The sequence below is a fragment of the Brassica napus genome, unplaced genomic scaffold, assembly GCF_020379485.1.
Source record: "Brassica napus cultivar Da-Ae unplaced genomic scaffold, Da-Ae ScsIHWf_1435;HRSCAF=2024, whole genome shotgun sequence".
Lineage (NCBI taxonomy): Eukaryota > Viridiplantae > Streptophyta > Magnoliopsida > Brassicales > Brassicaceae > Brassica > Brassica napus.
In genome coordinates this window covers 167,324-239,412 of record NW_026014848.1, presented here as the reverse complement: position 1 = coordinate 239,412, position 72,089 = coordinate 167,324, and the positions used below count along the sequence as shown (strand labels likewise).

The 72,089-nt window shown below is 39.8% G+C and overlaps 2 protein-coding genes and 1 long non-coding RNA gene across 3 annotated transcripts; all 3 read left to right on the top strand.

Annotated features, from left to right (window-relative positions):
- The first annotated feature begins 16,000 nt into the window (after positions 1-16,000).
- On the top strand, positions 16,001-17,127 carry BNAC07G03020D. Its single transcript, XM_013864402.3, has 3 exons — positions 16,001-16,209; positions 16,431-16,637; positions 16,736-17,127. The coding sequence occupies exons 1-3, from the start codon at positions 16,146-16,148 to the stop codon at positions 17,005-17,007; spliced, it is 543 nt and encodes a 180-aa protein (XP_013719856.1). The 5' UTR covers positions 16,001-16,145; the 3' UTR covers positions 17,008-17,127.
- A 30,808-nt stretch (positions 17,128-47,935) lies between these two features.
- LOC111200032 lies at positions 47,936-48,323 on the top strand. The gene is made up of 3 exons (XR_007331662.1): positions 47,936-47,984; positions 48,070-48,169; positions 48,261-48,323. It is a non-coding gene; the product is annotated as an uncharacterized LOC111200032 (long non-coding RNA).
- An 18,486-nt stretch (positions 48,324-66,809) lies between these two features.
- On the top strand, positions 66,810-68,162 carry LOC125597348. The gene is made up of 2 exons (XM_048772101.1): positions 66,810-67,295; positions 67,368-68,162. The coding sequence occupies exons 1-2, from the start codon at positions 66,810-66,812 to the stop codon at positions 68,160-68,162; spliced, it is 1,281 nt and encodes a 426-aa protein (XP_048628058.1).
- The last annotated feature ends 3,927 nt before the right edge of the window (positions 68,163-72,089 follow it).

The following is a 72,089-nucleotide window of genomic DNA, read 5'->3' as shown; positions in this document are numbered from 1 at the left end:
CAACAGCCCGTCGGGTAGTTCTCAGCCCATTTACAATTCATCATCGCTCTGTCCAAACGGGATTGAATGAAGTGGCTATATCTAGTGCCTCTCCAGGACAGAGAGTTACCCGAGTGTTGGAGATCCCATAACCCCATCTGAGAGACAAAGCTTCTAAAGGCAAGGAAGAAGCCCTCCCAGCGTAAAGGTCCTCCAACCTTCTCTGAGTTGTCCAGCAAATCATTGAAGTCTCCCACGCTGAGCCAAGCTTCCTCATCACGTCCTAGACCTAGTTCTGTCAATTGACTCCAGAACTGTGCTCTGTTTTCTTGTCGGGGTGATCCATAGATGAACGTGACTAGCATAGATCTTTGGAACATAGAGATAGAAGTGTCTATAAAATTTGAGGAGGAGGAAAGAATGTCCACCTGAACCTCAGCCTTCCAAGATAAGGACAATCCGCCTCCTGTTCCACTTGGTGTTACCATGAAGTGGTTTGTGTATTCCGTTTTTTGGAATAGTCGGAGCACCACTTCGTCTTGATTCATTGTTTCTTGTAGGAAAATGATTTCTGGGGAGATCCGAGACTTGAATTCCCGCAGCCGCTGGCCTGTCAAGGTGCTCCCAATTCCTTGACAGTTCCAGCTGAGTAGCGCTAAGGAAGAGCGCTTGGTTCTGCCCGAAAATCCTTATTCTTCTTTGAGATTGCAGGAATAATGTTTGCTTTCGGGGTTCCTTTGCGCTGAGTTGTTGTTGTTGCTGTGTTGCTCGCCTGTGTCCTCCTTCTAGGTGAGTTTTGAGTTTTAGCAACTCTTCTCTTCTTCAGGCTAATTCCGTTTACAGGGCTGGGGTTATATTTCTTTTTTGGTGGCGCTTTTCCTTCCTTCCTTTTTGCCACACTTCGAGTAACAATTCCCTGGCCATCAGATAGCCTGGCTTGGATAGGAGAGTTTTGTTGGTTCTCCACAGGTTGTGGTCCTAACCGTAAGGTGACATGTCTCCTATCTTCGCTCAAGGATCTTATTGGGGAGATTTGCTCTATTGGAGAGTGGAGTGTTCCCGGTGGGCGGGATCCCGAGGGTCTGTTGTTAGAGAGTCTTGGTGGTTCCATGATTTCCTCAAAATATTGGATTTCGATGTCTTGAAGGTGACTGGATCCTGTGGACGTTCCTTGGTTCGTACGTAAAGCTTTCCTATTAGAGGGCAAAGATAAGCTTTCCCGTGGACAATCTCTACCTCAACTACTGACTCCATTACAAACGAAGCTTGCTAGGACAACAGTGAAGAAGAATCTTATACAAAATCTCGCTAGTTTTTGCTCTCTGTGAGAAGCCCTTACTTCTAGCTCTGTAACTCAGCACCGGCATCTCCTTCGATAAAGACATGAGCCACCGATACTCAAGAGAGGACAAGAAGAAATGGATCTCGACTAGAGACCAGTTGAGCCGCAAGCCTCCTGCCCAAATTCCAGAGATTGATACAACGGTTCTAATAGATGAGAACAAGTTTACCCTTATTGGGAGAGTAACAAACCCTGCAGTTCAGAACACCAAAGCTCTGGTGGAATTCTTTCTTCAACACGGGAATGTCTCTGGGCGCCTCACTGGAAGAGACATGGGACCCCTCCTTTTCCAGTTCCGGTTCGACAATGAAAGAGACCTGCTCACCATTCTCAACAAGGCTCCTTTCCACTTCAAAAGATGGATGATTATTGTTCAACGTTGGGAACCAGTGATCTCTGACAAGTTCCCAGCTCTCTTACCATTCTGGATTCAGATTAATGGAGTTCCCCTACACTACTGGGATGATACAGCTCTACGTGCCATTGGAAACGAAATAGGCACGGTGGAAGCATGCATACCAACTCAAGCTCGAGTTCGGGTTAGCATCAATGGACTCAACCCCCTGGAGATGTTCAGAGATTTCACTCTACCCTCGGGAGAAACAATAGAGGTGGAATTTACTTATGAAAACCTGCAGAAACACTGCTTCAGATGTTACTCTCTTGGCCATGAAAAAGATGCCTGCCCTCTGGTGGAGGATTCTAGGGAGCGTGACAGAAGTCCTCACAGGCTTAGTACCTCTCAAAAGAATAAGCCTTGATGAGAACAGGAGGAAGTATGAAGAGAGGAGGAATGGAAAAAGTAATCAAAACCGACAGATGAGAGAATCTTCATCCACATTCTCCAAAAGGAACTACTACGAAGATCGTAGAACAGATTCAAGACACAACTCACGTCGTAATCAAAGCTACGAACCTTTCACTAGTGAATACCGTAGAGGCCGTGAAGACTACATTTTAGGAAGGTCCTTCTCACGGGAATCTGGAGCTAGAGCCGAAATAAATCCCAGGAACTCAGTCTTTCCAAGTAAGACAGCAGAAGCACATGATCGAGTCAGAGCTAACAGTAACCGCAGACTGGAGGAAAGGCGAGCTCCTAGCCATGATTCTGTATTACAAGCTCCGACACTACCAGCCCCTATACCACACTCAACGGACCTAAGAAGAGCTCTTTCCCGTAGAGATGAAGGGGAAGTTTCAGCGGAACAAGTTTCTTCTGGACGTCGGCCTATTAAAGAAAGACTGATGCTAGCTGATAACCCTCACTCTACTGACTTAAGGCGATCTCTAACAGTTAGAGATAAGGGGGGAGAATCGGGAGGACTTTCTTTAGCTGATAGACATTGCTCATGTTTCTAATCTTAGTTATTCATTTCAATCAGTTTCCGCTTTGAAAAATAATGCATTGTGGCATGCTAGACTAGGCCATCCTCATGTTAGAGCTTTGAACCTAATGTTACCAGGTGTCATGTTTAAGAATAATGAATATGAAGCATGTATCTCAAGTAAACATTGTAGAACTGTTTTCCAAAAGTCTAGTACTATTTATGAAAACTGTTTTGATCTTGTGCATTCTGATGTGTGGACTGCTCCATGTTTATCTAGAGAGAATTATAAGTACTTTGTAACATTTATTGATGAAAAATCTAAATACACCTGGATAACACTCATTAAAACAAAGGATAGTGTGCTTGAAACATTTAAAAACTTTCAATGCTATGTGACTAACCAATATAATGCCAAGCTTAAGATTTTCAGATCTGATAATGGTGGTGAGTATACAAGCAAATTGTTTAAGCAACACCTAGCTCAACATGGGATTCTTCACCAAACTAGTTGCCCCTATACCCCTCAGCAGAATGGTGTGGCAGAAAGGAAAAACCGACACCTTATGAAAGTTGCTCGGTCCATGATGTTTCAGAGTAATGTTCCTAAGCAGTATTGGAGTGATGTAGTTATGTCTGCGTGCTATCTGATCAACAGGATACCAACCAGAGTGCTGCAAGATTAGTCTCCATTTGAAGTTCTCAACAAGATCAAGCCATCCCTAAACCACTTGAGAGTGTTTGGCTTCGTGAGCTATGTGATGGTACCAGGAGAGATGAGAAACAAGCTTGAGCCAAAGAGTATAAGGACTATGTTCATTGGATACTCACCATCTCAAAAGGGGTACAAATGCATTGATCCAAAGACGAGAAGAGTGCATGTATCTCGAGAAGTGAAGTTTATGGAAACTAAAGGATACTATGAAGAAAGGAGTTGGGAGAATCTAAAAGATCTGTCTCGAGATGCTGATAAGGCCGCAACCCTTAGGATCATCTTGGAAGGTCTTGGGATCAATCTGACCCAGGATCAAGGAGGACGAAACTCATCTAGTTCTCCTGAAGCTGAAGAAACATCCCACTCTAATCATGAGAGGGGGAATGAAACTGAAGAAGCAAGTCATCCGAAAGAAGACTTGAGAGACTCTGATCAGTGTGTGATGATGCAAGATGAAGGGGTTGAGGAAATGAATGAGCCAGAACCTGATGAAGGGATAGTACAAGAAGAGGAAAGTGATGCGCAACAAGAGAATGTGCAAGAAGAAGCTGGGCCAGTCTCATCTCCGGATAGTGTCTCGGCCATTCCACCATTGAGGAGAAGCACACGGTTGAAGAAGGATGCTTCCAACTGGGTAAACACGAGAGTGTACTACAATGCCCAGGCTGTGGAGCATCCTTCCCAAGCAGTGTGTTCCTTTGCTCAGTTCCCATTAGAGCATTGCGCCTTCATGATAAGCTTAGATGACAGCTTTGTACCAATATCATATGAAGAGGCAATGATGCATGAGGAATGGAAAGAATCTGTTGGAGATGAAGCCAATGCAATAATCAAGAATGACACTTTGTTTGAGAGTGAACTTCCAAAAGGGAAGAGGGCAGTTACAAGCTGATGGATATTCACCATCAAGTACTTGCCAAATGGACAGATTGATAGGAGAGACAAGATTGGTGGCTAGCGGATACACTCAAACATATGGAAAGGACTACATAGATACATTTGCCCCGGTTGCTAAGCTACACACCATCGGGATAGTATTATCTTTGGCTGTGAACCTTGAGTGGGATTTGTGGCAAATGGTTGTGAAGAATGCTTTTCTTCAAGGAGAGTTAGAAGATGAAGTCTATATGTACCCTCCACCAGGCTTAGAAGGTCTTGTGAAGCCAGGGAATGTTCTAAGACTAAAGAAGGCTATCTATGGCTTGAAACAATCTCCTAGAGCCTGGTACAACAAACTCAGCACCACTCTAAATGGGCATGGCTTCAGGAAGTCTGAATTGGATCACACTCTCTTCACACTTACTACTTCATTAGGTATCATCTGTTTACTTGTGTATGTTGCTGATATCATCATAACAGGTAGTGATAAGATTGGAATAAGAGAAACAAAAGAGTTTCTCAAATCTGTCTTTGAAATTAAAGATTTGGGAGAAATGAAATACTTCCTTGGGATTGACATATGTAGATCGAAGGAAGGTTTATTCATGTCTCAGAGAAAGTATGCACTTGATCTTTTGAAAGATGCAGGTTTGCTAGGAGGGAAGACAGCCAAAATGCCCATGGAGGATGGGTATAAGGTTCCACGTGAGGGGGAGATTGAGGATAGCAAGTTGTTTCATGATCCAAAGCTTTATAGGAAGCTAGTGGGTAAGCTCATATACCTAACCATCACACGGCCTGATATATGTTTTTCTGTGAATCAGGTGAGCCAACACATGCAAGTACCAAAGGAGCATCATTGGCGCATGGTGGAGAGGCTCTTGATGTACCTGAATGGATCAGCCGGTCTAGGAGTCTGGTTGGGATGCAACAAGAGTACTGAAGTAGTTGGGTATTGTGATGCTGATTGGGCTGGTGGTCGAGCTGATAGAAGATCAACTACAGGCTATTGCACCTTCATTGGAGGCAACCTAGTGACTTGGAAGAGCAAGAAGCAGAAGGTGGTGTCTTGTTCAAGTGCTGAGGCTGAGTATAAAGCAATGCTGAAGCTCACCAACGAGTTGGTGTGGATCAAGGGGATCTTGAAGCATTTGCAGATTGAGCTAGCTACACCAATGACTATGCATTGTGATAACCAAGCCGCAATTCATATAGCCTCCAACTCAGTGTTCCATGAGAGAACCAAACACATTGAAGTGGATTGTCATAAGGTGAGGCAGATGATAGTCTTGGGAGTGATCTTGCCATGCTATACAAGAAGTGAAGATCAGTTAGCTGATGTCTTTACCAAAGCCGCAAGACAGAAGACCATGGAGTCCATTCACATCAGGCTAGGACTTATTGATCTCACACCAAGTGGCTTAGTCCCCTTACCATGGGGTCTTTACTCTTTTTCCCTTATCAAGGTTTTGTCCCAATGGGTTTTCCTTGGTGAGGTTTTTAATGAGGAAGATCTCATGGTTTCCAAGCTTGATCAATCAATAAGATCAAGCTTGAGGGGGAGTGTTGAAATGAGCTGAGTTCAGTGTATAAGAAGGCATAAGGGATTGAGGAATGAAGTTGAGAAGGGTTGGGCGAGTTTGGGATCGACCTGATCCGTACAAGACCGTACGGGCCGTACAGGCCGTACGCATCAAGGGCAAACCAAACCTCGACCAAAAGTGAAAGTAACTTATGAGAGGTGAAATGGTAAAAGATGGAGGAGCTTACCGTGAGGACTAATCCGACCGTTGAGGAGGATAAGACTCGGCCATGACAGCCTGTCCCTAGCTGGAAAGGTAAAGCAAAAAGGAAAGATGCTTTACACATGTGGGAACAGCCATTGGATGAATTCAAACCTAGTATCTTCTCTTTATTGACTTCACATGCTTACCATTATCCTTAAGTCTCCAAAACCCTTGGATTCTATCCTATACATTGTAAACTCTCTCATTTTTAAATATAATAATGTTTTGAGTCAGTCTCTCTCTCGTTCTTATGAGTTCATGATGATTCTTCACTAAACTCTCTACAATCTGATCTCATTCTCTTATTCTCTAAATCAATCAATCTCTTTCTATAAAAGTTTTACAAACCACATATCTTACACTTTCTCTAAAAATACATCAAAAACTGAATATTTTGATTACAAATTATGTAAGGTTCATAAGCTCATGATTCTTGGTGATTAACGTGCAGGTTGTTGTTGTGGTGAAGTTCTGGGTGATTGGAGAAACCACGCAAGTCATCTCACGAGTTCAAGGTATGGAATCGCAAACTACATTTTATTTTTCAGATCTGTTCGGCGAAGAAGTCTTCTCGAGTTTAATTATGGGTTTTGGTCAAACCTTTGCCCGCGAGATAAGATTTCTAAAGAAGTCTTCTCTCAAAAATTCAAATATAGTCAATTGCAAAAGTAACCCAGCAGACTTCTTGCGACATTGAGAAGACTTTCGGAAGACTTAGAGAAACACTTCTTTTGAAGTATTCTCCACGTAGACTTCCCTAGAAGTCTTCTACAAAAAGTCAAAATTCTGACTAACTTCGGTCAAATTCGAAAGTAACATGTTTATCCTAGAAGACTTCTCTGGGAATTTCGAAAAAATTCAATTTCAAAAGTAAGCCAGTATTTACAAAGGAAGACTTCCAAAGATGTCTTCTGTAGAGTAGACTTTGTCTTCTGTAGAGTAGACTTCTTAAGAAGTCTTCCTTTGTAAATTTGCAATTGCAAAAATGACCTAAATAGAAGACTTCTTTTGAAGTCTACACAAAGTAGACATCTTTTGAAGTCTTCCATAGATGACTTCAAAAGAATTTTTCTACGTAAATCTTTATTAAACTTCAAATTTATCCAAAATTAAAATGAATTTTTAATATTTTCTTGCTAATTCATGTTTATTAGTCAATATTGGGATTACTAAGTCGAGTTTATGAATTAATTGGTGATAATTATGAAGTTACAAGCATTGATGTTTAATAATGTTTCTAGCTAAACGAAGAAGTCTTCAGTAATTCTTCCTCATAGAAGACTTGTAGAAGACTTCTCCGATGATTTTGTTTTATTAAGTTGATGTTCTGTGTTTGTGTTGTCTTCCTCATAAGATATGATATTTAACTTCCATGAGATTTAAAATTTGAACTTTTACTTAAAATTCAATTTTGATCTTTTGTGAATTTGACTAAGGTTTCTTGAGAAGTCTTCTCTCTTAGTTTTAGCAAATTTTACTAAGTTTTTGTGTTGTTGTGTATTGTTATGTGTGGGTAGAATGATTAAAATATTTTTTGGTATGTTGATCAATAACTTTAATGAAGTCAAGTACGTTTGACAAAACATGAACATATTTACCATTCTTTTGATTGACATCTCTTAAAGTTTACAAAATAATTCACAAAAAAAAATATTAAACATACAAATCATAAAAAGACCATAAACAAAATTATTATACAGCTAGATATTATTCCTCAACATAGATAAGCTTTGACTCCACTTTACATCATCTTGGGCAGAAGACTTTAGAAGACTTTCCGAAGACTTCGTGGGAAGTCTTCTAGCATAAAATACATTAGAAGATTTCCCAAGAAGTATTCCGAAAGTCTTCCGAGAGTCTTTCGCGAGTCTTCCGAGAGTCTTCCGATAATTATCCCAGAAGTCTTCTAAAATCTGTCTTAGATATGAAAAATCTGCATATTCAAAAGCATTCAAATGACTTCAAAATAGAGAAGACTTCAAAAATAAATTTTTAGATAATAAACAAAACAGTCACATTAGGTTGGATCTATAATTTTGTAGAATCTAATATATAAAACACATAAAATACATATCCAAAATTTATACCACTTTAGGCAGAAGACTTCGGAAGAATTCCTGAAGACTTTGGAAGACTTCCTGAAGACTTCCCATGAAGAAGTCTTCTAGCATAAAATACATTAGAAGACTTTCTAATAAGGCTTCTGAGAGTCTTCTTTCTCAGATTCTTCTGAGAAGTCTTTTAAATTTTCTCAGATTTGGAAAAATCTGCAAATTCAAAAACATTCAAATGACTTCAAAACAAAGAAAAACTTCAAAAATGAAAATTTTATGCTTACAAAATAAACAAAACAGTCACACTATCTTGAATCTATAGTTTTTAATAATCTAACATATAAACACACACATAAATTCATATCCAAAATTTAGAGATCTACCTTTGAAAGAGTGAAAGATGAGAATCATGTAATGGAAAACCTGCAAAAAGAAATAAATTAGTGAGAAGACATAAAAAAGTGAGAAATGGATATAAAATTTGGTGTTTTGATGTTCAAAGAGATTAGAGAGAGGTTGGAGAGTTTTAGAGTGAGAAACATTACATTTTGTTGCAGTCATTTGAGAAGAAGAAAGATAATGTGCAAATTTTCTTTATATATGGAAACAAAAATTCCAATTAGGTTAAATATTTTCGACTCAGAAGACTTCTGGAAGACTTATGGATGACTCATGGAAGAGTCATGGAGGACTTATGGAAGACTTTGATTTAGGCGGGAAACCTAAATTATTCCAAAATTCAGGCGGGAACCCTAAATTTTACTTAAATTTAGGCGGGATGTGTCGGAAGACTTATTTTTAAGTTTTCTGTGAGTCTTCTAGACCCTAAAATCAAATAACTATGCAAAAAATATTTAAACTTATAAAACTTAGAAAGTGTTTAAATCAAATTATTAGATAGTTACTAAACATATATAGGTCAATTTGAAAAAGGAAAAAATCTAAAACCCTAAAGATACCAACAATACTATAACATATGTTACCAAACACTAAACCAATGACTCATGAACCAATCTACATTCACTCATCTATGTTGAAAATAATTCAATTTCAGAGAAAATAAGTTTACATCATTGAAAAATGTTTATTATTATATGATTTCAAATTTTAACCCATGAAAATATTTTTTATAAAAAATTTAAATTGTTTTTAAGATCTAATCTATGAGAAGACTTTATTTGGAAGACTTCTGGAATACTTATGGAAGACTCCTGGAAGACTTATGAAAGACTCATGGAAGACTTATGGAAGATTACTGGAAGACTTAAGGAAGACTTTGATTTAGGCGGGAAACCGAAATTATTCCAAAATTTAGGCGGAAACCATAAATTCTACTAAAATTTTGGCGGGATGTGTCTGAAGACATCTTTTTAAGTCTTCTGTGAGTCTTCCAGACCCTAAAATCAATTAACTATGCAAAAAACATTTTCTTAAATTAAAAAAAAAAACTTAGAAAGTGTTTAAATCAAGTTATTAGATAGTTACTGAACATATATGGGTCAATTTGAAAAAGAAAAAAATGAAGGTAAAATTTCAGAATCTAACCCTAAAGATACATACAATACTATAACATATGTTACCAAACCCTAAACCAATGACTCATGAGCCAATATACATTTACTCATATATGTTGAAAATAATTAAATTTCAGATGAACAAAATTTACATCATTGAGAAATGTTTATTATTACATGATTTCAATTTTTTACCTACCAAAATATTTTTTATAAAATTATAAAATTATTTTTAAGATCTACTGAACGAGAAGACTTACAAAGAAGTCTTCTCTAACGGAGGATTATAATGGTAAAACTAAATATAACTTTTTTGTTTATTTATAAGGGGGCTGTTGTAATTTCACTTGGCTTTTAGGTTACTTTTGCATTTGAATGAATTTGGGGTACATTTTTGTATTCAAAATCAAGTTTTTAATCACGTTTGGCAAATCCCCCTAAATTATATTTTCCTAATATAATATGATTTCTCAAATACAATCACAATTTGTTTACTGCTTATTTTTAACAGACATTAAAAAACTATCATTTTAACAATAAACATCTTTTGATAAAATAGTTACAAAATATTTTAAATGGCATAAAACTATATACTTTAATAGATTTATTATATTTTTCATTATTACAATTTTATGTTTTCTTAATATTAAACTTAGTTTTAAATTTTCTGTTTTTATGTTTGTGGAGTTTAATCTATACTATTATCTGAAAAGTGAATTTGCTAGTTTTTCATGCTCTCCATAATTTTAGGATGAGTCATTAATTAAAATAAATAATTTTAATATGACTGATTAAAGTTTTAATATCATAATAAATAATTATATAATTCATTATTTAACTGATTAAAAATTAATAATATAAAACTTATCTCAAAAACATAAATGAAAAACGTGTTTAGAAAAATAAAATATAATTACATGTATTTATTTTGTGTTTATCTACATCTTTATTTCTTATTTGTTAATTTTTATAATTATTATTATATATACACATAAAATAATTAAATTTCTCATTATAATATAATATTAAAATAGTTTTATATAAAACAAAATTGATTTATATTTTTCAAGAGTTTCAAGGCATTATAACTTTGTTTAAACTAAAATTTTTAAAATAATAATATGTAAAGAAAAATGTGATTCTTCTTCTTTTTATAAAAAATGTATTTCAAAATGATTGTTAGTTATAATTATTAAAGTTTTAAAGTTAAAAGACCATTTCAAATAACAAATATATATTTTATACTACATAAATACTATTTTATAGGAAAATATCAATACCAATTTTAAATTAAAAAAATATAGATTGACTATTGCTTATTTTTTCTGTTATAGCATCTGGAAATGAAAATAACAATATATAGGAAATGTTCTTATCTTATACATTATATATTAATGTTGTTTGTCAACATGGTTGATTTGTTTGAGTGTTTATTCAGTTATTATGGGGGGTATTTCACAATACAATTATACATATATCAGTAATTTTATTTACTTTGATTAATATAATATGTAAATTTGGGTTCGGTTTAACATTCTTGTGCTTTTAATTTATTTTGAGATTTTATAGGTTTTGATTATTCCAAGAATTTGATTTAATAACATCACTTTATATTAACAATTATATATTTTCTAATTAATTACATTATTTTTTATAAATTAATATGATAAAAATTGGTTAGAGAAAACAACATTTAAAAAAAAAACTATTGATGTAGTTATCCAAAAATTAAGAAATTGAAAGATTCATAAAATAGTATGAATTTAATTTTTTTTTATCTCTAAATAATAGTACATTTATTAATAAGTATGTATAAAATAATTATGCTTGCAAATGCGGGCAAAACACCTAGTATAACCATAATCAAAATACCAAAGTAAAAGTGAATTCTCATTTTTATATTATTTAAAATAAATTTCAGCTTACCTTTCAATAAATCTAAGACATAAAATTATTTAGAATTTATAAAATATTTTAATTATTGTAAATATTGATATGTGTTAATGAGCTTCCAAAATTGTATCAGTTACTTATGTATGTAACTTACTATTGATCATCGTTTTATTTTCTAATTTTTATTTAAAAAACATATAATTTGATAAATATTATTAAATACATGCACATTTAAACGAAAATAATAATAATTTGATTTAACTTAATTATATAATAAAAATAATTATACTTTAGTTTGAATTTGAAAGAATATATGTAACTCAATATACTCACAACATGAGTGACTCGACTAATCATCATTATATCTAAAATCATATTTTTAACTACAATAAGAATATATAATTTTATAATAAAATAATATGTTTTATAAAAATAAATAATGGGATGACTCAAAACATATTAACAAATGAAAATAGAATATTAACCAACTGTTACAGTTTAGATCTTTTGTAAATTATATATATGCATGAAACTTCAAAATATTTTTGTTATATTAATTTATGTAATTTGGAATCAGACATTTTAGTTTATTTTAATTTTATTTTAAGCATAATATATCTTAAGTTATATTACATAATCTTCCTAAAATATATTTACATATCTAAAACAACAACCAACCTAAATTCAAATAAGAAAATTAATCAAAATTTTAATACATTTAGAATAAAAAATATTATAGTTGAATTCAGAGAAATCGATGCAATCCAATATATGCAAATGATAATTAAATCGATTGTAAAAAACAAAATCGACTAGATATAACATATTTAAAATCATATGTATATTAAAATAATATAATATTATTAATATAAATTATGCATACAAATTATAAAGTAATCTAAACTATTAAAACTGAAGTACATTTTGTACTTAACCCTAAATTTTCCCTAATATTTACAATCCTCTGCCACTGACCTAGTACAATGTCGTTTTAATTATACCAGTTTCCTAAACATATTTCTTATTCTCCTGTCATTGTCTTCCTAATGTTAAACCAAAAAGCCACGAACAACGAGAAGATGACCAACCATACGGAGATCTATGATTCATGTATTTTTCTCAATCGCATTAGCTGCCAGTTCTACAGTCTCGATGCAGTCGAGTTGTTGTCGATGCTAATTGAGGTTGATCTTACGGAATCAAAAAACGCTCGACGTCCGAATCTTCTATTAGGTTCTAGGATTCTAGCTGAGAAAGATTCTTGAGCGTTGCGAGGCTTGCATCGTCAATGCCTCTTTGGAGGTCTATGGATCAGAATGTATAAGCGGGTGGGTTTCAAAACTACTTCTTTCTTGCTCTGGAAAAACGTGCTAATTCAGTTTTTGCTGTAGTTACTACTCAAAATCTTAACAAATCTGTTTTCATCAGGTTACAAACTTGTACGTTGGGAAAGACCATGTTAAGGAGTTCTGTTGAGTAAGAAAATCCTTGTTGGTTTGACAACATGTGAGCATATGGAGAACAATTATAAGAAACTAGGAATATATGTCTCGTTCTTATGAGTTAATTGGGTTGTTGTTGTGGTCGTATATTATGGACTTTTAACTTCATTTTCCCCTACTGAAAAAAAATAATTCACTTTTCCCCCTCTCTATTCTCACTACTCTTTTATGATTATGCTTTCATATATAACCCTCTATTAATTTATTATATCTCATTCCAACTCATAAATACATTAATTTCTCCAATTAAATTAACCAACTCATCTACCATCATAGGCCACATATTAACCTTAACCAATCAGATTCTGGCTGACCCACACCTCTCTCTCTGCCTCTTTCCTCTCCTCTGGATAGATCCCTTCTTCCTCACTCTTCATTGGTGATTTTGAAGCTTGAAAGACAAGTAATTCTTATCTGTTTTTCATGATTTTTTTTTTTGTGGAATATCATTTAAATATTGTTTATATCTCGGTCACGTTTAAAAAGTAAGAATTGATGAAAGTTTTGAGAGAGTAAAGACGATTTTGAAAACTGTGTATATGGATTTCAAGTATATTTTACGTCTGTTTTTGATGAATTTTTTTGCCGGAATACTATTTAAATGAAGTGTATATCTTGGCTAGTGTAAAAAAAGTTTTGATGCAAATTTTAAGAGATAAAAAAACGATTTTGAAAACTGTGTTTATGGGTTTATGGTATATTTTATGTCCGTTTTCAATGCTTTTTTGTGTTTAATTTCATTAGATGAATTATATATCATGGATAATGTACAATCTTTCATTTGACGAATTATATATCATGGGTGATGTAAAATCTGAACAAAATTGTCCTAAAAATTTGATTAGTTAGTGTAAGGATAATTTCTAGGTATTACTAAGATGACTATAGTTTACTAAGGCAAAACTGTTTTACTAGTAATACTAGTATTACTATTTATAGTACTGAAGTGAAATGAATAAGTATTAGTAAGAGACTGTAGAATTTATTTAAAAACTGAAATTCTAGAAGTCAACTCACAATAGACTTATATATAAGTCTTTCTATGACAAAGTTAAATTTCTTCAAAATATTGGTCATTTACAAAACTAACCTCGTTTTTTTGGAGACTTATTGGGAAGTCCACCCAATATTTTTCGTTACACAAAAACCTTAAAAACTGTTAAAGTATTATTAGGAAAACTCACGAAATAATCAATTAAGAAACTAACATATGCACTAACCAGTAGCTTTGCCAAAAAATACTCTACGTGAAACACATATGAATTTCTTAATATAATACATAGCTGCGGCGAGAGTTTGTGATTAGATTTCCCAAGCATCCATAACTTCTTAAGGAAAGATACTCATTTGTTATTGACCAAAAAGAATAATACTTAAGTAATTTATTGAAAATATAATCTTGCGATCCAAATTTTTGACTTTAAAGGATGAAATGAGAGAGGATAAGAAAGATAAATGATTTATGAATGTAAGAAACAAGATAAAAAGAAGTACACATTGATTTTTTAGTACATTAGAGTTTGATTTTGGTTGTTAATGGTTGTTTGTGATATTGAAAACCATGATATTTTTTATAAATAAGTGATGAAGATGAGGATGTATGAGTAAAATTATTATATTTCCAAAAGTCAAATAATGACATTTTTGTGAATTAATTAAGTTCTTAGAATCAATAGGGAAAACAATTTTTTTTTAAAAAAATATCATTTATGTGTTTGACAACAAATTTTAAGTCATTTTTTGAAAGAAACTCATCAATTAAAGCTGTATATAAATATATCTTTAATGTGGTCTACGAGTAGACTAAAAATCAGAGTGTGTGCTGAAGACACTACCCAAACAAACTGACATATTTGTGCTCAGGTTTGTACTTGAAAAATAATATTTTGCTCTTCATATGAACAAAGTTTTTTTTTAATATGAACATAGTATTATTCCGTAAAATAATATATCAATCCAATTAAACTATGTTTAATTTATTAAATGTAAAATATTATTTAAATTATGTTATCAGTTAATAGAATAACTATATATTGTTTTTCAATTTCACAAATCTAAAACATTAATACAATAACATTTCAAATTAATGTTTTTATTTTATTTATAAACACAAAATTGAAATCAAAAGGTATATACATGCAATAAAATTAAAATGATGTTTTTGATAATTTATTTCCATCAAATTATTAAATATGTAAATTAAAAAAATTATATAGAATAGTGTTAATTTTTTTTGTTTTTAAGTTTTAAAACTTAATTTAAAAACAAATTTAAATAAATAATATACACAAATTTAAATAAATTATATAAACTAAAAAATATGAATATGATAATTGTTTTTGTGAAATAAAATTTTATAAAAAAATAATTATCATTTTGAAATGACACATTAAAATCAAGTAGTTTTTAAGGGGAAAATGAGCATTTAATCCTCAACTATTTGAAATCAGCAAGTTTAATACTGAACTAGTACTTGCACGATTTTATTTCCCAACTAATAGTTGGCTTGGCAAATTAGTGACTAAGAAAATCAACGGTTAAGTCAATGACTAGTCTCGTTAATTTTATATCAATTATCCTCGTTATTGAACTTGAAAAACTCGAAATCTATAAATTTAAATTCTAACTTTGAGTGAAAACGATTTCCAGCGATGGAAAAGACGATTTCCGGTGATAAGAGAGAAAATCCGACCCAATCACGGAAACAAATATCATCGGAGATCGCCATTTCCATCGCCAAAAATCGTCTTCATTCAAAATTGGGGTTTGAATTTGGGAATTTTGAGTTTTTCAGGTTTAATGGCAGTGATTGATATAAAACTAACGAGTATCGTATGGTTGACTTTTTCAGTCACCAATTTGCCAAGTCAACTATTAGTTGGAGAATAAAATCGTGCAAACAATACTTTGATATTAAATTTGCGCATTTCAAATAGTTAACTCATTTTCCGGGTGTTTAAGAGATTATTTCACCATTTAATTTGTTTTACAAATGTGATATCTGGGGGGCCTGGCCCAATAGAAAACACATGGGCCTTTATACATAGATAGACGCATAGGAGGAGGTTGCGGCAGGTTTAACCCTAAGTCTCTTATCGGCAGCAAAACTTTCCACGAAGAGGCTTCTCCTATTTTCTTGCTCGCAGAGTCGAACCATGTCCACGGGCACCGACGAAACGATGGACAGACTTTTCCCCAAGCCACTGAGAAAAGAGATGTGTAAGATCGATCCCTTTCTCGAAATTGTTTGTCTGGTACATAATGATTAGATTTCATCCGATCCATTTGTCATAATAAAATTTCGTTCGTACATGTGATTAATTAGACATAGAGTAGATTTCTTCTGATCGACCTGTTAGATTATTGACAAAATTTCTTGTTTTCACGAATTTTTTTTTTTTTGTTTCATAAGTATGTCTTGATATTCCTTCTACTCGCAGTGCGCTCCACGTATGTTATGTTCGACGCGGAGGATTTCTCAATCCCTGATCCTCTTTTGTTTAAAAAGAATATCGTAACAGCTATTGAGAAAGAAGGTTATCGAGGTCGGATTAGAATCAACGGTTACTTTGGCCCAAAGATAACCATCCCCCAAGATTTGCTTGACCAATATTTGGAAGCCGGAATTTATTCCAAAATATTTGAAGGTGTTTTACGCTTTACTTACCCCTCTTTTCTCACTATCTTTCTATCTCTTTGTTTTTCTTCCTTTTTATGTATATATATGTTGATCTTACTATTCCAGGGGACAGAGTTGCTCGAATGAACATGATGTTAGTGGAGCTTCTTTTCTGGGCAATGAGCCATTATCCTGCAGGAACAAATGTGCTGATAATCACAAAAAACCAAAAAATCCTAGAAGAACACAAGGTCCGGGATATTATTGAAGCTTTGGCAGTGAGAGATTTCTATTTTGCCATTGAACATCCTGATACCTTCTATCCGCCAGCAGCATGCGCCGAAAGTTCTGAGCTATTTATTCCAATAGCTACCAGAAAGAGGACGCTTGATGGATGAATAACTAAATCAACACTTTATTAATATGATGATGTCGTTTTACATTTTATTTTATGAGTACTTCAGCAACCTATGTGGGAAGGGTACCAAAACAATTTACAAGAAATATCTTTATCCTTATCTCTCTCTGTCTGTATTATTACTCCCTCCTTTCTTGATCCGACGTTCTGCCTTGTTCTTAGTGATTTTTAAGCTCAAACTTGTCAGTCTCCGCGGAAGAGCTGTAAAAAAACTTCCATATTTCGTCTCTCTTATTGTTTTTGTTTTATAATTTGTTAATTAAAATTTTTATTCTTGTAAAAAGAATTATTATATTAAGAAAAAGTATCTTCATTTTTGCATATATTATCTTTTTTTTCTAAAAATGAAAACAAATATATTTCCCAAATATGAAGATGAAACAAAAAAAATTTCATGTACTATACTATTTTAAAAATTCTACAAATAGAATATAACTCAAGATTCATGTTAGTAATAACAATTGAATACTTAAGAAGTAAGTTTAAGGTTTGATATTGTCTTTAGATCTGAAAAAAAAAAACTGAATATCCAAAATGTCAAAATCATTTCAAAACATAAAAAACCTTCACAAGTAAAACTTTTATTTTTAAATAATGAATTAGGTAGTTGTCCGCGAAATTCACAGATATGAATATTGTATGAAAATATACATTTTGTATACAATGCCAAAATTTTGAATAATAATTAGAAATATTAAAAATTGCATTAGGTTGAATTTATAAACTTTTGAATCTAACATATAAACCTCAAGAATATATATTCAAAATTTGTAGATCTATACTATTAAAACAGGTTACATTTCGGTTTTTTACTCTAATTGCCCCTAGCGAGTAGCCTTGCCGTCTTTTTCATTAAGGGCAATTTGGATTTTCCGCACCATTTTTGTTTGATACTGCGTCGTTTTCGCCTAAACCATTTTAATGGTTTGGCTTTAAACCGCGAATTCCTAATTCTAATTCGGTTTGCGATTATTTTCCTGTTTGATACTGCGTCGTTTTAGCACTTTTCGAGCCATTTCTGTTTGAACCTGTGTCGTTTCCATTGAACCATATTCTAATGGTTTGTTTTTAAACCTTTTTTTCCTAATTCTAATCCGGTCTAAGATGATTTAGTCCCTAATGTCAGATCTCAAAACAGTTAGGGTTTCAATCCTTAAATGCAAATTACATGACGTTGACTATAACCACATAACCTAAACCATGAACCCTCTTTCTGAAATAATTCTTGGATCGAATGTATTAACAATGAAATGCTACTTACTGAAAAACGTTATCAATATTAACAATGAAAATCAAGTCATTTCTTCAATCTAATCCCATGATCTAAACATTTCATCATAGAAATGAATTTTCTTTCAAGTAATCTCTAAATTTGAACATTTTCTAATGGATAAGAACACAACCTCTAATCTATTTACATAATCTTGATAGAATTCATATTTTCGTATATTCCTAACAATGCTAACTGATGTCGTTATCCGTCTTTAAAATATAGATTATTTAAAAACAAATCTGAAAAAATATAATCCTAACAATACTATAGTTTTTTTTTCATTCGTTTAAAGTGTTGAATTATAGATATCTATTCTTTTACGCTGACTGATTTTCTTAACATTTAATTTATATCATGTAATACATTTACGATGCGTAATTCAAAATTTTAATATTTAACTTTCCATAGTTTGTGTATCATTATGAAACTTGGGCGATGGTCAATGTATTAACTAATGTATATATACAAACTTTCATATCTGCTTATAGCATATATTACATACTTGGTCGATCGTCTAACACTATATACTATTAAGTAATTAATTAATGCACTTAAAAGCAAATATTGGTATTGACAAAAGAAAATCTCTCTATTAATTTCAAATTGTTAGTTGATCCACACATATAGATTATAAAATATATTGCCTAAATATTATCTTAACTGTATAATTGTTTTTAGGAAATGCACATTCACGAAATATCCTCAACTTCCTAAAATATGCTTGGATATTCTATAACAATAAAATCAATGTTGCACGCAAAAACCCTATTTACCTCCTCTTATAAATACAACCATTTCCATCCACTTCAACACACCATTTCGATGCAGAAAAAAGCAATATGAATTCTCTTATGCTGTTCATGCTATTGAGTGATGTGAAGTCTTTCAAATGCGGCTGGAAGGTTCACGTGAAAGTGTTACATACTTGGAAACAGTACAACTCTGTCTCTGAAGAAACACTTGAAATGATCTTATCATATGAGCGTGTATGTATTGAGTATATCATTGTTATTATCTAATATTATTGAGTAGAGTATATAATATTTTGATGTTTGAATCGTGACATTACTAACTATCATCGATTTGTATATGAACATGTAACAGGGATAAAAAATTCATGCTTCATGCAAGAAGACGTACTTGGAAAGCAAGGGGAAACTTCTACCAGTTGGAGCGTGGAGAAATATTCAAAATTTTTCACTAAGCCCTGCAACATGAATGTACCGACCAACTGAGCATTTCTATATATAGGTATTTTATCCATTTTTAGCCATGGTATATAGGTATTTTAAGATACATTATTGTTTTTTGGAGTCTTTTTAGTATGTTTACAGGTTCAAGAGTGATTTGGAGGAAAATGGTGATTTTGGTGCATTTTGTAGATAAAATGAGAGAGACCCGTAGCTGACAATTGAACTAGTCCAGCGGTCGACAATTTGAGATGATAATCGATCGACACACACCTTGTGTTGTCAATCGACGGTGAAGCATGCAAGACCAGACTTGGTTCCCAGCCGACTTTAAGCCCAAGTTCCACAAGAATTACCAAATTGCACCTGAAGAGTTTTAACCTAATATTTATGTGCTATGCCATTATTCTAGGCAACACACACTTTATATTCTTCCTTACTTAGAGTTTTAGGTTTGGAGAGAAGATCCAAGACTCCTTCAGAGCTTTGCATTAGAACTCCAGTTTTTCTACTCTTATCTATCTATGCAGTTTTCTTATTCCTTTGTTATGAATTGCTTTGCTATGTCTGAGTAATTCACCTTGTTAGATTTAGGGTTTAGATAGTCATGAGGGATTAGCCTCAAATATTGAACTGCTAAGTTGTTTGGATATACATCAATTGAATTGCTCTTATTGCTTGTGTCCTAGAGTAGATAACTAGAACCGTGATATTAGATAATAGGGAGCAAGCGGAAGCATGGTCCCTTGTCTGAACTAATTCATATTGTGCAAGGATTGCTAGAAACAAAAGGGAGTTGATCTAGGAAACCTAGTGAACACGTCCAAACCCTCTCACCAAAGCTTGCTAGAAGGAACGTTGATCGACAAATCGATAGTTGTATCGATCGACGATCTGAAAGGTGTATCGATCGACTATCCATTATTAGCATCGATCGACACTTTCTCAAGACCAACATACGACAGTTGAGGTCTTAGATCTAGACAATAGATAATCTAAACAAACGGAAGTTGATAGATTATTCCTTGGTTTGACTTCTAGAATATCAAATATACAATCTTAGTCTCTATACTAATATAATCCTAATTGTCTTAATAAAACTTTGACATCACTCAAATTACTCTATGAGTGATTTGTACTTGATAGACCATGAATTTTACCCACTTTCAGCCATGGTCTATAAGTGTTTTAATATATGTTTACTGCTATATAGAGTCTATTTAGAGTATTTACAGGTTCATGTACGTTCTAGAGAAATATGGTGATTTTGGAGTCTTTTGAGGTGCAGAACTACAAAGACGTGTCAGATGTCTAGCTATGGATGGAGACTTTCCGACCGTTATATTGAACTCATATTTAAGAAATATATAAATATTTGAGTTAGCTTTCCAATACCACTGGTTTGAGGTCAATCAGCATCCTGTAGCAGAAGTTATTCCAGTTTTACTGAGGAGTGGTCAGTCTGCCTCGCAAGAGAAATCTGTCGAGAAGAGGAACATATGTCGATCGATGCAGAACTCTTGACATCGAACGATATGGATGCCAGAATGCGGGCCGAGCATATTTTATGACCGACTGAAGCCCAGAAGCAACACCAAATTACCAGAATACCCTTGGATGGCCATAAACCCTATTTATGTTATTTCTAAGCCATTGTTGACGGCTACACGCTATCAAAGATTTATTTGATTCATTGTTCTTAGTTAGGAGAGAAGAGAGGAACTCCTTCAGAGTCCTCTTGGAACTCCATTGTTTTGGTTTTATATTATTTATGCTTTTCATCTATTCATTTATGATTTATGTGACAAACTTCAGGTCTGAATAGATCCACCTGTTAGGTTTAGGGTTCAAATAGGATGAGAGATTAGTCCAAAATATAGAACTGCTAAGTTGTGATATTCATTGATTGATTGTTCTTAATGCTTGTTCTAGCCTTGCTAACTAGAATATTGAACCTAGGAATTTGCATGTGTCAAGCATCCTTGATCATCCTGTCCTGAATATAATCTATCATGCTAGGACTGCTAGAGAGATGCTAACCGCTGATCTAGGAGACTAGTGAGCATTATCAACCCGCGCCTAGGGCTTAGCTAAAGCATCGATCGATATTGTCTTCTGACAATCGATCGATATTTGCTAAAGGTGTATCGATCGATATCCCTATAGGATCATCGATCGACACTTTCTTGTGATCAAAAGACGACAGTTGAGATCCAAGATCTAGTTAGTTAACCAGTGAAACATTGCCATCGCTGATCACTGTGATTAAGGAGTTGAGCTCTAATATATCTTGCAAGCAACAATTAGCCTCTATATCATTATAATCCTCATTACCTAAATAGAAACCCTAGATCTAGCAACCATCCTTCCATCAAACAACTCCCTACCAAGCTGAAAAATAGTCTTGTTCAACTTGTTTACTGTTTACTGCTTTCCTATCTATATTTACTGCTTTATAAACTATTAGCCTAGCTTAATCATAAACTATTAGATCTAATTGGTTCCCTAGCTCCCTGTGAATTCGATCCCTAAGTACTACAACTCGACCTCTTATTTGAGAGAGTATAAATCACTCCTTAGGGTAATTTGAGTGGTATCAAATTTGGCGCCGTTGCCAGGGAGCTTTGATCGCCATTAGATCTTGTCTAGTTAGATTTAGTCTAGGTTTTACTATTGTACTAAAAACTGATAAAATTGTTTCTTCTGTTTCAGGTACATATATCTTAGCGACCGAGCGTTCGTCCCGCTCGGTCGCTACGTAGAGACCGAGTCCAAGCCAAAGCTCGGTCGCTACGTAGCGACCGAGCGTTCGTTCCGCTCGGTCGCTACGTAGCGACCGAGCGTCCGTTCCGCTCGATCGCTACGCAGCGACCGAGCTCTTCCGAAATGTCGATACGTCATTAGTCCATGCATTCTCGTCTACCCTTTGATGCTATCTCCCGAAGACCGTACCAAACCCATTTCACGTTCCCCGCCATTCTAAGTTATCGATCAAACTTTACCGTACAAACCGTGGAAAGTTCGTTCTTTATTGAAAGAAGCCGTAATAAACGCTTCGAGTCAGAAGACGGCTCAAAGTGACCTAAGACATGACTCGAGGCCCAACTTACGATTTCTTAACCAACAGCCCGTAAGCCGCATGACGGTTTATGCTTGGTTCGCACGGAAAGATAAAATGTCAAGTTTCCGTGGATAAATACGAAATTTTGAAGATAATTACGAAGATCGAAAAAAATAGAATATCTTCATTTTTATGCTATGGCGGCTTAAAGGCAGAAGAGGAAAAGCGTAAACCGACCTAGGAGCCAGTATATAAGGAGTCCTAGGTGAGAGGCATGGAGGGGACTTTTTTAGAGCAAACTTAGCACTTAGAGCGATTTTGGCATATTTCCGTTTTTGTTATTCGAGCTGCGACTCAACTAGGTTATTGCCGTCTTAGGGTTTTAGAACTAGGAATCTCGCCGACAGCTCTCGTAGCCCAGGCTCTTACCTTTATCGTTGTCATTATTATGTTCTGATTGCTTGGCGTGTGGTATTAGCAGATATACGGGACCTCTGGGAAATTAGGGTTTTCCTAGTTTCCTTATTTAAACAGAAATCGACTGTGCGATTTTGGTTCCCACAGTTTGGCGCTAGAAGGACGGGGGGGGGGGGGGTACGGATCAATCTAACCCGCAAAAGCCACTCAACGATCAGGAACGATATGCAAGACTCAACGTGCGCCAACGTCATCAAGTTCAAGGGGGGAGCAACGGTCGATCGAGCTAAACCTCGAAACGATCTCCTTGTTATCGAACTGATGATCCGAGATATACGTCTCTAGGGTGCTAATCGACACCGGAAGTTCGGCCGATATCATCTTCAAAGATACTCTAGAGAAAATGGGGATCGATCAATCCGAAATCGTGAAATACCCTAGCCCACTACTGGGACTTTCGGGAGAAACGACCATGGCCTACGGGTCGATTAATCTCGCAGTCAAAGCCGGAACCGTGACAAGAGTCACAGAGTTTCTAGTCGTTGACCGTCCCACATCTTACAACGTTATCATGGGAACACCATGGTTGAACACCATGCGTGCCATCCCATCAACGTACCATCTTTGCCTCAAGTTTCCAACCCCTAACGGAGTCAAGGTAATATGGGGAAACCCAAGAGTATCACAGGTGTCTTACGCCGCAGAACAAAAACGAAAAATACCAGACCTCGAGACCACTCCTAGAAAAACGGAGAAAAAGGTCTCCGACCAGGATTCGCGAAGTCAAGATTCGGCTGAACTCTTCTGGCAGTCTCGTTACATCACGGCCCTAGAGGAAAAATGCGAACCAACTTGCGAACCTGTGGTCACAGTCTGTCTCGACGAAGCATCTCCGGAACGATGCGTCGAGATCGGAGCCAATCTCCGCGAGCCTTTGAGGACAGAACTCATAACCTGTCTAAAAAAGAACCTCAATACTTTCGCATGGGCCGCAGAAGATATGCCATGGATTGACATTAACATAACGTGTCACGAATTAAATATCGATCCGACCTTCAAACCCGTCAAACAAAAAAGGCGGAAGCTAGGACCTTAACGGGCTTCCGCGGTCAACGACGAGGTCGAAAAATTGCTTAAAGTCGGGTCAATAACGGAAGTGAGGTATCCAGACTGGCTCGCTAACCCTGTAGTAGTCAAAAAGAAAAAGGGAAAATGGCGAGTTTGCGTGGATTTTACCGACCTAAACAAGGCCTGTCCAAAAGATAGTTTCCCCCTGCCACACATCGATCGATTAGTAGAAGCAACGGCGGGAAACAAACTTCTGTCTTTCATGGATGCCTTCTCAGGTTACAACCAAATTATGATGAACCCTGACGATCGCGAGAAGACTGCATTCATTACCGATCCTGGAACCTATTGCTACAGGGTAATGCCCTTCGGCCTCAAAAACGCTGGCGCAACTTACCAACGACTCGTGAACCGTATGTTCTCTAAACAACTCGGTAAAACGATGGAGGTTTATATCGACGACATGCTCGTCAAATCCCTCCAAGCAAAGGATCACGTATCACATCTCGAGGAATGTTTCGTGCAGTTAAATTCCCATAACATGAAGCTCTACCCGACAAAATGCAGGGTTGCCGTGGCATCAGGGGAATTCCTCGGCTACCTAGTCACATTCTGCAGCATCAAAGCTAATCCAAAACAGATCAACGCACTGATCGAGATGGCTTCGCCGAAGAATAAGCGGGAAGTCCAAAGGCTGACCGGTAGAGTCGCGGCACTTAACCGGTTTATTTCACGATCAACAGACAAGCGCCTGCCCTTCTACGATGTCTTACGGGGAAATAAAAAATTCGAATGGTCGGAAGAATGCGAAAACGCTTTCCAACAGCTGAAGCGGTATTTAGCTTCCCCTCCAGTCCTCGCAAAACCCGTGGAAGGGGAAACTTTGTTCTTGTACATCGCTGTATCGGCAACAGCTGTGAGCGGCGTGCTGATCAGGGAAGAACGCGGCGAACAGAAACTTATTTTCTATATAAGCAAAACCTTGATGGATGCCGAATCTAGATACCCGCTAGCGGAAAAATTAGCATGCGCGGTCGTAACATCGGCCCGAAAACTAAGACCATATTTCATATCCCACACGATCGTCGTCCTCACGACTTTTCCCCTACGGACGGTTCTGCATAGCCCGAGTCAATCGGGCCGGTTGGCCAAATGGGCGGTCGAATTGAGCGAGTATGATATCGAGTACCGACCGAGAACAAGCCCAAAGTCACAAGTGCTTGCGGATTCTTGGTCGAACTACCAACAGAGACCATAACCAACGAGGAACCAAATTCCACTTGGCTCCTTCACGTTGACGGATCCTCGTCCAAGCAGGGATCATGCATCGGAATTCGCCTCACATCTCCGACGAGCGAGATCTTAGAGCAATCATTCAGGCTGGAATTTCACGCCTCAAACAACGAAGCCAAATAAGAAGCACTCGTCGCAGGGCTGCGTTTGGCCCACGGCTTGAAGATACAAAACATCCACGCTTACTGCGACTCCCAGTTAGTGGCAAGTCAGTTCAGCGGAGAGTATGAAGCCAGGTACGAACGGATGGACGCGTACCTCAAACTGGTCCAAAAACTAGCTCAAAAGTTCGACTGTTTTGCCCTTACGCGAATTCTGAAAACGTCCAGGCAGATGCTCTCGCGGCCTTAGCATCAAGTTCTGACCCAGGACTTAAAAGGGTAATTCCGGTCGAGTTCATCGAACATCAGAGCATCAGACCACCAATCGTCGTCAACCTCATAGAAGGTCAAGAAGACGAAGAAGAAGAAGTTACGATACAACCGCAATCAGAGCAATCTGATTACGGCTGCGATACCCCATGGCTGGAGACAATTCGAGACTACATTATCAACGGACACCTGCCCACCGAGAAATGGGCAGCCCGCAAAGTCTGAACACAGGCCGCGTGCTACGTAACAGTGGACGGCGAAATTTACAAATGGAGTTTCTCCGGACCACTCATGACGTGCCTGGAAGGGGAAAAAACGAGAAAAGTGATGGAAGAAGTACATTCTGGGTCCTGCGGCAATCATTCCGGCGGAAGATCACTGGCAGTGAAAATCAAGCGCCATGGATACTACTGGCCAACGATGATTGGAGATTGCGAGAAGTTCGCACGAAAATGCGAAAAATGCCAGAGGCATGCTCCAACCATCCGACAACTAGCCAAAGTTCTCTCCTCCATCACATCGCCCTGTCCTTTTATGCACTGGGCCATGGACATCGTCGGTCCCCTTCATAATTCAAAGCAAAAGTGTTTCCTTTTAGTCCTCACCGATTTCTTTTCAAAATGGGTAGAGGCAGATTCGTACGCAAGTATAAAAGATGTCCAAGTCGAAAGTTTCGTATGGAGAAACATCATCTGTAGGCATGGAGTTCCTTACGAAATCGTAACCGATAACGGATCTCAGTTTATCTCCACCCGGTTCGAGGCGTTCTGCGAAAAATGGAAGATACGACTTAACAAATCAACGCCCAGGTATCCGCAGTGTAACAGACAAGCTGAAATGATTAATAAAACCATTCTCGACGGACTGAAGAAACGCTTAGAGGCCAAAAAAGGCAGGTGGACCGACGAACTCGAGGGAGTCCTCTGGTCCCACCGTACCACCCCGAGGCGAGCAACAGGAGAAACCCCTTTCGCTCTGGTGTACGGAACGGAATGCATGATTCCCGCAGAAGTAGATTTCCCCGGTGTTCGAAGAAGATTACTTCCCGAACGAGAGGAGCTCAACAACGCAATGCTCCTCGACGATCACGATCTCATTAACGAGCGCCGAGATCGAGCGCTCATCCGAATCCAAAATTACCAACACGCAGCCGCAAAGTACTACAATTCCAACGTACGAAATCACAGATTTAATCAGGGAGATCTTGTCCTTCGCAAAGTCTTCCAAAACAACGCTAAACGAAACGCGGGAAAACTCGGAGCAAACTGGGAAGGACCCTATAAAATCGAAAAAGTCATCCGACCGGGATCCTACGAAATAGCCAACATGCAAGGCATAAAAATTCCAAGGACCTGGAACGCGATGCATCTCAAAAAATACTATCACTAAACAAACCGACTCACAATGACCAAACTACGAGACGGCTTGATCTCCATAAGGAGTACGTAGGCAGTTTGTCGAAAGGCAAATTCAGCCATCCCCCCTCATTAAAAGGGAGGGGGGGGGGGAGTGGATACGTATACTCGTATACTCTCAAACTCGGAAACATCCGACCACGCCTTCGATGTTTCCGACATATCTTAACCAAGCAAATTATCTTTCTCCCGCAAAACATTTTTCGATATGCGAAAATAAATCAGCCGTTAGGAGAAGCAGCCTTTGGCATCGCGAGAGATGCCTCGAGGGTTACTTCTTCCGAACGACGAAAACGGACACTCCGTCAAAAAATGAAGAACATTTTAACACATATCTTGCGCAAAAAAAAACTCTAAACGACGGCATCTGCCGCCAAGTTCGGTGCTGATCACATCGAACTCTTGAACGTCCAAAACAGACATAGCCATCTCACGAAGATGACTCTCGTACATCCGACACAAGGATAATAGAGCTATAAAAGAAACCCAAATTTTGGTCCAGCACTTCCGGTTGGCTTAAAAATTGTCTCCGGAGAGATGCTCGATTCATATCTAACAAGTCATATAAGCCGATAACCTATCGCAGACTTTAAATCGGTACGAATCAGGTTAAATTCGCGACAGATAAATCGATAGCCGACTAGTCACCGCATAAAATCTTAAAACCGAAAGTAAACCTAGGTCTTGCCCTAAACCCAGTGCACTGTTCTCTAACATCTCAAGGCATGATATCCAAAAGATACGAGATCCCAAAACCATGCCTCTATGTTTATATTCGACATCTTCAGATATCCCGCGAAGTCGATATCTCGCGGAAAAACTCGAAAAACAGATCTCGAACGAAACATTTCACATCGAAGAAGAATATGAGACGACAACTCATCACCCTTCTTCCACGCCATACGTAAACTTATGAAAAATGCAACTCGATCATCTTGTCATAAAAAGAAAGCCGCAGAGCGGCAGGGATTCAAAGCCACATACGGCCAGTCCCGAAACACGAAATGAGGCCATTTAAGGCCGAAACATCAAACATAAAAAAAAAAAAACAAATCTCCCCCAAGAGATCTAACCAAAGTCATCCTCAGAACTCACGCTCCCTCTTCACCCGTCGCTTCGTCCAAGCCTGGAGCCGCATCACCTTCGCCTTCTCTGAGCACCGGATCTTTCCCTTCTGGGCCTTCTGAACACGTCGGAAGAAAGCACGCGGATTTCAGGTCAGCTAGGATGAGATCAAAATCTCCATCCACGAATGCCAAATCTCCCTTGCAGCCGGACAGTCGGGCCTCTTCGGCCTCTAAGGTCGGAGGAGTCTCACTCAGGAACGATTGAACCACGGCCATCCCGCCCTCAATCGTCGCCAAGGCTAAATCCCTATTCCGGATGCACTCGAGGGAGCCCAGAAAGGTGGAGATCTTCGCCAAGCGAGCCTGAAACTCAGAACGAAGAGCGTCCTTGGCCTCTCGAATCCCGCGGCTCGCTAACCCTGCATCGCCCTCGATCTGACGCTGAAGACGACGCACCTCCGAAGATTTGGCCTTCCTGGCTTTCTTTTCCTTAAGCAATGAACTCACCGTCTTCCCGAGGTCCCTCTCGAGCTCCCCTATCACGACCTCGAGTTTCGACACTTTCACAGAGTGAGAATCCTTGACAGCCGTCAGCATGGCCTCGGTTTCAGACCATGTACCCTGCAGCTCCAACAACTCCCCGGCGAGACGACTAGTCTCCGAACGCACTCACTGATCATCTCGTCGATCAACGACATGAACTGCGAAACGAGAAGAAAGTTAGGAATCCGTTGTCTTTCAGAGAAATATGTAACAATCAAGAGAGTAAGCGAGCGACAAACCTTTCCGCGAAGCCCCGACGCTATGCTCGAGTCTCCTTGCTGCGAAGATTCCCCGTCACCGCCCTTGGTAAACTTCCTCTTCCGGCCCTTAGGATAAGCAACCGGAACAACACTAGGAGCGCGCAGCGCTAGAACGATCTCTTTCCTGGCAGGAGGAGGAGGCATAGAGTCAGCGGCCCTCTCCTTATCTTCGACAAGAATCGGAGTCGTGGACGATCCAGCAGGTAAAGCCGAAGCATCCGGAATGACCGAGCCTGCGAGAGTTCCCGTATGTCGCGAAGTTACGCCCTCGGTCCCATGACCCGGAGCAACGGCCAGTGCAGAAGAGGACGGGAACTCGGCGCCGGCTCGAACCTGTTCTTTCTTGGCTTGGCGACGAACTAGTCTCTCTCGAAAGGAGAGATGGTCGGCAACGCAAGCCGGCGCTACGTTGATACGTCATTAGTCCATGCATTCTCGTCTACCCTTTGATGCTATCTCCCGAAGACCGTAGCGAACCCATTTCACGTTCTCCGCCATTCTAAGTTATCGATCAAACTTTACCGTACAAACCGCGGAAAGTTCGTTCTTTATCGAAAGAAGCCGTAATAAACGCTTCGAGTCAGATGACGGCCCAAAGGGACCTAAGACATGACTCGAGGCCCAACTTACGATTTCTTAACCAACAGCCCGTAAGCCGCATGACGGTTTACGCTTGGTTCGCAAGGAAAGATAAAATGTCAAGTTTCCGCGGATAAATACGAAATTTTGAAGATAATTACGAAGATCGAAAAAATGGAATATCTCCATTTTTATGCTATGGCGGCTTAAGGGCAGAAGAGGAAAAGCGTAAACCGACCTAGGAGCCAGTATATAAGGAGTCCTAAGGAGTCCTAGGCGAGAGGCATGGAGGAGACTTTTTCAGAGCAAACTTAGCAGCTAGAGCGATTTAGGCATATTTCCGTTTTTGTTATTCAAGCTGCGACTCAACTAGGTTATTGCCGTCTTAGGGTCTTAGAACTAGGAATCTCGCCGACAGCTCTCGTAGCCCAGGCTCTTACCTTGTTGTAACGCTCAAACGCGAATTCAAATAAGATCTACTTTGCTCTCTTTTCGATTTTTTATACTTTATCGTTGTCATTATTGTGTTCTGATTGCTTGGCGTGTGGTATTAGCCGATATCCGGGACCTCTGGGAAATGTGGGTTTTCCTAGTTTCCTTATTTAAACGGAAATCGACAGTGCGAATTTCGGTTCCCACAACAATATTTATTTCACATTTTATATTTCATGCATCAAATTCACACAAACAAGCAATGAGTTAAAACCCTACTTACCTGTGATCGGGCCCTGATGGGGCTGTTGTGGTTCGGGCTTTCCTAACTCTATGGCATTCACTTGCTTTCCAACTGCCTGGCGCTTCGGAGCTGGTTCAATCGCTAGTCTAGTGGGTGGTGCTGGAAGCGTAACCTGTCTCTTATGGGGAAAACTATTGGCATAATGCCCTTTCTCACCACACGAGAAGCAAGTAATATAATCAGGGGCTTTCCTTCCCTGACTATAAGGACAACTACTAGAAAAATGGCCTGTACCACCACAAGTGTAACACAAATCTGGGCCATTCGTAAACCGTCTGTCATTCCTTCTTCCTCGGCCTCTCCCTCGATTAAATTGTCCTTTATTATTCATTCTTCGCACTCCTAGCCCTTCAGTTCTGCGAGATGGTTCTGCATGCTTCATCATGGCTTGCTCCTTTTCCATACCTTCTTCAACATTTACTGCTATCTCTGCCAATTCATAAAGGCTATGAAACTTCACTACTTGCAGTCGGCTAGCCAAATCCGCTCGCAATCCTCTTATAAACCTTCGAATTAGTGCACCCTCATTCCTTGCTCCATAAGGAGAATATTTCCTTAGCTTTGTAAACTCCGCCTCATACTCCCTGACTTTCCGGTTTCCTTGAGTTAACTCCAAGAATTGAATCTCCAGCCAGTCTTTTGCTTCAGGTGGGAAGTATTACCGCTCAAACTCCTTTTTCAAATCTTCCCAGTCGATCTCTCTTCGCATATAGTATTCTTCCGTGTTATCCCACCAATCAGAAGCATCTTTGGTCAAGTAGTATATTGCCACATCCTTCTTGAAATTATCAGGGCAGTGGATAGCCCGAAAGTTTTTCTCCAAATTCCTTAGCCATGCTGACGCTTCGAAGGGATCTGTTCCTCCAGGGTATCTAACGGTTCCAAACTTCTTCATTAACGTGACCATCTTCAGGTAATCAGGAGGGGAGGATGGTCTTCGCTCTGATGATTCACCGGTTCTATGATCAAGTCTATCTAGCAAGCCTTGTACTAATACTATAAGAGGATCTGAACTTCCAACCGTCCTCTGTTCTTGCCTATAACATGGCTCGGGCGTCCTTTCCCGGTGCCTGAACTCAGATTCATTCCGCCTTGGATTATGTGCTGTTGCATAATTCCGCCTCGATCCATACATATCAGGTGCTTAACTCCTCTCCCTCAAATCCTCATATCGTTCTTCTTGCTCATAGCCCATATGTGAATCTGTCAGATTTCTCCCGGTCGACTCATGTTCGGGTTCATAGTAGTGGTTATTTCCTTGTGCTATCGCAGAATCATCTGTTACCTCAAGGTTTGAATAGACTCTGCGGTTTTCAGAGTTACATTTTCCATATCTTGGTGGTGTCATCATTGGCTCCTCACTCCTTGTACGTCTTGGAAACATACTGCAGTACAACCCAGGGTAAGTACTAAACTCAACTTATCTAACAAAGGAGCATGTTGGTTTCCTATTCTACCTTTTGCGACACCTTTGACTCAATAAATTATTGAAAACAGGTTCCCAAGTGAGAAAAGTGAACCATGCTCTGATATCACCTTTTGTTGTAACACCTGGAATAAGTAAAAGTTAATTAGTTTGTCATGCACCAATCAAACAAGAACATGCACGACGAACTAAGAACTCTAACCAGATCGAAGACACTACTACCACGTGCCCAAACATTTGACACGAGGTTTCCGGATCAGATCTGAAATCCCAAGATCATTTGTCCAAGAATGGGTTTCCTAGCGATTCCAAGTTAAGGCTTTGCAACCCGAGTTTGAAACCGTTAGTTAGTTCGTCCCGGACTAGGACTAGTATCATATGGAATCCAAGCATTTCACAAACCTTTTCTTATTCATATATACTTTAAGTTCAACCATATCAAAACTTTATACATGCTCGGCTGAAGTTCAAAACCATATCTTACATATTACAAACGTACATGTTTACAAAAGGTAGCAAATCTACACCAACAGCTTTGTGCTCCTCCGATCCCAAATGGAACCTACTACGGGTTACCTGCAAAACAAAGAGTCTAATGAGAAACTATTTTGCTCAGTGAGTCGGGTTTCCTAACATTTATTTATCCCCCCATTTTGCATCAAACATTAAGCAACAAGGATCAATTATATTAAGAAATATGCAATGCAAAAATAAAGCAATCATGTAAACAAGCATCCACTCTTCACGAGTGGTTAGATCTTTATCGATCATCGAGGACTGCCTCTAGCCATTGGTTCCTATCTCGATACAAAGTCCATAACACATCCCTTCTTGCGCCCATTTACTCTAAACACAAAGTCTAAAAAGCCGATGGCCCGGATAACACACTTGCCGCATCGTCATGCAGCTACACGGTCGAGGGTAGCCAGCCCTATCACACGTGTCTTCGCGTCCTGCCCGGAACTAATTTTGGTAAGGCCCCGAACAAGGAACGGGCCTCGAGTGGACACCAATGACTCTCACGACACTCTACCCGAGTGTCGGACCCTCACGGATCAAGTCCGTGGATTTACGGGTTTTCCCGTTAAGATATGATCAAACATGTTATATTATCTGAGCCGAGGCCCAAACAATACAATGCAATGACATAAGTAAATGCAACACAACATCAATGTATCACAATCATGTTATACCCCTCGAGCCGAGGCCCGACGATATAACTCAATATCTTTCACAAACAGCAATCATTATCATATCATTGTATATCTAAACGCGCAACCTAGCAATGCATCAACAAATACTCTTGCTTTGCAGGCGCTAGCCGCACACACAACAATCATAACCCATAACCGAGACTCACCTCAACACTTAGATGAAAGTTTCGGACTGGAAACGCTTCTATCTCGAGGTCGGCTTCACTTTAAACTTTTATCGGAAAACTCTAGAGCTTTAGAAATCTAAATACAGGAAGGGTAGGGTAAGAAAGGCTATCCAAGTTCTAACTAAGAAAATAAAGAAAAGAAAAACAAAAGCTAAATAAAAAGAAAGCTTTACCTTAGGGTTTCGACTTTTTCGAGCTGCTATGGTTAGGGTTCTAAGCATGAGAAATGACTAAGGGGGTGTCTGCTATTTATAGGGGTGGAGAATGAGCTCAGCAGAAGGTATAGGTCGTGCATGGCAAGAAGGAGGTGTCTCTGCCTCCCAAACCAACCAATAGGAGACAGCTTGGTGTCTTAGCCACATTTTTGGCCAATAAAACCAAGCTTTGTGGCCAGCCACCAAAGCATCCAATAGAAATTACACAAGAACTGCATGGAGGTGGTCCAGTCAAGGAGAAGCACATGTCCAGCTGCCTGAAGGAGGTGAGTAAGCTGCTGCATCTTCCGGAAGCTTCCGGATATGCTTAACACATTGTAGATGGCCCGAATGGGCCGTATTTAAATCCCGAACGTGTTATAAGCTGATCCGAGCTGGCAGAAATGTTTCTCCTTGACAAAAACCTAGATATTAAATAAGGCAGAACAACCTGATTGAACCAAATATATCCGATATTTCACGTATCAATGCAGCATTGATACGTGAAATATCGGATATATTTGCATCTCTTCAGGTAGGTTGAGACAATAAGCTACCTCTCTGATTCGTTGTATAATCTGGTAAGGCCCAATGAATCTTACCGCTAGTTTCCCGACCTTCCCGAATCGGTCCTTTTCTTTTTGAGCTGACACTTTCAGATAAACCCAACCACCAATATTGAACACCACTTCTCTCCTTGATTGATCGGCATACTTCTTTTGTCTATCCTGCGCTTTCTTCATATTGGTTTGAATGATCTTCAACTTTTTCATTGTCTCTTCTACAATTTTGGGTGCAAACTCTCTTCTTTCTCCAACTTCGGTCCAGCATAAAGGTGTTTTGCATGGCCTCCCATAAAGCGCCTCATATGGTGCCATACCTATGCTAGAATGAAAGTTGTTGTTGTAGGAGAACTCGATTAATGGTAAATGTTTTTCCCAGCTTCCCGCCCAATCCAATATACACATCCACATCATATCCTCTATGGTGCGAATGGTTCTGTCGGTTTTGTCGTCCGTCTCGGGATGATACGCGGTGCTTATGAACAACTTAGTTCCCGCAGCTTCTTGTAACGGCTTCCAAAAATTTGAGGTGAATCTAGGATCTCGATTGGAGACTATATCTGTTAGCACCCCATGCAACCTCACAATTTGGTCCACATACATCTCTGCAAATACCTCTACCTTATCGGTTTCCTTCATAGGTAACAAGTGCACCACCTTTGTCAGTCTGTCGACAATCACCCCTTTTCACCTACTGTATGGGAAATTATGTCACTTACCGGTCGAGCTGGAACACAAGGCAGCCTGGGCTATTAAATAATTAAACTTCGATATCAAACCAGCTGCCGACAGGAGGCTCATGCAGCTCAACGAGCTGGATAAGATTAGACATTTAGCTTATGAGAGTTCGAAGATATACAAAGAAAAGACGAAAGCATATCACGGTTAAAAAAGTCATTTCCCGACACTTTGAACCAAACGATCAAGTGCTGCTATATAACTCTCGGCTAACACTGTTCCCTAGAAAAGTCCGATCTTGTTGGTCAGGTCCTTTCACTGTATTGAACATAAATCCTTATGGAGCCATTACACTTATAAATAATAAAGGAGACGGTCGGGAGCCTACTTGCCCCGATTTTCATTCATTGCGGAGTTCCATTAGATGATGCTGAGATGGATGACCGGATCTTCTACATGGATGCAGCGCATCTCACGAGCACTCAGTGGCTCAAGGAAGACCGTGACTAGTGCTTCAGGGACGAGAACGGCCCGCACTTGGTGAGGCTGCCACTTCGTACTCACGGATTTCGACCATGGCCTTGCTAGCATTCAGTTCCGACCTGACCCATGCCTCCTCCGCGCCCTAGCTACCATGCCGCTATGCTACACGGTCCAGCGACCTGGAGGACCTCAGCCGCATCAGCCCGAGGCCGCACTCCCGCCATTCCCACCAATGCCAGACATGTCTACACTCCCTGAGGAAGATTTCCAGCGCGTCGTAGTCGATGCTCTCACTGCCATCTGCGCCAGAGTATCGATATGTCGCTGTTCGAGCAGGAGGAGTGTGCAAGCCAGCTCATTGTTGGCAGCAGGACCATCACGCCAGCGCCGAGGCACCTCCAGCGACGACACCACTGATGAGGACTAGTCCTCATATTTCTATCCCTATCGACTTATCTTTTCTTTTACATTCGTACTATTAGGATTTACTTTCGAACTTATTATTCTATGTTATGACTGGAGTTTATCTATTTTGCTGACCTTGCATGTGTTTGGATTGTCTAACAGAGCTAACCTCGCTGACTGATACTTATGGGTTAGATACACTGACACGATGCAGCTAACACATAATTTTTCTGTCTTTGTGCTATCGATCGGCGACGATATCCTTACGTTGATCGACTGTGATGCGCTTATGTCTATCGATCGAGTGTCGTATATATCAATCTACACTCGAGATGGATGGGTATGAACATTTTTTTCTCATGTTTAACATTTTAAACTTAGTAGTTATTATTTATTTAACCAACCAATCATAGACTGAATATCACTGGGATATGGTATAATGTGCTTTTGTGATTAGGACTTTTTATATGTGGATTGCAATATTGTAGAGGTGATGATTCTAAGTTTTAAATCATGTGAATCCCTGCTGTTTCAAACCTCTTTCAGAGAGACTGCCATTTTGTTTTGCTTGAGGATAAGCAAAAGGGTAAGTCTGGGGGGAGTTGATAGACCATGCATTTGACCAAATTTTATCTATGGTTTAAAAGTGTTTTAACTACTAATTATTATATTATAGAGTATATTTAGAATATTTATAGGATCAGGAGTGCTTTGGAGATAAGTGATGATTTTGGAGCATTTTGGAGATATTTGGAGCAAGCACCCGAGATGACCATCGAGCTCGACCATCGGTCGATAATGAAGAGGAAAACGATCGATGTTCATGTCTTGACATCAATCGACAGCAAAGCGCGCTGAAAGCCCGTTTGGTCACAGCCGACTTGAAGCCCAAGTTTTCACCAATTTACAAGATTACCCCGGACGAGTTTTAACCTAATTATATAAGCTTTGCCACCATGTTAGAGGCAAAGTGTGCATTCTTGTTTTATTATTTTTCACAACAAGATTTTCTAGGATTTTGATAGATTGGAGAGAAGATCCAAAGTTATAATTTGTGATTGGAACTTCATTAATATCTTTATACTATTCTAATAAAGTTTTCTTACCTAATTGATGTTATGAACTGCTTAGCCATGTCTGAGTACTTCCATTGTTTGATTTTAGGGTTGAAATAGGTTAGGAGGGATTAGCCCCAACTATAAATTGCTGAGTTGTGGTAATTGTCATTAGGATTGTTCATTAATGCATGTTTTCTGCCCCCATTTGGTGGGCGAGAGTTAGTCCTGCGATTAGAGCCTCGTACTCGCTTTCGTTGTTGGTTGCTTTGAAGTTGCATCTCACGGCTCTTGAGGCCGTGTTCACTGTCGGCGAGGTAAGCACTATTCCCACTCCAGCTCCTCTGACGTTGCTGGATCCATCAACATGCAGGATCCATTCTCTCTCTTCTTTGGTTTCGCCTCAGAGGCGTACTTCTTGCTCCAAAACTGGGAGTATTGCAGGGGAGAATTCGGCCACGAAGTCCGCTAGGACCTGTGAATTTATAGCTGTGGCGGGTCGAAAGATTACGTCGTACTCCCCTAGTTCCACAGCCCATTTGGCTAAACGTCCGGAGACTTCGGGTTTGTGGAGGACCAACTTTAGAGGGAAGGAGGTTGTAGAAACCCGTTAAAAAAAAAGAGAATGGTCGAGTATCTCTGTGGTGGTCGAGTCGCGGGTGATAAGGATCGATCGAAAAGTTTTGAAGTACGAAGTGGCGAAGAAGTGATCGTGAGTTAACTATGAGTCGAAGAAGTTGCTCGACCATAGTTAGAAGATGCCTTAGATTGATCAGACAGACATTTTGGAAGAATCACATTTTTGGAAGCACGACGGTTTAGAAGCTCGACGTTTGTGAAGAATGACGTTTCTTCAGCACGAAGTTTTCCGCGAAACTTCGTATTAGCGGAATATTATTTTGAAGACATTGGAAGCATGACAGAATTAAGCAAGACGGAAAGGAAGCACGACGGGAAGCATGCACGACGGGATCGAAGCACGACGGAAAAACCCGAAATTAGACGAAAACCCTAATTTCGGTATTATGCAAGTCTTCGATGAAGCCGAAGGATCGGGAAATATTTACCGCCAAGGACTGAAATCAGGCCAATGGACCGAGAAGCTCGAGGTGACTTGTTGCATGGGTTCAGAATGTGGTGTCAACTGTCCACCAAGCTGAGTGTCTACAGAAGCTCGAGGTGTCGCTGTGCATGGAAGCTGCACATGCAGCTTGACATGTAGAAGCACGAGGTGGATCGACCAAGCACGAGGTGTCTCCGCGCATGCAACCGAAGCATGCGTCCAGCCATGTGTGTGATGCTGTGGCGCCTTCCATGAGTTCCAGTCATGCAGCCTGACATCTGGGAGGAGTGGTGGCGTCCTGCATGTGTCCTGGACATGCAGCCAGCCATGTGGAGCATGAGGTGCCGCCGCGCATGCGTCCGGAGCCATGCGAAGCGACACACAGGCTGCCACCAACCTGAATCTGATTGGGTGCTGTATTCTATAAATAGGCCTCGACCCCAGCTCATTTGAGGACATCCAGACCTGTTCAAAGCCAGTTAAAAACGTCAGAGAAAAGTACAAAAAGAAAGCAAGTGATTCCCAGCTATTTCGAGAGTTTTAGAGAGTTTTCGAGATCAGTTCTCTATTGATTTCGAGTCAGCGCCTAGGGAAGGTTCTTTCCAACTGAAGGTCAATCAAATGAAGATCAGCTCAGATGGAAATCAAGTCAACGTGGCCAGAGAGAAAGAGAGAGAGAGAAGCAAAGTGGTCGACTTAGAGTGTAGTCGATTCTCACCGAGAAGGCCAGTTCCGTCCAATCGGCGATTCTATACGATTGTGACGCGGAAGCTCTTTCCAAATGATTTGTCCAGACCAGTCAGTTCTTTGATGATAAAGTGGAGGTGATGCCCAGAGTTAGTTCAGTTCCACGGTTTCAGATCAGACGAAGTTCTGCTCGATACTCCGCCGGGAAGTCCGAAGAACTGTCTAGGAGCTAAAGGAGGTTCTGTACAGATCAGTCCGTCCAGACCGGTTAGTGTATTCATTATCAAGCCGAGGGTCTATCTAAGTCGAGATCAGTTCAGTCCAGTCCAGTCAAGACGTTCATCTTCGGTTTTGGCAAAGTCCTCTCCGATCAACCAGCTGCTTCTCGCCTAGAACACTGTGAGTTGGTTTGTTTGAGTTCCACTTGGAGCTTAGGTTAGATCGAGTTGCATATAGAGTAGAATGCTCACATTATTGAAAGGTAGAGTCCTTAGGGTTATTTTATTTATGAAGCAGACTCAGTTTAGCAAGGGCTAAGCTGAGATGAATGGAGTTAAGACTGAGATAATAACCTGACTAGGGATAGGATGCATCATGTTTTATATTCTTCCGTGTTGATTTGGTTGAGTGCAGGTTCCCGTTATCTTTAAAGATAGTTTAATAGCAAGAGTCTGAACTATCTGGATAATGGTTTGATTTATTTGTTTAGTATTGATATTATTGTTTAGTTGTTAGTACTAAGGTCTTAGGCCATATAGGCCGGACTATTGGTACTATTGGTTTGTGTTGTAGAGTCGAGTGTCTGGTTAGTGTCTAGAACTTTATCATTACGTTAGGTTCTAGATTGAGTTTGTGTTGTGTGAGTGTGCTGACAGTATGTGCGTAACCCGCCCATACTAGGCTTGTTTGGGGTTGATTAGTGTTTCCTCGCCCTCGTATTCAGCGGGTTCAAGGAAACCCCTTATTCGCTGGATCGGGAAGACTCAGAGAGACGAGATCATGGCCTATGGCTGAGTGATTACACGACGGTGTAATGTGGCAGTGACCCGAAGGACTGTGGGCTGTCGCGCGGTAACCCGAAGGACAGTGGGCCGCGGTCGGTTGAAGGTTCCTTCTTCTGGCCTTTGTGGTAGAAAGATAGGATATTGCCGATAGAGAGGATGAACACTAAGTCACCATTTCCCGGGGTAGTGTATTGTGTTGTGTTAGAGTGTCGTAGGGGGTATGGAACCCTCGAGTTAATGTAGCACCGATATATGGTGTTACGAGTTAGATCGAGTCGTTGGTAGTTAGTATCTTATTATTGTTGTGATTTTCTTGCAGGTTCTGACATTAAGTCCTAAGTCTGGTTTAGGTACCAGATTAGGCATGGTGTCTCTTTGATAATTGTGGATTGGTTGTTGACTTGTTTTAATGCAGGTTCCCGTTACTTGAAGCTAGATCATGGCAGGAGGCCAAGTCTAACTTAGTAACAGTTTGCTTAGCCTTAGCTTTTATTGCATGCTAGGGCTAGATTGATTGTTATTTTGGGTTGTCTGGGTTAGAGTCTAGGTTGCAGGTAGAGGCCGCCAGCTCATTGAGTAACATTAGGTTACTCATCCAACTCCATTGTCCTTTTTGCAGGTCGCTTTAGGTAAGGATGATCGGATAGCTTGGTGCTGGATGTTAGGACCGCCGGTGTAGATTTTCATGCCTTTTGTAAACGGTATTGTGAATTGTGTTATGTTGACTCGATTTGGCAATAAGCCGGGCCCAGTCTTGAATTATTCAATGTATGAATATTTCTTGAATCAATAAAGAAATTGTTTTTATATGTGCTTCATGAGTACTCTGATATTTGACTAGTCCGGTCTAACTCAACGTTAGGTCGTAGTACAGGTTGAAAAGCCTTAGGCCTCGATCTAACGGAAAATGCTAACTCTAGGTATGGGTTGCAAAGCCTTGTGACTTGAAGCAGCGGGACGAGTTAGTGGATGAACTGGTCTAGGTCGTGGAGTAATTTTTATGACTCTGACCGGATCGTCCCTAGCCCGTCACGTAGCGCTTTCGAACCATGGTGTTGGGTTGAACGGCCACTCATGTTCTTGTTTGATTGCTGGCTGGCCGGTTGGCCTTTCATCTCCAACCCTGGGTGTTGGACGGTCGATCGGTCATGTTCTTGTTTGATTGTTGGCCGGTTGATCGACCATATGTCTAGGACAGTTAGGGGGTGTTACAAAGGTGACAACCACGATTGGGTGAGCCTGGAAGTAAGGATGGAGCTTGCGAGTGGCGACTATCAGAGCTAAGGCCAGCTTCTGTAGATGGCTATAGCGGGTTTCTGCATCCAGGAGAGCCTTACTCACGTAAAAGATTGGTAGGTACTTGCTTCCCTCGTCGCGTATTAGGATGGCGCTTACGGCGTGTTCGGAGACTGCTAGAAATAGCAGCAGGACCTCACCGAGTAGTGGCTTGGTTAGGAGAGGAGTGGTGAGATACGCCTTTAGCTCATGGAGAGCGGATGCGCACACTTCCATCCACTGGATTTCCTTTGGATTTTGGAGGATTCCAAAGAGGGCATGAGATTTGTCGGAGAGTCTAGAGATGAACCTGCTCAAGGCCGCCATTCTTCCTGTTAGCTTTTGGACCTCCTTGACGTTCTTCGGGGAAGGATTGAATGAATGGCCCTGATTTGCTCTGTTTTGGCCTCGATGCCCTAGTTGGTTACAATGTACCCAAGCAACTTGCCAGAAGTGACCCCGAATGAGCATTTAGTTCGGTTGAGCTTCATGTTATACTTCCGAAGGGTGGAGAAGGTTTGTTGTAGGTGAGATATGTGGTCCTCACCCTCCAGGGACTTGACCAGCATGTCGTCGATGTAGACCTCCATGGTTCGCCCATTCTGGTCCGCAAACATCATGTTCACCAGTCGTTGGTAGGTTGATCATGCGGTCTTTAGGCCGAAGGGCATAACCTTGTAGCAGTAGAACCCTCTGGACGTCATGAAGGAGGTTTTCTCCTGGTCTTCCAGATGCATAAGTATTTGATTGTAGCCATAGAACGCATCCATGAAGCTCATCAGCTGATGCCCCGCGGTGGCGTTCACCAGCTTGTCGATATGAGGTAGCGGGAAGGGGTCCTTTGGACAGGACTTGTTGAGGTACGTGAAGTCTATGCAGACTCTCCACTTCCCGTTGTTTTTCTTGACCACAACGACGTTGGCCAGCCATTCCGGATATTGCCCAACAGTCTACCTTGAACAGATGTTCACCAAGAGACTCGATGCCATGCAGTCCACGGTAGAGAGGCTCCCAGGGGTAGCTCCCCCAATCCGGAAGAGCAACCCCGACTCTTATGCCGATACTCCTTTCACGGATGAGATCACCTTGATTGAGATGCCCAGGAAGTTCTCCTTCCCCAGCATAAAGCCGTATGGCGGCACCACTGATCTGGATGACCACGTCGCCCAATACAGACAAAGGATGCTCGCCATAGCACTCCCAAAGTGGTCGTGTGAAGCTACCACATGCAAAGGGTTTGGCTCCACCCTGACTACACCCGCTCTGCGGTGGTATATCAACCTACCCGCAAGGTCCATAGCCTCCTTCGCGGTTCTCAGAGATAAATTTGTGGAACAATTCGCCTGCAGCAGGTGTGATAACCCGCCCTTCGGGATAAAAAAAAAAAATAATAATATAATATGAATCTGGAGCCGAGCATTTGGGAGTCTAAGTATCAGGAGGAATGTTGAGTTTTGATCACATAAAACTTGACCTGATTCGAAGAAAAGAGAAAACTGGTCAAACATCAATTTAGTGGTCGAACCGCGGGCGGTAAAGATCGATCGGCAAATTTCGAAGAACGAGGTGGTCGAAGAATTGTTTGCCATGATATGTTTAGGTGTTTAGAATTATGTTTCTTATGAGTCTTCTCTTACATATGAAGCTTTGGAGATGAAGTTGGACTAGAGAAGCTGAGAACTTACGTTCGGCGATGGTGTTTGGATCGTATGTTTGAAACTTATGTTTCTTGAACTACTATTCTTTGAAATTTGAATGATTCTGCATTTCTACTTGTACATTGTTTTGGATTATTCTGGTTTATTTTTTGTCTTTGTAGAATGTTCGGTTATATTTGGGATTTTTCAGGTTTTTGGTTACTTTTTATTTTTTTTTCTTTCGTAAAAGAATATTTGGTTCTTCGGTTTTGTCGGTTCTTTTCGGGTTCTTGGTTCGATTATTATACTACAAACCGAACCGAATAGGAACCAAAAATATTTTGGTTTTTGGCCGGTTTTCAATTTCAATATCCGAACCGAACCGGAACCGAAAATAAGTGAACCGATCCGAACCGAAAATAAGACGGTTCCTATATGGATCCTAAACCTCTAGAACCGAAGAACGGAAAAACCGAACAGGAATCGAACCGAGAACCGAACGCCGAGGACTACCACATACCCTGCCAGAATGTTTCCGCCACGTTCTGATCCCATGCCTGAAGCCACCTCGTGCTTCTCGGTCCATTCATCTGATTTCGGCCCTTTCGGCATATTTCCGACCCGCGATCAATCCCGAATATATTTCCGCGTCCGTTCTGGTGAGCTGAAAGTTTTTAATAAATTCCAAACTGAATTCTGACCTTGATGGTAAATATTTTCCGATCCTCCAGCTTCACCAAAAAATTATCTATAATACCAAAATTAGGGTTTTCGTCCAATTTCGGGTTTTCTCGTCGTGTTTCGATCCCGTCGTACTTACTTCCCATCCTGCTTAACTCCCATCCTGCTTGTGACATATTATGTTCCCTTATTAAGTTTTCTGAAAACATCGTGCTCCAAAAATGTTATTCTCCCAAAACGTCCTTCTGATCAATCTATCACATTGTCTAACCATGGTCGAGTGGAATATTCGACTCATGGTTCACCCACGACCACCTCGTACTCAAAAACTTCTTGATCGATCCTTATTGCCCACGATTCGACCACCAAGTTGATGCTCGACCAATCTTCTATGTTCTTCGAATCATGTCAAGTTTTCAATGATCAAAACTCAACATTCCTCATCATTCTTTGATTCCTAAAAGCTTGGCTCCAAATTCTGACTTTGTCAATCTTGACCGTTTTACCCCTTCAGGAAGGTTACTACAATGGCTACCATGTCATGGATCCATGCCCGCCCCAGTATCATGTTGTTGGATGACTTGCAATCGACGACCATGAATTTGGTTGACATGTTGATCCCTTCAGCGTATACCGGGAAAGTGACATCTCTTGTGGTTTGCTTGATCTCTCTACTGAATCCTACGAGTGGGGTGACCTTACCCGTTAGTGTGCTTTCTTCCAGTCCCATGTCGTGATAGGCAGACTGGAAGATGATGTTACTAGAGCACCCGTTGTCTACAATATCCATTTTCAGTTAATTAATCATCTTTTCTATTTGTTCTTCCCATCGTCATCTCCTCAACCTATTTTTGGGTTATTAGTGTAGTGACAACGATTGGTATAGATTTCTGACTATTGTTTTTAAATTCATTTTCTCCTTCTCAAAGTAATACTCTCTTATACTTTTGTATGAAATAAAACAACAAAGACGGTGATGAAAGTTTCAGACTTTCGAGGAAGAGAGGAGATATACAAAACTGGGTTTTTTCAATTGAACCAGTAGCCTCTTTTATATTTGTCAATTTATTTGATTTGATTTGATTTTTGTTTATTTAATTTTCCTTTTTCAGATTACTATCGGGGTGTTTGATAGGTTCGTAGCCTTTTTTTTAGAAAAAGACAGTAAGTCTCCACAAATAGATTGACCATGGAAACACTAGTGTAATATTTTTACATTTTTGTTTCAGTTAAGATGGGAAGTTTCAGTGTTACTTTTTTGGTTTATTATGGACATACATCAAAGAGAAAAAAAACTAGCTCAAGCATATTAAGAAACATAAAGATGGCATATCAGTCGTGCTGTATGGACAAAATAAGGTAATACTGTTAATGGAAGTATTTTAACTTACTGTCGTTGTAATTTTCTAGATATACTATTCAGCGAATCTTACACCCATGAATTGTATTCTTAATACATATGTAAATTAAGAAATTATTTACCTGTAAGTAGTACTAGATCAAACACTAGTTATTTAAATAAAACTAGGTGTCTTCATGCACCATGTGCAGTAAAAATATTTAAAATACTTTTTAACAGATAAATATAAATTATATTTTAAAATAAAATTTTATTAATATTGTAAATTTTCTTTTTTCGTATCAATATTTTAATATAAATTTAATTTAATTAAACATAAAAACAATATTTAAGAATGTGCATGTATATATTTGAAATTATAATCTTAGATAGATTTTTCTATCTATTTATTTTAATTAAATATATTAAATAAATTTGTAAAAGTTGCATAATTACCAAAAATTAAAATTAATCAATATTTATAAAATTTGTAGATATATAAGAAAATAATGATTTTACGATTAAATTTTTATAATTTTCTAAAAAAATTGTATACGTTTTTGAAAATTTTAGTTTAGAATTGGTTCAGCCTTGACTTAGGCCACCATATATGATTATCTCGACCTGAGACATAACTCATACAATAAGCATTCATCGACCGATGCAGCGGATTTGATCTTGAGATAAAAAAAAGCCAATACCACATAAACTTAAGGCTATACCCCATCTTTTTTAAATCTGGTTCGACAGAAAGGTCTAGACAAGACCTGCAAATGGAATAATCGAAGCACAATTCACTACAAGAAAACAGCGATATTCTGACGGACATTCCGACGGAAAATGAAATCCTCGGAATATCCCGAGGAATTTCCGAGGAAATTCCGAGGAAACACAAAATTTGGTTTCCTCGGAATTTCCTCGGAATAAACCGACGGAATTCCGAGGAAACATCAATCCGTCGGAATATTCCGAGAAAATTCCGAGGAAATATGTTTTCCTCGGAAAAAACCGATGAATTCCGAGGAAATATTAGAGCCGTTGGAGAGCCGTTTGAGGATTTTACATAATTCCGAGGAAATTCCGACGGACTAGCCTAGTCCGTCGGAATTCCGTCGGAATTTCCTCGGTTTGTCGGCAGGATTTAACCTATAAATACAAGCTCCTCTTCCTCTTCATTCACTCCATATCTTCATCCTCCCTCTTACTCTATTTACACACGAATTTGATTCATAAAAATATGTCTTCTTCAAATTATTTTCGTTCTTGGATCGATCGACCTCATTTGGATCCGAACACGAGATTGCTTACGGAAGAATACCAACGAGGTATAACCGAATTCATGGGGTTAGTTCACCGACAACCGGAAGCAAAAACAGGTAAGTTAAGATGTCCTTGCTCTAATTGTAAAAATAGAAAGGTTATTAAAGAGTGGGATGTTTGGACTCATCTATATTTGAGTGGGTTTACACGAAGTTACAAAATTTGGTATCATCATGGGGAAACTGATTATGAACATGGTAGTACTAGCGAACCTCAGCCAGCGGTTAGATTAGAAGAACCAATTAGAACGGATGTAGATTATGGTGTAGGTACTGAGCAGATGGTAAATGATCATTTTAGAGGGGAAGATTTACCCAATGCACAAGCTAGGAGATTTTATGATATGTTGGATGCTGGAAAGCAACCATTGTACGAAGGTTGCAGAGATGGTCATTCAGCTTTATCATCTGCTACAAGATTGATGGGCATTAAAACAGATTATAATTTGGCTGAAGACTGTGTGGATGCGATTGCTGATTTTGTAAAAGGTATTCTACCCGAGGATAATGTAGCTCCTGGTTCATACTACGAGGTTCAGAAACTCGTAGCTGGTCTTGGTTTATCGTATCAGGTAATAGATGTATGCAGCGACAACTGCATGATTTATTGGAGGGCGGATGAACAGCGGGTTACATGCAAATTTTGTGGGAAGCCTCGTTATAAAGATACGAGTGGAAGAGTTCCAGTGCCATATAAAAGGATGTGGTATTTGCCTTTGACGGAAAGGTTGCAGAGGTTGTATATGTCTGAACGCACAGCGCAACCAATGAGATGGCATGCGGAGCACTCAACAGATGGTGAGATCAGACATCCTTCAGATGCAAAAGCGTGGAAGCATTTCCAATCAAAGTATCCCGACTTTGCGTATGAGAGAAGAAATGTCTACCTTGGATTATGTACTGATGGTTTCAGTCCGTTTGGCAAGAGTGGAAGACAGTATTCTCTATGGCCCGTCATTCTTACACCATACAACCTACCCCCAAACTTGTGCTTGCGACGAGAGTTTTTGTTTCTCTCGATTCTCGTTCCCGGACCAGAGCATCCTAAGAGATCACTTGATGTGTTTCTTCAGCCACTAATATATGAGTTGCAACAACTATGGGCTCAAGGTGCTGAAACATACGATGTTTCGTGTAAAGAAAACTTTCAAATGCGGGCAGTACTAATGTGGACAATAAGTGATTTTCCAGCATATGGAATGTTGTCTGGATGGACAACGCATGGAAGGCTATCATGTCCATATTGTCAAGATAACACTGATGCTTTCCAACTAAAACACGGAAGGAAAACGTGTTGGTTTGACTGTCACAGGAGATTCCTACCACCTGATCATCCATATCGTAGGAGTAAGAATTTGTTTACGAAGAACAAGAGGGTGTTTGACAGTCCACCTCCGGAAATTTGTGGGAAAGATTTGAAGATACAACTAAGAGATTTTGGTGCAGAAAGGACGCCAGACGTCGGTGGACATGAGCGTTTTCCGGTAGATGCTGTTGGAGAACTACATAACTGGCACAAAAAAAGTATTTTCTGGGATTTGCCATACTGGGAGGATCATCTGCTAAGGCATAATTTAGATGTCATGCATATTGAGAAGAACTTTTTTGACAATCTCATGAACACGATCCTTAATGTTCAAGGTAAAACAAAGGATAATTTGAAGTCAAGACTGGATTTAGTCGATATATGCGCTCGTTCAGAACTTCATGTTGATGAGAATGGTAGGGCTCCTTTTCCCATATACCGACTTGATGCAGAGGGAAAAGATGCGTTCTTTGATTGGATTTCAAACGATGTGGAATTTCCAGACGGTTACGCATCTAATTTGCGTAACTGTATCGACAGAAAGGAAGGAAAGTTTACTGGCTTGAAAAGCCACGATTGCCATGTAATGATGCAGCGCCTCCTTCCGTTTGCCTTCAAGGAACTATTACCACGAAATGTTCATGAAGCAATTGCAGGGATAAGTGGTTTCTTCCGCGATTTATGCACGAGATCAGTGACTCTTGAAGGTATTGAAAATTTGAAGACTAACATAGCCGTGATTCAGTGCAACCTAGAGAAGATATTTCCTCCTTCATTTTTTGATGTTATGGAGCATCTTGTTATTCACCTGGCAAGAGAATTGGAACTTGGTGGTCCTGTGCAGTATAGATGGATGTATCTGTATGAGCGGTATATGTTCCATTTGAAGAAGATGGTGAAAAATTTAAGTAGGGTGGAAGGTTCTATAGTCGCACAGATGATCAATGAAGAAACTTCAAACTTTGCCGAGTACTACTTTCCAGCAGAAGTTCAGACCAAAAACAGAAGACCTGCTCGGCATGATGATAGAGGCGAACGGGCAACATATCCTGTTACGGTTCCAGACATTTTCACAGACGTTGGGCGACTTAGCGGAAAACCAAAGGACCGTCGACTTACTGAGCAGGAGCGCAGTCATTTGCAAACATATTTGCTCACCAACTGCGAAGATGTTCTTCAATATGAGAGGTAAATAAATTAGCTTACAAATTTTTATTTTAACAAGTTGAAATTTAAATCTTAATTAATTACATTATTTTCATCATATGTACAGGATTTTCATGGCAGAAAAGCGGTTCGAATATAGATACGCCACAGAGGACGAACTAGAAGAAATGAAGCAGAGAGATTTTGCTAGATGGATGTTTATTTATGTGAGTGCTTTAAACAAATTAAAATATTATTTATCACATATTTATACTAATTCACATTTATTGATATAACATATATATGTGCTATCAATAGGTGTCTGCTGGTTTGGCCAGAGGTGAAACATTTGACGATTGGATACGCGAGATGGTCGTTGGACCAAACTTTGTTGTGAAGTCATATCCGAGATTTTGTACTCGAGGATATGCATTCACAACTCAGAAAAGGAGACGTTCGAGTACGACTTATGATGCTGGCGTTTGTTCTGCATCAGGAGATGATGTATACTACGGACACATACATGAGATTTTGGAAATCAAGTATTTGGGCATGGTTGGATTGCGCTGTACTGTTTTCTATTGTGATTGGCACGACAACACTCCAGATCGAGGTGTGAGAACAGATGCATTTGGTGTTACATCAGTAAATTCGAGGCGAAAGCTGCAATATTATGATCCTTTCATTCTTGCTTCTCAGGCCGATCAGGTAATTAAATGTTAATTATTCAGAATGATTCATCATCATGTGTATTAATTTATAATTTTTCTAAATGTTACAGGTTTGTTATATCAAGTACCCTCGGGTAAGGAACAGAGATGATCCATGGGTTACTGTTACAAGACTCAACCCGAGAGGCCGAGTTCAGGGAAGTTCTGAGCTGGAAGACCCACTACAACCAAGCACATCCGGCAACTTAAGTGCAGCAGAAGATTTAGCTGGAGTTGGCCTTGTAGTCGATTTAACCGACTTCGGAGAGGAAGCCGTCGTTCACGTAGAGGATGAACCAGTGATTGGAGAGTTTCACCAAGATCCAGATTCAGATTCATCTAGTGATGATGCCTCGGAAACAGAATACCATTGATTTTTTTTTTTTTTAAAGAAATACCGAGGAAATTCCGAGGAACACTTGATATCTAGCAAGGCAAAGCTGAATACGAATTAAAAACTACTCAAAACACAACCAAATAAAACGAAGAAACCATGTAAAAGATATAGGAACTCATAATTAAGAAAAAAAATAAAATAAAAAACTAAGTTCAAAATTAAGTTCAAAATTAACCGAAAAAAAAACATAGCTCCTACTCCTCGTCTCCTGCTCCAGATGTTCCTGCATCTTTGGCTCTCTTAGACCTCTTTCTTACCCTGTGTGTACCACTCGAACCCGAACCAGAGCTGGATGGAGAGTTGTCCCGATGAACTACATCATCCTTTTGGCAACGACAAGGCCTGATACGTGAAATGGCAGCCCAGATCTTGTGTAGCATGTCGTTGTTTGTCTTTATGCTCTGATCTCTCCAATGTTGTTGCTGGCGCGAAGTGGCGTTCGGTGGAAGCTCTTGCAGCTTGTACTGGCTGGAGTCTGATGGGAGTAGCTGATGGGGTTGTGAATCATCTGGAATGGCTTGTGCAGCCTCATCTTCTCCTTCTTCATCATCCACGGCTTTGCCTTTGGTCTGATATTTTGGCGTGAAGAAGGATGGCTTGTCTACTAGTGCGGTAGCAGGGGGTAGGAACTCAACTGCAGCGTCTGAAAGTAGAGCAGTCAGGCCGATCTGAGGCAGGTGGCAGTAGAGTGTTTTCTTCGCTCGGTCCTGGAATACGTAGACGTAAGGACCATCCCGATGGATCCTCGAGTGGGGACCAGCTATGAACTCTTTACTTACTAGATTTTTGACATCCAGGTAGTTCCAAGCAATTTTGTTCGATCTGTCCAGTGCTACCTGATGGTTCTCGCAGTCTACACCCACATGTGTAAGGATCCGAGTAATCACTGCACCAAATCCACATGCACGGCTCTTGGATTTGGTTACTTTCCCCTTGTATCCTGCTAAGTTTGCGGCCAGCACCGCTCCCATGTTGAAGGCAGTAGCAGGCGGGAATGTAGAGTTTCCAAATGCCGGTAGCAAATGCCTCACACCTTGGTACAGGAGGCACAACTCCCATTGCGTGACTGATGCGGCTGTGGTTGTCCCGTATAGCAATGAGCCAATGAGGCGTGTGGCATATCTCAGTACTGGGCTCCGGATAAGTGACTCCTTTGCGTGAGAAGATCTATAAACCCCTGTGCCAATCGTTTCCCAGAAGTTCAACAGCTCTGAAGTCCAATAAAGACCAGATGTCCTCTCCCCTGCACTCAATCCAAATAATCCGCAGAGGTCTGTGAAAGATACCTCAAAGTATTTTTTCTGCACTACGAATGCCAAAAAACCTTCCTGATGGCTATCATCGGGATGGCTGACGTATGCGGATGCTATGAACTGGCGTACCAACTCCGGATAAGTGGGTTCGTTGAGGTTGCATAGTTGGCCTAGACCCATGTTCTGGAACAGCCCTTCAATGTCTGATTTGATTCCCAATATTGTCATCGTCTCAGGACATGCTAGTTGTGTAGCCGGAACGGCTACCTTCTTCATGTTGTTGTAGTGGGTGGTATCAGACTTATCCCAGTTCTTTGGCCTTTGCTTCTCTCGCTGAGACGAACCCTCTTCTTGTGTGTTCTTCTTTGCTGATGTTTTCGAACGGTTCATTCTCTACAAAAACCAAAATGAAAAAAATTCTCAATCCCTAAATCATCTCAAATCCGGTTCCAAACTCGTTGATCACAGACAATTGTGTTCTATTTGGTGTTTAAACATCTGTTTCATACTTATTTGATCAAGGAATCAACACGGAAATAAGAAATTCACAAAACCCAAAAAATTGCTCAAGAACACAATTTGAGAATGTGGAGATTCGCGGAGTATACCTGTCTTAGGGTGAAAACGAGTGTAGGAATCAGATAGAGCTCGAAAAATCAAGGGGAATAGAGCCCAAAATTGTTCAAATCGGATGATTATAGAGAGAGAAAAAGGGGGTCGAATTATAGGGGAAATCGGAGGGGATGAAAGTTCTGAGGTTTAGATCCAAAAAGTTCGGGTTTTGCCTTATAATTCTGTTCGCACACGCATCGATCGATGCGTTTTGTTATAAAAACGCATCGATCGATGCGTTTTCTGAGGATATTCCGAGGACGGTTTGAGATTTTGTTCAATCGATCGATTATATAATCTGATCGATCGATCACATTCTTACGGCTTTCGTCCATCTGGTGATCGATCGATGTGTTTTTTGTACACAAAACCATCGATCGATCCGATTCCGAGAATATTCCGAGGAAGGTTTGAGATTTTGTTCAATCGATCGATTATATAATCTGATCGATCGATCACATTCTTACGGCTTTCGTCCATCTGGTGATCGATCGATGTGTTTTTTTACACAAACCCATCGATCGATCCGATTCCGAGAATATTCCGAGGAAGGTTTGAGATTTTGTTCAATCGATCGATTATATAATCTGATCGATCGATCACATTCTTACGGCTTTCGTCCATCTGGTGATCGATCGATGTGTTTTTTTACACAAACACATCGATCGATCGACGGAATTACGAGGAAGAAAAGGGTTTCCTCGGAATTCCCTCGGAATAGTCTGAGGAAATTCCGAGGAAATAGGGGTTTTAAACCGAAAACAACGTTTTGCGGTTTGAATAACACCTATATAACCCTTATTAAGTGTCTTACGTTAATTATGAAGTCTAAAATTTGTTCCTTACCCCTTAATTAACACTTTTCCGATTGTATGAACGAAATCCCACAACATAAGAGAAACACTTATACGTTTTAATGAACGGTATAGGGAATACTTTCAATTAGTTTTTAAATTTGTTATTTCATGGTTTATGCTAATCTATACAAAGAATCCTCAATGGTATACATTACAATTGTATAAGAAATGAAAAACCCCAAAAAAAACTGATGTTTTGAAACCCCAAACACTGGTTCCTCGGAATTTCCTCGGAATATTCCGAGGAAATTCCGACGGATACTTTACTATTCGTCGGAATTTCCTCGGCATATATTTTCATTTTACCGGGCAAATATTTCGCGAAAATTGAAATTAGAATTCCGACGGAATTCCGACGGAAAATGGCCGTCGGACCCTAGGTTTTATAACCACGAGCCACTTCTTCTTCCCCATTTCTCTCTTCTTCCTCTGCGCGATTCCTCTCCCTCTTCTCCGGCGATTTACCCCTTCTCTCCGACCTCTTCTCCGGCGATCTCCCCCTTTTCTTACACAAATCATGTAAGGACCCTATCCCACTCTCTTAGGTTCTATTTGTTAGGTTTTTGTGGAGTTTTGATAGATTTTTGTTAAGGTGATTGGTTAGGATTGTGATTTTTGGTTGTATAATATGTTTAGAATTGTGATTTGGTTGAATAATTTGTTTTGTTGAATTGATTTATAATTTTTTTATTATTTTTTTATTTTTTTGTATTTAGAAAATCGATTTTAGTATATAAAATCGATTTTTGTATTTTACAAAACGATTTTTCTATATAAATTCGATTTTTTGGATTTTACAAAATCTTTTTTGTATATAAATTCGATTTTTTGGATTTTACAAAACATTTTTTAATATCTATACAACTTTTTTTGTGATTAAAAACTATTATTTGGGATTTAAAAATATTTTTAATATAATTAAAACTATTTTTTGTAATTATTGAACTATTTTTTATTTATTAAAACTATTTTTTTATTAGAACTATTTTTATATATTTATTAAATATTTTTAATATCTATAAATCTTTTTTGTGATTAAATTATTTGAGACTTTTAAAAAAAAAAAAATTTATATATTTCTGTATTTATTAAATATATTTTTTTAATTTACAGGTCTCATGATGATCAGATCCGGCCTCGACAGCGTCGTGGTCGTGGTGGTACGGGGAGCCAGTCTCGGGATTCCACCCATTTTCAGGATTCCCCTTCGCCCCACAGCTCCTACCAAACATCTCCCTCTGCTGCACCCGCTCCTGCTCCTCTCGCTCCCGCTGCTGCACCCGCTCCTCCTCCTCCGGGTCCTCCAGGAGTGATGAGTGTTGCGGAGTTGGTTCAACAGCCCGGTCGTGACCATCTTCCGTATCTCACTCCGTATCCACATGGACATGGTCAAACATGGTAATTAAACATTTTTTTTTCTTTAAATTTGGATTCATTATTAACCGTTTCTTCTTTTTATTAGGTTCAACCGATCCGGGAACGGGATCAGCGCATGGATCAACCGTATGATGTACTCAGCCCTCGACAAGGGACATCCGACTTTCACTCACTTCCCTACCGAAAAGCAGGTTCTGTGGTTTCGTCAGTTTGCGGTAAGTATTCTAATTTTTTACTTATATTTTTAATCTTTAATATAAATTTTTTACTAATTGTGTTTTTTTTTCAGCAAGAGTTCAACTGGAATTCCGATGAGACGCTCTTTATCTATCACCATTTCGTCCATAAAGTTATGGACAACTATGGGAAGCAGATCCATGAGTGGAAGAAAAAGTGGGAAATCAATAAGGTTCGATTTAATTTATTAAACAATTTTTTAATTTATTAAACTATTTTTAAATTTAATAAACTATTTTTTTTTTATTAAAAGGTCCCAAAGTCGATGAACGACACGGTCTGGAAGGAGTTGTGTGCGCATTGGGATAAGGAAGAGACGAAAGAAACTTCTTCCACCAACTCCACCAACCGCAGGAGCGACCGTAAAGGGAAAGGCATCTACAAGCATAACTTGGGTGCTCAATCTATTGCCACTCTGGGAGATCGCTTGGTAAGTTCAAACGTTTTTTCTTCAATTATTTGAGTTTCAGAATTTTAATTTATTGTGCATTTCTTCTAATTTCTAATGTTTCTTTAATTTATGTTTTTTTTCAAGGCGGAAGAAAATGATGGCGAGCCGGTTGATGATCTCGCCCTAATGAGGAGGGCGTATACCAACAAGAAGACCGGCCAGATTGATGACGGTCTTGTGAGGGACGTGGTCGACCTGGTCCAAACTCAGGTGGTAGACGAAGTGTCTCAGCTTCAAACCGAGGATGACGCTTCGACGGCTTCGACCAACTTGTCCCGGTTTCGAATCAACGAAATCGTTGAATCCGTAAGTTCTTTTTTTTTAAAGTTCAATTCATTTATTTTTTGGTTTAAATTTGTAAATTTGGCTATTTTCTATTCAGTCGGTTCCAAAGAAGAAGGGACGTTTGGTCGGTTTGGGTCGTCGCACCCGGTCGGTTCCTCCTTCTTCTGCACCACCGCCCTTTGTTGATCCAGAAGTACTTACGGCTCAGTTGAAGGACAAAGATGATCGTATATCTTTGTTGGAGACCCAGATGGCGGCTCAACAGGCGGGCTATGAGGCACAGAGGAGGCTAAACCAGCAAATGATGGAGATGATGCAGAGGATGTACCCGAACGAGGTGTTTCCGGACGTGCCAGACCCGTAGTTTTTTTTTTTTTTTCAAAAACTCGGAATGTTTTATTTTTATTTGTGAAACTTTGAATATTAATTAATATGATTTCAATTTTAATTTTAATTTCATATTTTCGAATTTAAATTTCAGAAATTTTATTTTTTTTTAAAATTAATATTTTTTACTTTCCGAGGAAATTAATTATATTTTTTACGCGATCGATCGATGCGTTTTTGGACAACAATCCATCGATCGATCGTTTACAAAAAAACATTCGGAATATACCGAGGGACATGTTCCTCGGAATATACCGAGGAACTGTTCCCTCGGAATATTCCGAGGAACGGGTTCCTCGGAATATACCGAGGGACATGTCCCTCGGTATATTCCGAGGAATATGTCCGTCGGTATATTCCTATCGATCGATGTATATATGTCCAAAACGCATCGATCGATGAAAGTCCGAGGAAATATCCCGACGATGTTCTCCCTCGGTATATTCCGAGGACATTTCCGACAAACGAATGGTCCTAGGAATTTCCTCGGAAATTTGTTTCCTCGGAATTCCGTCGGAAAATTCCGAGGGATTTCCGAGGAAAGAAGAAATTCCGAGGAATTATTTCCGACGACTTGTTTCGTCGGTATGTCGTCGGAATAACGGTATTCCGACGAAATTCCGACGATTTTTTCCCTCAGAATCCTTGCTGTTTTCTTGTAGTGATTCCTTTAAGGCTTGTTAAAAACATTTTTCGGCAGAAAAACTCGATATGCCCATCTTTAGTAGTTATATGGTCGGATAAATGTAAAAAGGTATCAAAGATTTATTAGATTTAGCATTGGTTCAGCCTTGACTTAGGCCACCATATATGATTATCTCAACCAGAGACATAACTCATACAATGAGCATTCATCGACCGATGCAGCGGATTCGATCTCGAGATAAAAAAAACAAGCCAGTACCACATAAACTTAAGGCTATGCCCCATCTTTTTTAAATCTTGTTCGACAGAAAGGTCTAGACACGACCTGCAAATGGAATAGTCGAAGCACAATTCTTTTAAGGTTTGTTAAAAACATTTTTCGGCAGAAAAATTCGATATGCCCATCTTTAGTTGTTATATGGTCGGATAAATGTAAAAAGGTATCAAACATTTATTAGATTTAGCATTGGTTCAGCCTTGACTTAGGCCACCATATATGATTATCTCGACCAGAGACATAACTCATACAATAAGCATTCATCGACCGATGCAGCGGATTCGATCTCGAGATAAAAAAACAAGCCAATACCACATAAACTTAAGGCTATTCCCCCATCTTTTTTAAATCTGGTTCGACAGAAAGGTCTAGACACGACCTGTAAATGGAATAGTCGAAGCACAATTCCTTTAAGGCTTGTTAAAAACATTTTTCGGCAGAAAAACTCGATATACCCATCTTTAGTTGTTATATGGTCGGATAAATGTAAAATGGTATCGAACATCTTTTTAGATATAGAATTGGTTCAGCCTTGACTTAGGCCACCATATATGATTATCTCGACCAGAGACATAACTCATACAATAAGCATTCATCGACCGATGCAGCAGATTCGATCTAGAGATAAAAAACAAGCCAATACCACATAAACTTAAGGCTATGCCCCATCTTTTTTAAATCTGGTTCGACAGAAAGGTCTAGACACGCCGTGCAAATGGAATAGTTGAAGCACAATTCCTTTAAGGCTTGTTAAAAACATTTTTCGCAAGAAAAACTCGATATGCCCATCTTTAGTAATTATGTGGTCGGATAAATTAAAAAAGGTATTGAGCATTTTTTAGATTTAGCATTGGTTCAGCCTTGACTTAGGCCACCATATATGATTATCTCGACCAGAGACATAACTCATACAATAAGCATTCATCGACCGATGCAGCGAATTCGATCTCGAGATAAAACAACAAGCCAATACCACATAAACTTAAGGCTATGCCCCATCTTTTTTAAATTTGGTTCGACAGAAAGGTCTAGAAACGACCTGCAGATGGAATAGTCGAAGCACAATTCCTTTAAGGCTTGTTAAAAACATTTTTCGGCAGAAAAATTCGATATGCCCATCTTTAGTTGTTATATGGTCTGATAAATGTAAAATGGTATCAAACATCTTTTTAGATTTAGAATTGGTTCAGCCTTGACTTAGGCCACCATATATGATTATCTCGACCAGAGACATGACTCATACAATAAGCATTCATCGACCGATGCAGCGGATTCGATCTTGAGATAAAAAACAAGCCAATACCACATAAACTTAAGGCTATGCCCCATCTTTTTTAAATCTGGTTCGACAGAAAGGTCTAGACACGCCGTGCAAATGGAATAGTTGAAGCACAATTCCTTTAAGGCTTTTTAAAAACATTTTTCGGAAGAAAAACTCGATATGCCCATCTTTAGTAATTATATGGTCGGATAAATTAAAAAAGGTATTGAACATTTTATAGATTTAGCATTGGTTCAGACTTGACTTAGGCCACCATATATGATTATCTCGACCAGAGACATAACTCATACAATAAGCATTCATCGACCGATGCAGCGGATTCGATCTCGAGATAAAAAAACAAGCAATTACCACATAAACTTAAGGCTATACCCCATCTTTTTTTAAATCTGGTTCGGCAGAATGGTCTAGAAATGACCTGCAAATGGAATAAATGAAGCACAATTCCTTTAAGGCTTGTTAAAAACATTTTTTCGGCAGAAAAACTCGATATGCCCATCTTTAGTAGTTATAGGGTCGAAAAAATGTAAAAATGTATCGAACATTTTTTAGATTTAGCATTGGTTCAGCCTTGACTTAGGCCACCATATATGATTATCTCGACCAGAGACATAACTCATACAATAAGCATTCATCGATCGATGCAGCGGATTCGATCTCGATATAAAAAAACCAGCCAATACCACATAAACTTAAGGCTATACCCCATATTTTTTAAATCTGGTTCGACAGAATGGTCTAGACACGACCTGCAAATGGAATACTCGAAGCACAATTCCTTTAAGGCTTGCTAAAAACATTTTTCGGCAGAAAAACTCGATATGCCCATCTTTAGTAGTTATATGGTCGGATAAATGTAAAAAAGTATCAAACATTTATTAGATTTAGCATTGGTTCAGCCTTGACTTAGACCACCATATATGATTATCTCGACCAGAGACATAACTCATACAATAAGCATTCATCGACCGATGCAGCAGATTCGATCTCGAGATGAAAAAGCAAGCAATTACCACATAAACTTAAGGCTATACCCCATCTTTTTTAAATCTGGTTGGGCAGAAAGGTCTAGAAATAACCTGCAAATGGAATAAACGAAGAACTATTCCTTTAAAGCTTGTTAAAAAACATTGTTTCGGCAGAAAAACTCGATATGCCCATCTTTAGTAGTTATAGGGTCGAAAAAATTTAAAAATGTATCGAACATTTTTAGATTTAGCATTGGTTCAGCCTTGACTTAGGCCACCATATATGATTATCTCGACCAGAGACCTATATATGATTATCTCGACCAGAGACATATACGTAGGCCACCATATATGATTATCTCGACCGAGATCGAATCCGCTGCACGGTCGATGAATGCTTATTGTATGAGTTAGGTCTCAGGTCGAGATAATCATATATGGTGTCCTAAGTCAAGGCTGAACCAATGCTAAATCTAAAAAATGTTCGACACCTTTTTACATTTATCCGACCTTATAACAACTAAAGATGGGCATATAGAGTTTTTCTGTCGAAAAATGTTTTTAACAAGCCTTAAAGGAATTGTGCTTCGTTTATTCCATTTGCAGGTCGTTTCTAGACCTTTCTGTCGAACATGATTTAAAAAAAGATGGGGTATAGCCTTAAGTTTATGTGGTAATTGCTCGTTTTTTATCTCGAGATCGAATCCACTGCATCGGTCGATGAATGCTTATTGTATGAGTTTGGTCTCTGGTCGAGATAATCATAAATGGTGGTCTAAGTCAAGGCTGAACCAATGCTAAATCTAAAAAACGTTCGATACCTTTTTACATTTATCCGACCATATAACTACTAAAGATGTGCATATCGAGTTTTTCTGCAAAAAAATGTTTTTAACAACCTTAAAGGAATTGTGCTTCGACTATTCCATTTGCAGGGCGTGTCTAGACCTTTCTGTCGAACCAGATTGAAAAAAGATGGGGCATAGCCTTAAGTTTATGTGGTATTGGCTTGTTTTTTATTTCCAGATCGAATCCGCTGCATCGGTCGATGAATGCTTATTGTATGAGTTATGTCTCTGGTCAAGATAATCATATATGGTGGCCTAAGTCAAGGCTGAACCAATGCTAAATCTAAAAAATGTCCAATACCGTTTTAAATTTATCCGATCATATAACTACTAAAGATGGGCATATCGAGTTTTTCTGCCGAAAGTGTTTTTAACAAGCCTAAAAGGAATTGTGCTTTGACTATTCCATTTGCAGGGCGTGTCTAGACCTTTCTGTTGAACCAGATTTAAAAAAGATGGGGCATAGCCTTAAGTTTATGTGGTATTGGCTTGTTTTTTTATCTCGAGATCGAATCCGCTGCATCGATCGATGAATGCTTATTGTATGAGTTATGTCTCTGGTCGAGATAATCATATATGGTGGCCTAAGTCAAGGCTGAACCAATGCTAAATCTAAAAAATGTTTGATACCTTTTTACATTTATCCGACCATATAACTACTAAAGATGGGCATATCGAGTTTTTCTGCCAAAAAATGTTTTTAACAAGCCTTAAAGGAATTGTGCTTCAACTATTCCATTTGCAGGTCGTGTCTAGACCTTTCTGTCAAACCAGATTTTTAAAAGATGGGGCATAGCCTTAAGTTTATGTTGTATTGGCTTGTTTTTTTATCTCGAGATCGAATCCGTTGCATCGGTCGATGAATGCTTATTGTATGAGTTATGTCTCTGGTCGAGATAATCATATATGGTGGCCTAAGTCAAGGCTGAACCAATGCTAAATCTAATAAATGTTTCATACCTTTTTACATTTATCTGACCATATAACTACTAAAGATGTGCATATCGAGTTTTTCTGCCGAAAAATGTTTTAACAAGCCTTATAGGAATTGTGCTTCGACTATTCCATTTGCAGGGCGTGTCTAGACCTTTCTGTCGAACCAGATTGAAAAAAGATGGGGCATAGCCTTAAGTTTATGTGGTATTGGCTTTTTTTTTATCTCCAGATCGAATCCGCTGCATCGGTCGATGAATGCTTATTGTATGAGTTATGTCTCTGGTCGAGATAATCATATATGGTGGCCTAAGTCAAGGCTGAACCAATTCTAAATCTAAAAAGATGTTTGATACCTTTTTACATTTATCCGACCATATAACAACTAAAGATGGGCATATCGAATTTTTCTGCTGAAAAATGTTTTTAACAAGCCTTAAAGGAATTGTTCTTCGACTATTCCATTTGTAGGTCGTGTCTAGACCTTTCTGTCGAACCAGATTTAAAAAAGATGGGGCATAGCCTTAAGTTTATGTGGTATTGGCTTGTTTTTTTTATCTCGAGATTGAATCCGCTGCATCGGTCGATGAATGCTTATTGTATGAGTTATGTCTCTGGTCGAGATAATCATATATGGTGGCCTAAGTCAAGGCTGAACCAATGCTAAATCTAAACAATGTTCGATACCTTTTTACATTTATCCGACCATATAACTACTAAAGATGGGCATATCGAGTTTTTTTGCAAAAATATGTTTTTAACAAGCCTTAAAGGAATTGTGCTTCGACTATTCCATTTGCAGGTTGTTTCTAGACCTTTCTGTCAAACCAGATTTAAAAAGATGGGGCATAGCCTTAAGTTTATGTGGTATTGGCTTATTTTTTTATCTCGAGATTGAATCCGCTGCATCGGTCGATGAATGCTTATTGTATGAGTTATGTCTCTGGTCGAGATAATCATATATGGTGGCCTAAGTCAAGGCTGAACCAATGCTAAATCTAAAAAATGTTCGATACATTTTTACATTTATTCGACCATATAACTACTAAAGATGGGCATATCGAGTTTTTCTGCCGAAAAATATTTTTAACAAGCCTTAAAGGATTTGTGCTTCCTTTACTCCATTTGGAGGTCGTGTCTAGACCTTTCTGTCGAACCAGATTTAAAACAAATGGGGTATAGGCTTAAGTTTATGTGGTAATTGCTTGTTTTTTTATATAGAGATTGAATCCGCTGCATCTGTCGATGAATGCTTATTGTATGAGTTATGTCTCTGGTCGAGATAATCATATATGGTGGCCTAAGTCAAGGCTGAACAAATGCTAAATCTAAAAAATGTTTGATACCTTTTTAAATTTATCCGACCATATAACTACTAAGGATGGGCATATCGAGTCTTTCTGCCAAAAAATGTTTTTAACAAGCCTTAAAGGAATTGTGCTTCGACTATTCCATTTGCAGGTCGTGTCTAGACCTTTCTGTCGAACCAGATTTAAATCAGATGGGTAATGGCTTAAGTTTATGTGGTATTGGCTTGTTTTTTTATCTCGAGATCGAATCCGCTGCATCGGTCGATGAGTGCTTATTGCATGAGTTATGTCTCTGGTCGAGATAATCATATATGGTGGCCTAAGTCAAGGCTGAACCAATGCTAAATCTAAAAAATGTTCGATACATTTTTACATTTATCCGACCATATAACTACTAAAGATGGGCATATCGAGTTTTTCTGCCGAAAAATGTTTTTAAGAAGCCTTAAAGGAATTGTGCATCGTTTATTCCATTTGCAGGTCGTGTCTAGAACTTTCTGTCGAACCAGATTTAAAAAAGATGGGGCATAGCCTTAAGTTTATGTGGTAATTGCTTGTTTTTTAATCTCGAGATCAAATCCGCTGCATCGGTCCATGAATGCTTATTGTATGAGTTATGTCTATGGTCGAGATAATCATATATGGTGGCCTAAGTCAATGCTGAACCAATGCTAAATATAAAAAATGTTCCATACCTTTTTAAATTTATCCGACCATATAACTACTAAAGATGGGCATATCGAGTTTTTCTGCCGAAAAATGTTTTTAAGAAGCCTTAAAGGAATTGTGCATCGTTTATTCCATTTGCAGGTCGTGTCTAGAACTTTCTGTCGAACCAGATTTAAAAAAGATGGGGCATAGCCTTAAGTTTATGTGGTAATTGCTTGTTTTTTAATCTCGAGATCAAATCCGCTGCATCGGTCCATGAATGCTTATTGTATGAGTTATGTCTATGGTCGAGATAATCATATATGGTGGCCTAAGTCAATGCTGAACCAATGCTAAATATAAAAAATGTTCCATACCTTTTTAAATTTATCCGACCATATAACTACTAAAGATGGGCATATCGAGTTTTTCTGCCGAAAAATGTTTTTAAGAAGCCTTAAAGGAATTGTGCATCGTTTATTCCATTTGCAGGTCGTGTCTAGAACTTTCTGTCGAACCAGATTTAAATCAGATGGGGCATAGCCTTAAGTTTATGTGGTAATTGCTTGTTTTTTAATCTCGAGATCAAATCCGCTGCATCGGTCCATGAATGCTTATTGTATGAGTTATGTCTATGGTCGAGATAATCATATATGGTGGCCTAAGTCAATGCTGAACCAACGCTAAATATAAAAAATGTTCGATACATTTTTACATTTATCCGACCATATAACTACTAAAGATGGGCATATCGAGTTTTTCTGCCGAAAAATGTTTTTAAGAAGCCTTAAAGGAATTGTGCATCGTTTATTCCATTTGCAGGTCGTGTCTAGAACTTTCTGTCGAACCAGATTTAAAAAAGATGGGGCATAGCCTTAAGTTTATGTGGTAATTGCTTGTTTTTTAATCTCGAGATCAAATCCGCTGCATCGGTCCATGAATGCTTATTGTATGAGTTATGTCTATGGTCGAGATAATCATATATGGTGGCCTAAGTCAATGCTGAACCAATGCTAAATATAAAAAATGTTCCATACCTTTTTAAATTTATCCGACCATATAACTACTAAAGATGGGCATATCGAGTTTTTCTGCCGAAAAATGTTTTTAAGAAGCCTTAAAGGAATTGTGCATCGTTTATTCCATTTGCAGGTCGTGTCTAGAACTTTCTGTCGAACCAGATTTAAAAAAGATGGGGCATAGCCTTAAGTTTATGTGGTAATTGCTTGTTTTTTAATCTCGAGATCAAATCCGCTGCATCGGTCCATGAATGCTTATTGTATGAGTTATGTCTATGGTCGAGATAATCATATATGGTGGCCTAAGTCAATGCTGAACCAATGCTAAATATAAAAAATGTTCCATACCTTTTTTAATTTATCCGACCATATAACTACTAAAGATGGGCATATCGAGTTTTTCTGCTGAAAAATGTTTTTTACAAGCCTTAAAGGAATTGTTCTTCGACTATTCCATTTGCAGGGCGTGTCTAGACCTTTCTGTCAAACCAGATTTAAAAAAGATGGGGCATAGCCTTAAGTTTATGTGGTATTGGCTTGTTTTTTATCTCGAGATCGAATCCGCTGCATCGATCAATGAATGCTTATTGTATGAGTTATGTCTCTGGTCGAGATAATCATATATGTTGGCCTAAGTCAAGGCTGAACCAATGCTAAACCTAAAAAATGTTCGATACCTTTTTACATTTATCCGACCATATAACTACTAAAGATGGGCATATCGAGTTTCTCTGCCGAAAAATGTTTTTAACAAGCCTTAAAGAATTATGCTTCGACTATTCTATTTGCAGGTCGTGTCTAGACCTTTCTGTCGAACCAGATTTAAAAAAGATGGGGCATAGCCTTAAGTTTATGTGGTATTGGCTTGTTTTTTATCTCGTGATCGAATCCGCTGCATCGGTCGATTAATGCTTATTGTATGAGTTATGTCTCTGGTCGAGATAATCATATATGGTGGCCTAAGTCAAGGCTGAACCAATGCTAAATCTAATAAATGTTTGATACCTTTTTACGTTTATGCGACCATATAACTACTAAAGATGAGCATATCGAGTTTTTCTGCCGAAAAATGTTTTTAACAAGCCATAAAGGAATTGTGCTTCGACTATTCCATTTGCAGGTCGTGTCTAGACCTTTCTGTCGAACCAGATTTAAAACAGATGGGGTATAGGCTTAAGTTTATGTGGTATTGTCTTGTTTTTTTATCTCGAGATTGAATCCGCTGCATCGATCGATGAATGCTTATTGTATGAGTTATGTCTCTGGTCGAGATATGGGGCAACGTTTTCTCTCAGCCTTCGAAAGCTCCCGCACAGGAAGGGCTTTTCTACGAGGATGCAAATGATACCTAAACTCCCCACCGTTCAAAGGAGAGATAGAATAACAATATAGAGCCTCAGCGAGTCCAACGGTAAAACCCTCAAGATCACCGAGACTTTGCATAGCTATCAAGATCCTCCAGGAGGGAGGATTCAGCTGTCCAGGGGAGATCTTCATTGCCTTCGAAATCTTAGCCACCAAAGAAGGAATCTTGTCTCTGAAACCCGATTCGAAGAAACCTTCCTATACAGGGATCTCACCCAGCTCAAAATCCGAAACCCTATAAAAGGGACCAGGGATCCGAATGGTAACTTCGTCTAGAATACGACACTTCTTTCTCCAGTTTGCGACCTCCTCTACTCCTATTACCGATAGAGGACCCACCGGCAAAAGTCTGTCTCCTCCCGGAGGTGGTGGAGCCTCTCCAACAGCAGCATTCCTAAGTTCCTCTATTTCGGCGGTCAGGTCCAGAGAAGAATCTGAGGAATCCATGGACCCGCAGGCCTCGTTTAGAACCCTACGTCTTGAGTGAACCCTAGTACCTATCGAAGAGGAGCCGAGGGCGAGATCTAGTCCGTTTGTCATCCTAAAAGGTTCGGAATAAAAGATGGGGAGAAAGAAAGTGTTACCTGAGAGAATGAAGACCTAGGCCTGAGTAATAGAGATCGCGCGAGATTTTGGTAAGAAAAGGAAACCCAAAAGTCCAGGAAGCAGAAACGGGGAAAGAAAATCAAAAACCCTAAGATTGACTTACACGCGTCAAAAAGGTGAGACTACGCGGGAAAACGAGTCTCGAAGCACGATAAGGGAACCTATCCCCTCAGTCCTGGGGACCCAAAGAACAAACGAGACCTTGAGGAAACCATTACCAGTATCATCTCTCCGACTCTCTCCAGCCTGTACACAGTTTAACATCAGATCTCCAGCCTCATCATCTCCAGAAGATAAGAGAAAAGTACTACTAGACTCCGGTCAAAACACGAAGGAGCCGATCCTCACCTGAGTTCAGAATGAGTTCCGGCTTGAGTGGAACCCAGGATAGTAAGATCAATGGAACGGGGTCCTGCCCAAGGGGAGCCTGCTGAGAATGAGCAACCCCGGTTGACTTGAGTGCACAGGTTATTCCCCGAGTTCGATGACGAAATCGAGAAATAAGGGGCAAACTGTTGGGGAAAAATACCCCGGTATCATTTCCTCCAACCTCCAGGTAAAACCCAGACCCTCGGGTCCCCGATAAGGGAACGCTCCGGGTCCCCGCTAGTAGGAACCCCGAGTTTGGTCCCTGGAAACGAGCTCCCTTCCAAGAAATGGAAAACTTTCGACAAAGAAAATCTTCCATATTTCCGACTATGGAAGAGTTTAACCTAATGAAACCGACTCCTAGACGACTATATAAGAGCTACTAAACCCTAAGGCAAGGGATCGACTTCTCCAAGGCTGAGAGACTAGAGCTAGACAGCTAGAATTAGGGTTCTTACCAAATACCTTGTAACCTCGCTTGTTCTTGCTTGTTCTATCTAATAAAAGTCTCTTCAAGCCTATATCCTTGTTACCTTACTAAATTCCCACAAAAAATACACAAACACCTAATAGAAACCAGCTTATCCATCGTTCCGTAGTACTCACAAAGAGCCTACACAAAAACCCCCTAACACATTGGGCATAAAGGCGGTCAGAGGGGATAAGGAGTATTCCCGCTCCTGCTACCAGACTACTCTGAAGGGAAAGACCAAGGTCTTATAGCAATTACAGAGTAAGCCTTCGGCTCATCACACCGAGGAACCGGAGGTAGAGGAAATGGACGACGTGCCATTAACCGAAGGAGGTCAGACCCGACATCTCAAGATCAGCTCCAAGCTGACCGAAGGATTGAGGAGAAGACTGATAGACTTCCTCAGGTCTAACACCGACTGCTTCGATTGGTCCCATGCAGATATGCCTGGGATCGATCCGGAAATCATCATCCACAAGCTACAGGTGGATCCCCTACATCAACCCGTCAGACAAACGAGAAGGAAATTTGCTCCTGGAAGAGACTCAATCATCAATGATGAAGTCAAAAGCCTGCTCGGCGCGGGGTTCACTTGTGAGGTGCAACATCCAGAATGGCTACCCAACGTCCTCGTCGTCAAGAAAAAGAACGGGAAGTGGAGAGTATGTATCAACTTCACGGACCTCAACAAGTCCTGTCCAAAGGACCCATTCTCGCTACCTCATATCGACAAGCTGGTGGACGCCACTGCGGGGCATCAGCTGATGAGCTTCATGGACACGTTCTCAAGCTATAATCAAATACTTATGCATCCGGAAGACCAGGAGAAAACATCCTTCATGACGTCCAGAGGGATCTACTGATACAAGGTTATGCCATTCGGCCTAAAGAACGCAGGATCAAACTACCAACGACTACTGAACTTGATGTTTGCGGACCAGATCGGGCGAACCATGGAGGTCTACATCGACGACATGCTGGTCAACTCCCTGGAGGCGGAGGACCACATATCTCACCTACAGCAAGGCTTCTCCGCCCTCCGGAAGTATACCATGAAGCTCAACCCAGCTAAATGTTCATTTGGGGTCAGTTTTGGTAAGTTCCTCGGGTACATTGTAACCCACCGACGCATCGAGGCCAACCCGGAGCAAATTAGGGTCATTCATTCAATCCCTTGCCCAAAGAACGTCAAGGAGGTTCAAAACCTAACGGGAAGGATGGCGGCCTTGAGAAGGTTCATCTCCAGACTCTCCGACAAATCTCATGCCTTCTTCGGAGCCCTCAAGAATCCAAGGAACTTCCAATGGACGAAAGAGTGCGAATCCGCTCTCCAAGAGGTAAAGTCATATCTCACCACTCCTCCTCTCCTATCCAAGCCACTACTCGATGAGCTATGCTGCTATATCTAGCAGTCTCTGAACACGCCGTGAGCGCCCCTAGTCCGCGAGGAGGGAAACAAGCAGCTACCAATCTATTACGTAAGTAAGGCTCTCCTGGACGCGGAAACCCGCTATAGCCATCTAGAGAAGCTGGCCTTAGCCCTGATAGTCGCCGCTCGCATGCTACGACCCTACTTCCAGACTCATCCAATCGTGGTTGGTACCTCCTTCAATGTAAAGTTGGTCCTCCACAAACCCGAAGTCTCCGGACGCCTAGCCAAATGGGCTGTGGAACTAGGGGAGTACGACGTAATATTTCGACCTGCCACGGCTATAAAGTCACCGGTCCTAGCGGACTTCGTGGCTGAATTCTCCTCTGCCTTACTCCCAGCTTTAGAGCAGGAGGTACGCCTCCGAGGCGAAACTAAGGAAGAGGTAGAATGGATCCTGCACGTTGATGGATCCAGCAACGTTAGAGGAGCTGGAATGGGAATAGTGCTTACCTCGCCGACGGGGAACACAGCCTCTAGGGCCGTGAGATGCAACTTCAAAGCAACCAACAATGAAAGCGAGTACGAGGCCCTAATCGTAGGTCTAACTCTCGTCCACCAAATGGGGGCAAAAAACATCCAGGGCTTCGACGACTTCCAGCTGATAATCAACCAGGTACAGGGAGAGTACCAAGCAAAAGACGACAGCATGATCCAATATCTGGCAGTTTCCCAATGACTGATCAAGAATTTCAAGAGCTGCAAGCTCACTCAAATCCCCCGGGAACAAAACTCGCAAGCCGATGCCCTGGCTAATCTGTGGTCCGCCCTCGAAGCGAATAGCCAGATGAGTACACCCTTGCTTGTGCTTCAATTGCCAGCCACCCTGGAGGAACCCCCGTCAGAGGAGGTCTCTGCTGTCGAAGAAGGCGAAACATGGATGACCCCCCTTGTCCGGTACCTGGAGGCCGACATTCTCCCGGAAGATCGCAACAAGGCCAGGAAAATTAAGAAGCAAGCCGCGAGGTATTGTATATCACAGGAGAAGCTGTACCGGAGATCCTTCTCTGGCCCGTACCTAAGGTGTGTCACACCTCGAGAAGCTGCTAGAATCTTTGTAGAACTACATGAAGGAGATTGTGGAACCAACTCTAGCGGAAAGAGCCTTGTGCTCAGAGCCAGAAAGGCGGGTTACTACTTGCCCACGATGGCCGCCGACGCAGACAAACAAGCAAAACACTGCGACAAGTGTCAGAGGCACTCTCCCGTCTCAAAGCTTCCCCCAAAGAACCTCAAGTCCATAAGCTCACCATGGCCCTTCAGAAAGTGGGGCATGGACATTGTAGGGAAATTCCCTATGGTGCCGGGGCAGAAGGTCTTCCTTCTGATAGTCACTGACTACTTCTCCAAATGGGTTAAAGTAGAAGCACTCAGCAGCATAACAAACCTCCAGATCTACAAATTCCTATGGACCTACGTAATTACTCTCTTTGGGGTCCCCCGAATAGACAACCGATACCGGGAGCCTCGCCACATTCCTTGAAAACGCTATGTAAGAAACAAGACAAAGCCTCACCTAATAGGAAAAAGGGAAGGCTTACCCGACACACGACTATGACGCAAGGCTTCCCTGCTCACCAGGAGGGTCACCCATCGGAATCGTCGAGGAACTCCGGCTTCGCTACTGCTTCTCCAGCAAAGGAAACCGGGTGGGACTCATCTGACAAGGCAAAAGCTAAACATCAAATCGGGCTCCCAAAGGAATGATAAAACTCAAAGCTCAAAAGAAGAACTTACCAACGGTACGCCAAGACGTAGGATAACCAACCGGCTCCTAGGTCTTCACGAACATGTACCGGTTGTTCCAACCATCCCCGATGGGATAATTTTCCCTGACACCCCTCCAAGGTTCCTCGACCATAGGGGTGCCATCACGGGATCGAAGGTGGTAGAACCCCGCTTTGTTCCTCAAAGGAGCAAAGTAGTAAGAGTATAAAATCTCAAGCACCCTGACAGAAAATCTGTGGAGTTCTCCAAGTACTTGGATGGCCATTAAAGTCCTCCAGGTAAAAGGAGTATATTGAGAAGGACAGAAATCGAAGAAAGATGACACTTCGCCTACGAGAGAAGGTGTAACGCCCCGGAAGCTTGCTTCCAGATATGCCTCATAGACAGCTATCTCACCCACTCCCCCATCCGGAGCGCGTTCGAACTCAGTCGGACTTCTCATCCCACTGAAGGATGAATCGCATACTTCCTCCTCATGTTAGCCAGGTCCCCCTCTCGGATCTCAGAACGGGGACTGTCGTCGAAGAAACAAAAACGGAGCCTTCTCAGGGGCGTCATCGGAACCGCTTAACTATCAGCCTCCGGAACGTCTCCCCAAGAGGGAACGAGGGATGAGAAAGGATCGGTAAAAAGAACGACGCGGCCTTGAACGACCACCCACAAGTGAGGACGGAAACGAGAGCAGCTCGGGATTCATCCTCCTCAACTAGGAATCAGCGCAAGAGTTGGGTTGAAACCAGCTAGGAGATATCGTGAGTCCTTATATCATCCGGATTATTCCTTTTTTGTGGGATTAGAAAAGGAAGTAAGGATGTTTCCAAATATCCTGAAGAATCCCTGACATAAAGGATAAGCAGCGAAAAGGAAATCCGATCCTTGCAGAAAAAAGGGAAATCCTTCTTACAAAAAGGCAAGTTTCGAGAAAAAGATGCACACTTTTGAAGAGTAAGAAGAGTATCTAGTATCATCAACCGAACGGGCACCAGCCTCCTGGTCTATCCCCTCACATCAATACATAAGCTCCTCCTCGGGAAACATCAGAGCTCCAGGCTCCTTCATCTCCAAGACGCCATCAGAAGCCCAGAGCTTCTCAATCTCCGATAAGAAATCAGTGGTTCAATACCGCCAGACCGGTCTGGAGTAAGGGAACCGGTCCTCCCCCGGGTTCAGAGTGTGGTCCCGGCCTGAGTGGAACCCAGGATTGCAGGATTACTGGAGTGATGTCCTGCCTAATGGAAGCCTGCTGAGAATGAGCAACTCCGGTTGACTTGAGTGCACAAGTTATTCCCCGAGTTCGATGACAAAATCGAGCAATAAGGGGCAAACTGTTGGGGAAAAATACTCATGTATTAAATTCCTCCAGACCCAGGCAGGACACCGACCTCTGAGTCCCCGCTAAGAGGTGCCCCGGTTCCCCGCTACAGAGTACTTCGGGTCCGGTCCCTGGGACAGCCCCCTTCCCCCGGGAAAAGAAAAACTTTCGACAAGGAGAACCTTCCATATTTCTGAATATGGAAGAGTTTAACCTAATCCAACCGACTAACACTCGCCTTAAGAAGACTATATAAAGGGAACCTAAACCCTAGAGGAAGGGATCGACACTTCAAGCGTTAAGACTAGGACTAGACGGCTAGAATTAGGGTTCTTACTCAAATCATTGTAATCCTAGTTTGTCTACTCAATAAAACGTATCTTCAAGTCTTTACCTCTATTGTATCTCTCAAAATCAATACAAATACCATCCTTGTCCAACGTTCCGTGGTACTCACAAAGATCCTACACAAAAATCCCATAACACGAATAATCTCCTCATATGACACCTTTCCAGTTCACATCCAGTTTTATGCATCTGGGACCATCCTTATAACCTTTGTCAAGTTTTTTTTTCATATAGATTTCCAGTCTATGGTACTGCTTTCATTGCCCAAATCTGCAAGGCGTAGGAGAATTAATCTAACATGTAACTAGTAGTCTTCTCCTTCAGTTTGTCACGTGTTTTGACTACTGACTCGCATAATTAAGCAGCAACTCCCAAAAGATACTTTTGAAGTTTCTCAAGATGCATGACCACATTGATGTATTTGAGGGGGATAATAGGCTTCTCATCTCTCGCTAAAACCACACAAACAATTATGCAAAGGTAGACCAGTCATATGCGATCAGTAGTACTCCACTTCTTAACAGCTTCCTTGTGCTTCTTCCACAGGTTCAAGATACAAATTTCCTCTTTTCTCTTCAGCACTTTCCTCTAGAAACCATCATCATCTTCCCAATCATTGAACTCCTTAAGTGAGATACTAGTATTGCACTCAAGCCTGGTTATTGCGTGGAACAATAGCAATGAAAATCAAAGTGGTCTCCTCGAAAAAACAAACCAAAACTCGTGCATTTTGTAAGTTACCAGATCCCTACACAAGAAGCTGTGTATCGCTCGTGTTGAGTACCCAAGACCAGTCTCAGGCAACTTAAAATCTGAGGAAAAACCCGATCTTTCTTAACTACATTCAACTCCTTTGGGAGTCATTCCTTCAACTTTATGATAATCATGTAGTCGATCCAGCAGTTGTTATTGATCTGAGTCACTTGGGTCTCCTCAACCTCCTTAAAAAGCCTCTTTGGTAACTCCTCAGATATACCTACATTCAGAGAAAAAAGATTATAATGAGAGCATAAACAAAGAAAGAACATAAAATATACTTTTAGAACAAATGTTCCACCTATTTCTAAGATTTCCCAGAACAACAAACATTACAATCGGACAACAAATAGTCTACATGTTTAGCATTACAATCGAACAACAACTAGTCTAAGATTTTAAGACTCGAATTTCCCCCTTTCCAAAAAACCTAAATCGGTACTCTACAAATACAAATCAAAAACAGTAACATGCATGACTTAATTGTAATGTATAAGATGGGTAATCAACCCATAAAACTAATTTAGTATAAGAAAGATGACAAATCGATTTAAAAAAAATCTAGGCTTAAGAGAATCAATAGAAGTAATCGCATACCTAATGTGAAGAGACATGAGATTTTGTTGAAATTGATGGAAGAACACTCGATTTCGTAATGAACCGTCCGAGGAAACTCGTAGAGGAAGAACACTTTGATTTCGTTGTTTTGTGTGTGAGAACAAAGAGGGGAATGAGGAAAACGAGGTTAGAGACGAAAGGTCCGACGAAACACCGATGAAGAACATAAATTATCTCCAAAAAATAATATTAAGGTAACCCGAAACCCTCAGCTGTGTCTCTTGTTTTCTTTTTGTTTTTTCCTTTTTAAGCTTAAATCAATTACGAAAATTATAATTATAATTATAATTCATATTAGTTGGTTAATTTTAAGGGTATTATGGTATTTACATGAATTAAAATTCTATATTCCTTAAAAAATTGCTAAAAGTCCAATTGAGAAAAATCTAAATTTTTTTTTATCAATTTTCCCTAAAAGTTTTGGTCACCCTCAATGTTTTCAAATTCATTTTTCTTCTAAAACGAATAGCCATATTGGTATAAACGAATATTGAACAAAAGGCCGGTGGTCCCACACTGTTTTTACTGAAATAATTGGGCTTTAACTGAGTTAAGTAATTTGGATCGTTACAACGTGTTTATCAGTTAGTGATTATTTCAAGAAAATGTGTCCGGATTTGTAAAAAGATTGTGGAACCACCAGCAATA

Coding starts and splice junctions, on each gene's coding strand:
- BNAC07G03020D (XM_013864402.3), top strand. CDS start 16,146: ATGTCCACGGGCACCGACGAAACGATGGACAGACTTTTCCCCAAGCCA. Junction 16,210..16,430: donor GCCACTGAGAAAAGAGATGT/GTAAGATCGATC, acceptor TTCTACTCGCAG/TGCGCTCCACGTATGTTATG. Junction 16,638..16,735: donor TTATTCCAAAATATTTGAAG/GTGTTTTACGCT, acceptor TTACTATTCCAG/GGGACAGAGTTGCTCGAATG.
- LOC125597348 (XM_048772101.1), top strand. CDS start 66,810: ATGCTACGACCCTACTTCCAGACTCATCCAATCGTGGTTGGTACCTCC. Junction 67,296..67,367: donor TCCAGCTGATAATCAACCAG/GTACAGGGAGAG, acceptor TGACTGATCAAG/AATTTCAAGAGCTGCAAGCT.